The 72089-nt window shown below is 49.3% G+C and overlaps 1 protein-coding gene and 1 pseudogene across 1 annotated transcript; one reads left to right on the forward strand and one right to left on the reverse strand.

The window, feature by feature from the left end:
• Positions 1-10630: 10630 nt before the first annotated feature.
• Positions 10631-15069, reverse strand: LOC117861609 (uncharacterized). The gene is made up of 6 exons (XM_034745183.2): positions 14530-15069; positions 12424-12560; positions 11821-12295; positions 11512-11716; positions 11063-11129; positions 10631-10960 (listed from the first exon to the last, which is right to left on the reverse strand). Exons 2-6 carry the CDS (start codon positions 12455-12457, stop codon positions 10926-10928), a joined length of 816 nt encoding a protein of 271 aa, XP_034601074.1. The 5' UTR covers positions 12458-12560; positions 14530-15069; the 3' UTR covers positions 10631-10925.
• Positions 14604-39770, forward strand: LOC140223216 (uncharacterized; annotated as a pseudogene).
• Positions 39771-72089: the final 32319 nt, after the last annotated feature.

Raw genomic sequence — 72089 nt, forward strand, 5'->3', positions numbered from 1 at the left:
GAAGTTAGTTTAGATCTCATGGGCTTGTGGCTCTAGATATGGTGGAGTAATAACTCGACGGCGCTCTGTCTCCTATCGGCTCTCTAGCCGATGGTTATCACATCAAGGATCATATCGGCCCGATCGGCCAACTCCATCAAACTTCGAGAGAATTATCTCCACCTTGTAAGTTGAATGGTCAAACTGACTAGCACGCCTGCCTGGCCGATGGTTATCGCAAAATATATTAAATCGGCTGGATGGCCGATGGATTACTCCGCTCACCACGAAGGATTATCTCCACCTTGTCAGTTTAATGGTTAAACTGATTGGCACGCTCGCGCACACCACGCGCGCCGATTTGGATTCTGCACTGGAGTTAAGCAGATCTCCCAGGTCCTCATGTGCTGATGCAGGGTCCACCATCATCAGGATTTTGCATCAACAGCAACTTTGCAATTATGCAGCCAGCCACAAACTTGTCGGGTAATTGACACTTAAGGAGCACTGTACCTCATGAGCCTGCTCTACCACAGAAAGGTTATTTACCATCCTGTAGTCATGGAAACTCTCCATGAGGTATAGTTCATTGCTTGCATCTGCTGCATCATACCTTGCAACTAGAGCATCCCACAACACCTTCGCATCTGTCATGTCTATGTAGACATCGACCAGACGGTCACATATATTACTAATGATACATCCCACGAAAAGGTTATTGCCATCATCTAGCTTTTTCTGCGCTTCAACAGTAAGTTCGGCTTCAGGTTTGCCAAGCCTTGTGTCCCAGATGTTCATAGCATTAAACCAGAGACAAACCTTTGATTTCCACCTCTTAAAGTTCACACCGGTAAATTTTTTCAGCCTCAGTGACTCAGCAAAACCAGCCATACCAAAATCAACAGATTGCCTATAATAAGGTTTTTGGATTGTTGGAAAATTAGACAACTGCGTGATTAATTTCCGAACTAGATTTATCATGACAAGAATAAAACCTAGCATGTAATTTTATAACATACTAGGTAATAGCAAGCACAACTTCATAATCTTAGAAAACATGCTGAAATAACAGATCGTATCATGGCGTACATACTTTGCGGATGCAGTCGTGCTAGCAAGCGGTGCTGACGGAACGACGGTGTTGCGGACGGAGCGCAGCAGACGACGCCGAAGACGATGGGCTGCCGCAACGCTGGACTAGGATGGAAGACGAGCCGTGGTGAAGACCTTGAGCATTCGCGTGTAGCACTTCCCAAAAACCTTATTCGCTCTCTCCTGGTGCAGGATCACAAGAGCGAGAGGTTCCGAAGACCTGCTCTCCCGTTCGCCGGTGCCGGTGGCGGCGCAGTAGCGAGAAGAGGCAAAAACCCTAACTCAATTAGATGTAATTTCGGTAGAGGCAGATAGGTTGTGTATATATATAGGAGAGCCCACGATCTCACATCACGATCATGATCTAAACCGATTAGACTTCCATATATCTCGCTGATTTAAAGGCCATGTAACAAAAAATAAAACGGCGATCTCACGTCGCGATCGTGATCTAAACCGATTAGACTTCCATATATATCGCAATCGTGATCTAAACCGATTAGACTTCCATATATCTCACTAACTTAAGAGCCAAGTAACAAAAAAAATGGTAAAAGGAAACCGTGCCCCCCGCAAGGCGAAGGGCTGGATTTCAGCGGACCATTCACACAGCTGCCGCGCGCCCGCGCCCCCCTGGCGAGGCGGGGCGGGTGAGTACGCGCACATGGAGATTTCTTTCTCTCCCCACACACATAGCTTGGAGGAGTGGAGACAACTTCCATATTTAAGTTGGCCATCCTCCTCCTCCACTAGCAGTGTGGGATTAAAAATTTGCACCACTCCACCACTTGCTCATGCCCACATGGAATTTTAAGATTTATTTAGAATTTCTGAAATTGTAATGGGCCAAGCCTATTATTTCATCAATGCCCAAAGGAAGGCACGACGTCGTCGATCGTATCTGCTGAACTGCCCACTCCAAGAGGCCAATTGCAATGGAGACATGAATAGGAATTGTAGGTAGCGTGACCTTGGTGAGTAGAGTTCAACCAGCAACTGTGAGTAGACCCGGCTGACTTCCAAGTAGGAATTCTAGCGTCGATCAGCGGCTGCTCCTCACTGCGCTTGAGCCTGAAGATGGACAATGGAACCCCCCAGTACTTGCATGGGAACTTGGGCCATGAAAAGTTGTAGACGAACGCTGCCGACATAGCGCATGATGCTCCAGCTACGTAGGGCCTTCGCTGTACTTCTGAGTTTGTAGTCAACTCAAGCGTCCTACTATGGTGGAACTGCCTAAATTAACTTAGCTAAAGCACACTTAAGTTGCCTAACACGCGGCCATGTACTTTAATCAAGTTAACTCGGTAGTCCGGCGGATTTCATCCGATAAACCACTTAACACAGGATCGAGAAAGCATAGCTCACACAAAGGTGAGTGGTTCCAGAGATTACAACAGTCCATCCAGATTAAACATGTGCATCAAATTATTACAACATCAAGTTTGAAATTCAAGCAAAGTTTGCAGAGTTCTCAAATAACCGAAATAACTAAGAGGAAGCTAACCGTCATTGCAGGATATCATGATGAAGCCGATCATGACATCAATGATCCCGATCCTCACCATCCGAGGAGGGATCCCACTCAACCGTCCAACTAGGAGGAAGTTGGGGAGGCCAAGTGCCACTTGCAGCGGGCTCAGAGGCATCAACATCACCTGAAAAGATGTGCCACAACAAGGCTGAGCGACTACGCTCAACAAGACTTAACCGACCAGTGGTACTATTTCACCAACACCTAGACATGCAAGCTTTTTGGCTAGAGGGGTTTGTTTTTGCCAAAAGCAACTAGTGTAGGTCCTTACTTTCAATATTTTAGCCACAAGTTCTACGTTCAATTAACAATCTAAGTTAGCCACTATACTAAACAAGCATAGTTTTCCAAGCAATTAGTACAGGTAACCATATTAAATCATCATCATCTTTCATTCTTACTTAGTGTAGCATAGCGATCAAGTAGTCCCAAACTGTGAGAGGCAGACGAATCGATTCGAATTTCTTAACCATGCATGGTGAACCTAATCCCACGACATCCACGCACCGCGAAGGGTCGCTTCATTTATCATCCGTCCCCATTAATTCCCAGACCCATGTCGGGCCCACTTCCCTTGGTACAAGGCTCCATAGACCTAGCCTCTGCCGTTCTATGACCGCACTTGTCACCACCTGATGCACCAGGGGAAAACTCAGTTTCCAGAGATAGTGGAACGATCCGCTCACGTCCCGGTTCAATCAGGTACTAGGCTTCCCCATCCCATACTAGGTATGAGATTAGTACTTTCAAACACTTGATCACGAACGCTATCACATCTCGATCTTAGTCCAATTTCATGTAGATAGATGGGGCAAACCACCGAGTACCGAACATAAGCCCGGCCCCGTCCATCGTCCTTATAGTTGTAACAAAAAGAAGAGCAAACAACTCCTATAACTCACGAGTGACAGTCAATCACTCAACTTTTACCGAGTCCTATTAAGCATTGCAACTACTCAGCCTATCATACTAGTGTTCAGATCAAAGGGCACTAATTCATGCATCTGCGGTTTCAATCAATTCCTAAAAACGTAAATGCACAATCAGGCAACCAAATATATTGCAAGTAGTTAAAGATAGGAATTTATGCTCCGGGGCTTGCCTTCACATGGGGAGTTAGCGAACTGGTCCTCGACTTGCTCCGGTACGGGATCAGCTCTGGCTGGCTGCAGATCAGCTACGGCTCCTTCTTCTGGCGCTGGGTGAAGCTTGTATGTCCCGTCAGCGAGGTTCAGCTCTACACGAAATGCAAATGCATCAAGTTTAATTTCTAAGCTTTCTCATAGGATGTAAAACACGAATTAGCACTGAAGTATAAATTACATCATGACCACATTCACCTAAACAAGGTTCTACACCTTCTTTATCTGCACAAGGTAAGGTGTGTTGTGGTGTAAACCCGGAGTTGACTTGATGGTGATTGTGTACATATATAAGGTTTTACAACTTAGACTTCATGAAGAAGGGTGGGGTCGTTCTAGGGTTGCTCAAGGTTCACCAGGAAAGTCATCCTATTTCTGAGTGTTTCTATGTGCTTCTTCCAAAATACCCTCTTTATCCTTTTTATTATTCAATGTTTTCTCTATCGATTATAAACCGGTTCATCTTCCAAATTTAGTTTGGCTAACCAACAGCAACAAAAGAAGGTGAAACTTTACCAGCAACCTATCCTGATTACTACTAAGCTACTGTAAAAAGTTGGGGTCCATAGAGGTGCACAAAATAATTAAAATTACTTTATTACCCTAAGGTAGCATACACTTAAACATTTTTAAAATAGAAACCATAATGAAACTGGTCATGAAATTTTAACAGTGAGTTATAGGGGTGATACATAGGCTTTGGTGAATTTTTCATGATTTTTAAAGGACATCTATTTTATATATATTACTCCTATTTATCTTTCTCTAAACAGGAGAGTAGGTTTTATTTACTTTCAGATAAGGTTTCATACTTTCCTTGTGAACTATACTTCATCACTGATCCACTCCATGTGGTTTCACATTTTTCTCCTCTCTGGATTAAATATTGTGCAAAAAATAATTTAAACTTTAGATTGTAGTTATAAAACTAAAACAGAGACTTAAGCATCTGAGCTAGGCTCCAAATCATTTTTACAAGCTTCTATTCTCTGAGACAAGCACTTGAGAGTTGGATTTACCTTTTTAGCATTTTTCTATGATTTTCTATGATTTAAATAGCTTAAACAAGGATTAAATCATATAACATTAATTCTAACAGAGACATGTGCAAACTTATTTTTATGTGAAACTACACAACTCAAGGATGCCAAAACATCTTCATTTTCTATTTTAGGATTTTTCTGAAATTTACTACGAATTTCCAAAGTTTCAGCCTTTTTAGATCTAGGGAAAAAAAAAGAAAATCGAGGCAATCTTCCTATCTAGCCCCCAGGTCTATGGTTTAAATGCGCAGAGGCCCCTCGATCTTGCGCCTACACCCCTGGACAGATTCGACCTTCAAACATAAATCCATAACTTTATGGATAACCCCCTAGGCTTTCTTCTCCTCTCGCGAACAAGTCCCTGATCTGTGATCTCCTTCAACCTCAGGCTCAGAACACGGGAACGCCCAAAACATGGCAGGACCGGCAGCGGCGCACCCACGCCGGCGCGGCTATGCCCTTCCCCTCGTCGGTGACTGCCCCAAAACAATCCCCAAGGTCTAGCGCACCTCCTCCTGCCCTCATCTCCCCGAGGCATCAACCCTAACCTACCCGTTGATGAGAGACCGCGCCCGGCCGACGACATGACCAAAATCGACCGTGAAAACTCGGCCAACAAGAAGAACAAGCATGCGCATGATCACCAGGGCCTCACCTAGGTTCGAGTTGAGCACTTGGTTGGGGATGATGATGGCCGGAGCATGGGTGCCACGGTGAGGCAAGGGGCGGTGGGTGGAGTTCCTGGAGTTGGGGAAGACTCCGATTTTCGGTGGCTCCGTGGACGGTGGACGACGGGGAGTAGCCGAGGGCGTGGCTGAGGAAGTGGAGGAGCTTCAGGCGCGGGCTATTGAAGGGAGATGGACGAGCGTGGAGGATTTTGCCGGCGAACACAGGGAACTGCTGGAGCTCGGTTGTTTGCAAATGGCACTGGGAGTTTTCGTTCGGAGACAGGAGGCCTGTGAGGGGGAGTGAGTGCGAGGAGAGGCTACCGGGCGAGGTGATAAGGCTGGGCAGTGCGTGGGGAAGCCGCTGCATAGGCCTGGGCTCCGTTGCGTCGCTGTCCAGGGCGCCGGTTGGGCGAAGGCGGCGGTGGCCAGTGCTGGGCGCATGCAGCAGGGCACGCGCGCTGCAGCACCGGGATAGGGCACAATGGGGCTCGGGCAAGGATGGGGCGGGCAAGCGACGCTATAGGGTGAGGCGGCACTCGTCAAGTTAGCTCGCGGGCATGGGTTGTGCGACGGTGCGGTGCCGATGAGCGGGAGCCACGCGGCGGGTGGTGAGCAGAGCATGCGACGCACGCGCTCTGGCGCGAGTAGGGGCACGAGGGATTTGCGGGTCAAAGTGAAGGGCCGGTCTTTGGAACCGTTTTACTTCGGATTTTTGAACGGCACTTGAAAAGTTACCTTTCTACGACTTGTAGAGCTAACATCCAGGTTCAAAAGTTACAAAGGGTGTTTGGTCAAAAAACAGTTTGGTTTTGAACTTAGAAAGCTCCAAACTTTACTAGAACGGGCAAAAAAATTCAGAATTGCGCCGGGTTGACCAAACTGGCTGTGTTTGACCTCAATTTTGAAAACCTTTTGTGCAGATTTTGACCTAGCTCCAAAAATCAAAGTTGTTAAGGGCTCGTAGCACTAAAACTTTCTTATAAGGTTTGACTTGAGATTATATTAGAAATTTTTAGAAAAAGAACTGCAAATTTGGGGTTTTTCATGTTTTTCTTAAATTGCCACTGATTTGAATTCTGAGTTTTTTAAAGCTTTTTGCTCAGATTCAAACAATACGCCTAAAACAAAAGTTGTTAGAGAGGATGTGTTCTACAACTCTTATTTGGATAAAATTTCAGATTCTTATATATAATTTTAAATTATGGACTAATCACCTTTTAAGCTCTTAGGGGCAAAAGTTGACGCTTGACTTGTTTAATTAGCTGTTAATTGCTTCATTTAGCCTTAAACAAGGTTTAGCTAACCTAGGGTTGTTACACCTACAGGCGTCGGCACCCACGAGTGGGCAGGACATCAATGATCCCGTCGAAGCAGATCCAAATTGTTGTTCGGCTGTTCGTTTCGTTGATTTCGGCTGATTCGATCAATACCGTTCTGTGAGAGAGAATAAGCTGAAGCATGGCTGATAAGTTGAAGCGAACAGGACGGTGCGCGCATTCCCCAAACTGATCTCCCAATTAAAATTCTCCAAACAACCTCGCGTATCTTCCTTACTGCTTATCGTACCCGACCCTGAACGCTACGTCGCCACCCATCAGAGTACAACTTTGTCCCCGTCGGCGAGGGCATGCCATCACCCTACCTCGTCCCATATAGCAGCGATATGGATTTCCTTGGTCTGCTGCTGTGTATGAACGACTGTCTGCAAGAGCCGTTCCAAGGCATCAGGCTCAGCGGCGCCGAGGAGGCCAAGTACACGCACGGCCATGGACAACGAGAGGCGCAGCCACGCGGGGAGGCAAGACACAACCAAGGTGAAGCGCGGCGAGGCAGGACACGGCCGGGGTGAAGCACGCCGATGCCACGGCGGCGAGGATGCGGAGGGAGAGCCAAACATCATCGTGGAGTAGGCACGAGTGGATGGCGGTGTAGTCCATACGGTGACAGCCTGATGGGTGCTAGCGGATGCTTGCAGGCCATTGCAGGGGCTAGTGGCGGATGCAGGTGGCCTGCTTAAGGGGTATTTGGATACAAGATGCTAAACTTTAGCAGGGTCACATTGGATGTTCGGATGCTAATTAGGAGACTAAACATGAGCTAATTACAAAACTAATTGCACATATGGAGTCTAATTCGCGAGACGAATCTATTAAGTCTAATTAATCCATCATTAGCAAATGGTTACTGTAGCACCATATTGTCAAATCATGAACTAATTAGGCTTAATAGATTCATCTTGCGAATTAGACTCCATCTGTGCAATTAGTTTTGTAATTAAATTATATTTAATACTCCTAATTAGTACCAAACATCCAATGTGACAGGTGCTAAAGTTTAGCATGGGGTATCCAAACACCCCTGAGACTACCAGTTGTAGCAGACTTGCCGCACAAGCCCACGTCATAGAAAGCAGGAACCCGCAGGAGCCGCTAAGCCTATTTTTGCAGGCGGGCCTCGTAGTCTTGCACGTTAGCCCGCATCTGCTTGCAATCCCTATATATAAACACGATTTGGCCCAGGGTTCGGTGGTGAGCTCAAGCTAGAGAGGCACATGGTTCGAGCAATCCGTCGATATATAGGCCCTCTTTCGTTCCGCTTACCTGGATCTCACGTATAAGCTGAGCGCGATTATGAAAGAAGCCAAGATATGTATAATCTGAGCTGAGCGTTTGGCTGGGGTGGCTGCGGAGGGAGCCGGCGGTGGGGAGGGGATCCGGCGTCAGCAGCTTGGTGGAGCTAGAGATCCGGCGGAAGGGAGGGGAGCGGCGTCGAGCCTGAAGCAGATCCAGCATCAGGGAGGGGAGCCGGCAGCAGGGACGGAGCGCATGGGAGGGAGGAAGGGGCTGAGCATACGGGAGCGAGGTGACGGGGATGGAGAGTACGGCAGGGAAGCGGGTGCGTGATTTCCAAATCACCATTGCGGGGGTGGGAATCAAACGCGGACACCGCGTCTGCGATAGAAGCCGTCGCAAGCTTATTCCGCTTAGAATCGAAGCAAACCTTGAACCAAACAGGGCCATAGACAGGCTAGCCTGTGAAGGGGGTAAGCTTCCAGCTATATTGGACCGAGGCAAAAGCTCGATCGATTTCTCTCAAACGTACGTTGGGTTGCGACGTTCATTCGACCATGCAATGTATAGAGCCTACCAATTTCTTAAGAAATGCTATACATCACCGTGTTTTTTTAGACAATAGCACTTTTGCTCTCGATTATCTTGTCTCTGATTGGGTTTTACTTTTTATTAGAGTTGATGCCCCTTTACATTTCAGGACATGATATTCCAAGACCTGTTGTTCCTCATTAGGAAACAGTATTAAATTCAAAGCAAGCTGGGCCAAGGCTAGCAAGGCACCCCAAAGGTGAAAGCAACATAGTAGAAAACAAACACAGAAATAAAGAAGACAGGTAACATTAAGACAAGTTGAAGTCTCCACGGAGCAGCGACGGGGCAGGCTGTTCGGCTGATGGTTTCTGCAGCTAATAAGCCGGCTGATGCTGTTTTGTTATGAGAGAAAAACATTGTACCATGATAAGCCGCGCCGATAAGATGAAGCCAACAGGACGGCTATAGCCGGAGAAATATTACATCGACTTTAGTTTCCAACACACTAAGTACGCACACACATGTTCCTTCCTGCGCTATGAACTCGCGAACGACACTGCGTCGCGCGCAACTTAATGAGAGGTTGCTCCAGCGGTAAACACGCACCGTGTCGACAAAAAGCTGGATGAACGCAGCGACAGTGGAGTCCTCAGGCTGGAGAGTCGGGGGGAGGTCACGATGCGGCCCTGTTTGAAGATAGGGATTAAAGTTTAGTTGCTGTCACATCGAATGTTCAGATACTAATTAGAAGTATTAAATATATGTTAATTATAAAACCAATTGCATAAATAAAGGTTAATTCGTGAGACAAATTTATTAAGCCTAATTAGTCCATAATTTGACCATGTGATGCTACAGTAAATATATGCTAATTATGGATTAATTAGGTTTAATAGATTCGTCTCGCGAATTAGCCACAACTTATGCAATTAGTTTTAAATTATTTTATATTTAATCCTTCTAATTGGTATCAAACATCCAATATGACCCGAACTAAAAATTAGTACATGGATTCAAACACCCTCCTAATATCATCTCTGAAACCCGTTGGTACGGTATGGCAGGCTCCCCTAAAGCCGGCACGCACCCTGGCAGGTCGGCCTCGGCATGATGCATCGGGTCGTGCAGGCATAGGGCGAGTGGTCACGTCGAGTCACCAGGTCGACGTCGCTGACCTCGCACGCCTGAATCTTTTGGCCCGCTGGAAATCTGGAGGCAGACCTGAGCGGCGCCACGCACGTCAGGGCACGCGGCGGTACCAGTACCAGACCCTGCGCGGGCCGGGGCGGACGACGAACGACCGCCTTCATGGAAACCTGGATGGTAACCGTTGTAGTAGTTACTATCGCCACTGTCATCATCGTTATCGTCCGGACCGCCGTCATCCATGCCGTCGTCCGACGAAAGCCTCGCAGGGTGCACAACGATCGAGCAAACTTGTGAAGTGGAGGTTCAGTTCAGTTCAGGACTCCCACCCAACCCGCCACCGCCAGATTGAGATGGCCCAGTCCTACGTTTCCAATTAACCTTGCATTTGCCTCCCGTCAAGGCTGCTGAGCTGAGCCAGCCCATAGAAACTGCTTCCTTTTCATGTCGATGCTATCCAGCACCTCTTTTGGGGGCATTTCGCTAGGGCAGTGAGCAGGTACATCGGCTGGGACGTTAGGAAGGACGACCGCACAAGGGTGAGTCGTCCGGCAGCAGCCGTTGCCAGTAGCTTTGTCCACAAGAGGCTGCAAGGTAGTGAACACTACACTGCGAAGCCAAAACCGAGTTGTGGAGAGAAGCAGAACTACTAAGGTACACTGCGTCCGGATCTGGTGGCGGGCATATGCAGATCTATCTACTATGCTAGGACGTGGTCGGAGGTCGATGCCTTCACAGTAGATTCGAATTATTTATTACTATCCCACTTCTAATAATCCACACATAATAAATATCTCTATAATCATGCCCGTAGGAAAAGTTGGGCGCTCACTTTTTTAATGGATATCTAAAAAACTTTAAAAACACCCTTAAGAGAGAAAGATGCATGCCAGTATCATGGAAAATCCAAACTCGAAAAGGAGGTCTGCAGCTCAAATTGGTTATTCAATTTTCTCAAATTGTTGAGCTCACATGTGCCATGATTAAAAGCTTGGGTTTTAGTTTGTTATCATGCCAATCAAGAGTCAGCATTTTAATCCACACAAATACTACCCATAGCCCAATGTAATAATCCACACAAAAAAATACAAACAAACAGTTCTACAAGTCTTAATCATCTTCTGGCTACCTCGATCATTCATCCCTATGACGACGGAACGAGGACTGAACATTCTTTAGTTAGCCAAGTTCTTCATTAGCCTCTTCTTGCCTTCCCTTTACTCTTCTTCTTCTTGACAGGTTTGAAGCTCAGCTGTGGAAATATTGCATTGGATAATAATGAGAGATAGATGATGGATGTGTTATTAATCAATAAAGATTGAAGGACCAGCGTTTACACGACAATTCAACATACCATAAGGCACATGGCCACTTTTATTATAGAGCCTTTCAAGCAACTTATCAATTGTATCCTCGTTATCCTAAAAAGTTGGAACATAGAAAGGTTAACCTTGCATACGATATATTTGAAAAAAATAAAACTGTAAACCTATAAACATCTTAAAGATAACACTTTTGATATATACTAAGAAATTGTAACAGAAGGCAAATAGATGTATATGGCATTGTATCTATAATATGTGCAAATGACAAAAAAACTCATCATTTAAGAATATAACTATTTGCAATCAAAGATAGAATATACTAATAAGCAGCACTACTCTTACGATGCACATATTTGCTTACAACTCACAAGGGGATCACACATATTTATGTAATGCCAAAAATTTGGAATAAAGCACGATAGAAATTAGTTGCATAAGATTCACATTCACAATCACGAAAGTTGAAATGTCAACTTACAGTTCCCAGTTCAAGGTGTTCTCTTAGAGAATGCAAGACTGTGTTGGTTGATACACCATCTCTCCAATTTTTATCAGCGGCTATATGAACTGCAACAAGTTTACCATTTTTAAAGAGGGGAGATCCTGAATGACCTTGTATGGCCTGACAACTATAGATGATCTTCTCATGATGCTGATCGCCTTCAGTTTTATATGGATCAGTACTGTGTATGAGAAAGAAACAATGGTGATTTTCATTAAAAAGAACACATGTGACAAAACTAGAAAAAGACACCTAAATGATCCTTTGATATGCATGTATACTTACCAAACTACACCAGTAAGAATTGAAAGTGCCACGACCGGTGCTGGCACAAGCTCTTTATTGTTGACCCATAGAGGTGGACCGGAAAACCCAAGTAGTACAACCTTGTCGTTTTCCTTTACTTCATCAGTAGAGAACTCCAAACATTGGCATTGAGGCAGGTCTTTAACCGAAAACAGTAAAAGATCACGACCCTTATGTCGGTAAACGATATGCTCAATTGGGTAATCTTCAACTGTATCTCCATTAGGTAGCCTAATCACCTCTCCACGTAGTTTTTCTCCAAAATTATGGGCACAGGTGAGAAACAAACTCCGCTCATCACCCCTGTACACAAGAGAAGCAGTGCCGGTTTGAACAACTACATTTTTCTTATTGGCTAAAATGATCCTCACCACACTTCCACGAAGCGGTTCTACTGATTTCACCAGTTCATTGTGTTCCTCTACTGATATGCCATTACTGAGGAAGAAATGACCTACATATGAGCGAACAAAATATCACGTCAATGTTTTCTTTTAGGAAATGTGGCATCAGTGTTAATAAGCTACCCAGCGTCTAGGAGAATAATTGCTCAGTTGGGCTGGGTATTTGAACAGGACATACCAAGATCACCACTGGCGGCAGCTGTTGCTGCCATGGAAGCAGCTTCCGCGTGGCCACTTTCCAAGTTTCAGCGCCTCCCTTCTCTTCTTGATGCAATTGGCATGAGATTTGTTTTTGGTTATTCGCCAAGCAAATTCCTATGATTGCCAATAAAAATCCAATAAACATTTCTGTACTATTTGACTGACTATTAGACATTGATTAAGCTAACTTCTTTTAACTTTGTTGCGACTCAATTATGAGTTCTGGATTTCATAATTTAGCATTCATAAATTGATGTCTATATACATTCTAAAAGTCTTTTCAGATAATAATACTGGTATGGATGTATGCTTCAAACCTACTGCGTTAGCTATATATGAAATTAACATGTTTTTCTTTCGTACTAGTTAACTGCCAAATTAGTGCAAAAAAATATGCATGCATAACTATTTATACAGGAAAAAAAACTAAATGACACCCTATATATAGAATGCGAAAATGGATGCACAATCATGCTAATTATAGAACTTGCAAAAAAAAATGTCCAAGGCTCAAGTGTATATATACAGCAGTTAGATAACTCCCTTCTAGCCCTGTTCGTTTGAATTTATCAGCCCGACTTATTAGCTATGGTACAATATTTTTCTCTTACAACAAAACAGTATAAACCCGCTTATCAGCCGTAGAAACCATCAGCCGAACAGAAACAATTGCTTACAAGTAGGCAGGAGCAGGACACCTACAGTTGTTCTATGTCCTGCACAGGTTGCCGAACCAAGGTACCTTGCCACTCAATACTAATAATATATATAACATTTGATATGACATGGCTGATTTAATTTACAATGCCGCCTAATGTATTCAGCGTTCATTCGGTTTCCCTTTTACCTATATTCAGTGCCTCGGGTTTATAGAAAAACAAGTGCGCGCTACTTGTATATATACTACTCCCTCCATTCCAAATTATAAATCATTCCATGAATCTTGGAGAGTCAAAACATCTAAAGTTTGACCAAAATTATATAGAGAATTATGAAGATTTATGACATCAAATAGGTATATTATGAAAATAGAATTGATGAGGAATCTAATGATACTTAGTTAACATAATAGATGTTATTATCTTATCATATAAATTTGGTCAAACTTGAGATGTTTTGACTCTCCAAGATTTTTAGAATAACTTATAATTTGGGATAATTGGGATAGCTAATAGCTAAGAAGCTGGTTTAGCTCCCTCGTTAGTTTTCTTGCCTACTACTTTCCATGTTTAGGAGATAGCAGTCGGAACGTGAAAAGCTCTCTTTGCTTGGCAGGTTAAATAAAGGTATAAATCTGACGTTGAATAAGTTAGAATAAAGCATAAGTCTATGCTACTCTTTACTTAATTTACTGTGATGACTTGAAGTGATGTTTGCCAGTTTGCCTTGAAAAGTAAAATATAATTCTAATCACTATTTTACTTACCATTACATGTTTGATCAATACCTATCCTTGATCATTATCTTTGATGCCTACTCTTAACAGACTAATGTTAGAATACCCATTCACTCTATTTTTTTTCTTCTATGTTAAAGGACTTTCGCAACAGATACCTTTTTGCCTATCAAGTTTCTCTTGGTCAAACATGTCAGATTATTTTGTGATAATGTAAAACTTGGCGTGACTTGGAACTCCAGCAGATGTATCATATGTTCCTCCTGACCCTTGTACTCCATTTTTGATGACTGACTAGAAGTGATATATTTGCATGCAGGTGGTGGCTCTGAATGAATGCATGCATGTCTGGGACTTCAAGTCATGGGCGACCATGACTCCTGGAGTGAGTCCTCTAGGATTCGAACTCTGACGACCCCGAGAGGGAGGTACTGAGCCTGCGCAGCTAACTATCATCAAATCATCTAGATTTTCTGAAGTGCTTTTATATTATATTCCTCGATCTAAGAAAAGCTATCAACGGATTCTCTAGTCATTTACATACTATAAGAAAAGAGCTATTAATTGATTCTCTACTCATTTTTTTTATTCCTCAGCATGCATGACAGCGCGTGGCGTCGTGCGTCGTGGCTCTTCCTTCTCGCGCTATTTGCTACTCCTGTCTGTGTATACGTACATAATACGTACCTGGGGGCCTTTGCTTTCCGGGGGCCTGGCCGGCCGCCGCCCCGCTCGCCCGCCCTCAGGGCCGGGCCGCGCAGATGGTCGGGGAGCTTGCAGAAGATGAAGAGGGCGACCACGGCGTTAGAGAAGACAGACAACAGATGGAGCTGATAGAAGGTAGAGAAGTTGAGACGAGAAGGAAGAAGGAGCGCGGGATGCTGGGTTAAAAAGTTTGAGCAGCCGCGAGAGAGGAGTGGTAGGTTTCAATCCACTCCTGTGCTCCTTGCCGAAACGGGTAAGGTGGTAGGCGAAGCCCGCCAAGCCAGCGGCCGGGTCAGGGCAAGAACGTAATGGCGCCTTTTTACTCCAGTCTGACGAGACGTGTATGCGTGGTGCAGCAGGGCGGGCGTGCTTGCTTGCTTGCTGCTGCTGCTGCTCTCTCTCTCACACATCCCGGCTACTCCGCCTGGTGCAGCAGGGCGTGCGCCACCAAGGCACTGATGTCCATGCTATGGATCGGAGTGGGCGAGCCCGCCGCGGGGAGCAGAACAGGACTGAGCAGGGCGTCACATAGCTCGTGGTGACGACGCGACGAATGGCGTTGGATATCGCGGTGAAGCTCGGCGGCGGCTCGGCCGGCGAGGTGCAGTGCAGGGGCGGACGAGAGCGATTGAGGAAAATGCCGGTGAAATCAATGGCAGTCCAGCATGGGCATGGGTGGGTGGGGAGTGAGAAGAGACCAGAAGAAAAGTTTTTCAAATAAAAGAAGACCAGAAAGGAGAGAATCACGAGCAAGTAGCAGCAGCGCGTTGAAGCAAGTAGGAGTAGCGGAACCCCACCAGCCACCATGTGCACCGCCTTGACCCCTGCCCACGACTCGCCCAAGTCATCAGGTGTGGAAATTTATTTTATATGAAGAACGAAAAAAATGTTTAGAAATAAATAGTTCTAGATTTTGCGAGAACATTGTTCCATCCATCTTCAGGAGAAAAATGTTCCAAGTTTGGAAAACAAATGCGTTTGGTATAAAAATGTTCTAGGTCGAGAAGGACATCGAACAAACTCAATGCTTATAGTAGGGAGAATTATCTTCCATGTTATTAAAAAAATCTAGGACAAAAGAGAAATGTTCAGCTTCACCACAAAATTGTTTGTTTAGGAAACAAACTATATTCAAGCATCATAGGGAAGATGGCCCATGTCCATATGTAAAATGTTCCTAGTTTATGAAAAAAAAAAAGCATCACGAAAACAAATATTTCGAGAAAAAACAAAAAAAGAAGTAAAAAATAAAATAGAGCAAAGTGAAATATTTCAAAACATGAAGAAAGTAATGAAAATATAAAACAAAGAAATTTAAGAAAAAAATATTTTTTTTGAGAAATGGTATAGCACAACCAAGTGTTTTGGAGCAATCCAGCACTTGATTTCTTGCGCCCTGTGATTAGCTTGGTTAGGGTTTGGGGTTGAGTGCCCTTTCTGCTCCAACTCTAGCGGGTTTAGAAGGGGCTCGAGGGAAGTAGGCCGGTCAGGCGATGGGGACAGCCGGAGGGTGGCTTTAGGGTTCTGGCGGCGGTGGAGGCAACCAGGCTGGGGCGGGGCGCCCATGATCATGGTGGCAGCGGGAGGGGGAGGGGGGGAGGAGGTCTCCACGAGCGCGGTAGGGTCTCACCGGAGCTCCACGTCCGCGGAACTCTAGCGAGACCCTGCCACGCCGCAGCGGGGCGGTGGGCGCTAGGCGGCGGCGGCGCGTTTGTTGGGGGGGAAATATTAACGGCCTCCTAATGACGCTTAAAGCAACGGTCATGAAGGCCCAGGCCCATCTAAGGTAGCGAAATTGCCGTCGGCCCGACATGGCAGGGAGAGGCCACGCTCCGCCTCACCCGACCAGGAGACCCGGGGTCGGACGCTCCCGACCCCTTGAAGGCCACGCTCCACCTCGCCCGACCGAAGACCCGGGGTCAGACGCTCCCGACCCCTTGTGGACTGCAGTCCGCCTCGCCCGACCCCGAGTTCCGGGGTCGGGCTGACCCAAGCCCACCCGACAAGTATCCGCCTCGGGCGCCGATCTCGTGGGCCCTCCTATCAACCTCGCCATAAATGCGCCGCAGGCATGTCAGAGAGAAGGATGATCGTGCTCTTCACGCAACCTACTGCAAGTACCCATGCACGGCCGCACTGTACAGAGCTACAGTACCTGCAGCCTCCTTCCATTCGCCGCAAGGCACTCATGGCCTGCGCCGCCGGAGCAGAGGGAAGACCCGCCCGTTCTCGGGTCCCGCGCGCCCGGCAGCAGGGATGTGATGCCCGCCCTCCGCGAGGCATCAGCAGGACGGCGGCATCCGCCGTCCCTCCTAACGGACACCGGAGTCACGACGAAACTCCCTCATCATGACCCCGCGGCTACAGCCACCGAGGAGGCGATCTGCGGAGCGCGACGACAGTTGGCACGCGGCCACCCTCCTCCTCCAGCATACGCGCCGGCAGACGCCGAAGGCCGGCGAGGACGCCGGGAACCTAGGAACTTGGTTCCTCCCTTCGTGGTATATTTTTACCCTCCTACGTTTAAACTCTTTACGGCTCTCACCACCCGGTCTCACCTGTAACCCCGGCAGTCCCCTTACGATATAAAAGGGGCATCGGGGGCCAGAGATAGGGGGCAGAGGCTTTTCCCGCAAACCAACAGCACACTCTCGCATTCCCTTAGAGCACAAGCACCTTCAAGAGACCTGGGATCAGATCCCTCTCTCGTTCATCTGTAACCCCTACTACAGAACCCCGCGTGGGCAACACGAGCAGCCTCGATAGTGGACGTAGGGCTTCCCTTGCCCGAACCAGTCTAACCCCGTGTCTCCCACGCCACCATCCGAAGCCTTACGCGCATAAAAGAAATTTACTAGTCTAAGTCTTGATCCGCAAATCTTGACAACGACAGTTGGCGCGCCAGGTAGGGGACCTTTGCGCGTACATTTCCGGCTTCAAATGGCCAATCACGATATCAGCTTTGCTCCGGGCTCCCTGATCCGTTTCGGGAGTCTGGACTTCCTCGCCACCGTGGAAGGGATCGAGCTGATCCCCATCCTTGTCTTGCCCGCTCGTCCCGCCATCCTTGGCCCTGCCACCGGGATAGCGGCGAGCGGCTGGGCGCGCGCCAGAGGGTCCTTCCCAGGTGGTCGGCTCTTCGGGCTACGCAACGCCGCGGAGACTTATGGTCGCCTCCTGACGCGGTCCATGACCGTGTCGCCCGCGAGCAACGAGCTCGCAGGCGTGGTGAGGACGATCTCTGACGTCAGCTCCAGCAACGGGAGCCCCCACCCCTCGCGTGAGTGCTTCATGACTGACGTGCACTCCGAAGGGTCCAACGACAACGGCGCCGAGGGGAGACAAAGGACCCCCCCCCCCGCGCGCGCCGCGGCTACAACCGGAGCCTTACCAAGGGCCCCAGAGTGCTCTCAGCAGCCAGAGGCGCGCGCAGCCTCCCGCCAAGAGGTCGAGCGTCCCCGCCACGAGGGCGGAGCACGACAGCGGGCGTGCGACGTCCAGCAGCGCATTTGCGCGGACGAAGAGCGTCCACAGCTCTTCGCCCGCGCCAGCCAAAACGTCGCAGCTGCGGCGGCCTTGCTCCGGCAACTCCCCGAGCCGGCGACGCCCGAGGAGCGACGGGCACGCCAAAAGATGCGCGACTTGCTCGAATGCACCGCCGTCCAGCAAGCGGAAAGTTCTGCGTCCCGGCGACGCGGGCAGAACGCCAGTAGGGTGACGCCCGAGGCGCCCCCGGAGAGATGGGGGGAGTTTGTCCACGAGCCCCCTCCTAGGGCAAACCAGGCCACGTCCGCCCGTCGGACACCACCACCTGCGGGAGGCGGGGCCCGACCCGTTCATCAGCGTGTTGGCCCCGTCCGCGAAGCCCGCGACACCCTGAACGCGCGGAGGCGCTCCCGTGCGGATAGGGAGGACGGGGTAGATCGTGGCTACCACGTTCACCGCGGCGGGCGCTACGACAGTGGGAAGACCACAGCCCGAGCCCCGGCCCGGCTTGGCCCCGGGCCTTCTCTGCGCGCATCCTGAACGCGCCTTTTCCGCCGCGCTTCAGGCAACCGACAAATGTAGCCAAATACTCAGGGGAGACGAACCCTGGGGTTTGGCTAAGTGACTACCGGCTTGCATGTTAAGCCGGCGAGGCGGACGATGACCTGTTCATCATCTGCAACCTACCACTCTTCCTGGCCGACTCAACGCGAGCTTGGCTGGAACATATCCCTTCGGGACGGATCCGCTACTGGAACGACCTGAAGGAGGTTTTCATAGGAAACTTCCAAGGCACGTACACGCGCCCCGGCAACTCCTGGGATCTCCGGAGCTGTCGCCAGGGAGCGGACGAGTCCCTCCGGGATTACATCTGGCGCTTCTCCAGGAAGCGCACTGAGCTCTCCAACGTCGCGGATGCCGACGTCATAGGGGCTTTCCTAGCAGGAACCTCCTGCCGGCCCCTCGTCCACGAGCTAGGGCGCCGAGGCCCGTGAACCACGGAGGAGCTCCTCAACATTGCCACCAGCTACGCCTCGGGCGAAGAGGCTGTGGGAGCGATCTTTGACCGCTCGAAAGGCAAGGCAAAGTGGGAGGAGGATGTTGACGAAGGCACCTCCAGCCGCCAGCAAAAGAAGAAGGGCAAATAGCAGTGCGAGGCTCCCCTCGTGGCCGCTGTCGAGCGCAAACGAGGGCAGTCGCCCCCAGAGGGCACTCCTGGCTTCTTCAACAAGCTGCTTGAGGGACCGTGCCCGAACCACGAGTTCCCGGCGAAGCACGCCTACAAAGACTTCAACCTCATGAAGAGGTACTTTGTAGGCAATCCGGTGAAGGGCGACCAGAAGCGGAAGCCCGATGAGGAGAAAAAAGGTGACGAAGAGAAGGAAGATGGCTTTCCCAAGGTGGACGGCTGCTTCATGATCTTCGGCGGCCCGGCGGCGTATGACTCCAAACGCCACCAGAAGTTGGAGCGATGAGAGGTCTACGCGGCCGAGCCGGCAACACCGGCCTTCCTCGACTGGTCGGGACCGGCCATCACCTTCGATCGGTCTAACCACCCAGGACGCGTCCGGCATCCAGGACGCTACCCCCTCGTCGTCGACCCCATCGTCAGCACGACGCGCCTCACCAAGGTGCTCATGGATGGAGGCAGCGGCCTCAACATCCTCTACGCCGAGACCCTCGACGCTATGGGGATCGACCGTTCCCGCCTCCATCCCAGCAAGGCGCCATTCCACGGCGTCGTGTCGGGGAAATAGGCAATGCCTCTCGGGCAAATCGACTTGCCCGTCACTTTTGGGACCCCCTCCAACTAAAGGAAGGAGGTCCTCACCTTCGAGGTGGTGGGGTTCCGCGGAACCTACCACGCCATCCTGGGGCGGCCATGCTACGCGAAGTTCATGGCCATCCCCAACTACACGTACCTCAAGCTCAAGCTGCCGGGGACCAACGAGGTCATCACCGTCGGGACGTCTTTCTAGAAGGCGTATGAGTGCGACGTGGAATGCTGCGAGTACGCCGCGGCCATAACCGTCACGAGCGATCTGGCGGTTCAGCTCGCGGAAGGCACCGAGGGCCGGCCCGACTCCAAGCAGTCGGCCACCTCCTTTGAGCCCACCGAAGGCATCAAGGAGGTCCTCCTCGATCCTAGCAGCTCCAACGGTGGGGCCGTGCGGATCAGCGCTACCCTATCCCTCAAATAGGAAAACGCGCTCGTCGACTTCCTCCACGCGAACAGTGACGTCTTCGCGTGGAAGCCCTTGGACATGCCCGGCATTCCGAGAGAAGTCGCCGAGCACTCCTTGAACATCAAGGCCGGCTCCAAGCCAGTGAATCAAGGACTGCACCGCTTCGACGAGGAGAGGCGCAAGGCCATCGGCGAGGAGCTCCAGAAGCTTTTGATAGCCGGATTCATCAAGGAAGTGTACCATCCTGAGTGGCTAGCTAATCCTGTTGTTGTACGGAAAAAGAACAGGAAATGGAGGATGTGTGTTGATTATACCGGTCTAAACAAGGCGTGTCCAAAGGATCCGTTTCCTTTGCCACGCATAGATCAAATAGTCGACTCAACCGCCGGGTGCGAAACCCTTAGCTTCCTCGACGCGTATTCCGGCTACCATCAGATCACGATGAAAGAGTCCGGCCAGCTCGCTACCTCTTTCATCACCCCCTTTGGCCCCTACTGCTACGTTAAGATGCCATTCGGCCTCAAAAACGCGGAGGCTACTTTCCAGCGATGCATGCTGAAGTGCTTCGGGGACCTCATCGGGCGGACCGTTGAGGCTTACGTTGATGACATCGTAGTCAAATTCAAGAGGGGTGATCAGCTCGTCCCCGACCTTGGACTAGCCTTCGAAAGGCTGAGGGATAAGCGTATTAAGCTCAATCCCGAAAAATGTGTTTTCGGAGTTCCCAGGGGCATGCTGTTAGGCTTCATCATCTCCGTGCGCGGCATCGAAGCTAATCCGAAGAAAATAGCGGCCATCACTGACATGGGGCCAATCCGAGACATTAAGGGAGTCCAGCGCGTCATGGGGTGCCTGGCGGCCCTAAGCCGCTTCATCTCGCGCCTTGGCGAACGGGGGCTTTCCCTCTATCGATTCTTGAAAAAGACCGACCATTTTGAGTGGACCGGCGAGGCCCAGGAGGCACTTGACCGGCTCAAAAGCCTCCTGACGAAGGCCCCAATCCTGGTCCTGCCGACCGATGGCAAGCCCCTCCTGCTCTACATCGCAGCGACCACCCAGGTGGCCAGCGCAGCCCTGGTGGTGGAACAAGAAGAGGAGGGACACGCTCTCAAGGTGCAACGCCCGGTGTATTTCATCAGCGAGGTCCTGTTCGAGTCCAAGGCGCGCTACCCGTAGATCCAGAAGCTCATCTACGCCATCCTCATCACGAAGAGGAAGCTGCACCACTACTTCACCTCCCACCCGGTGACGGTTGTTTTGTCGTTCCCACTAGGCGAGGTAATCCGAAACCAGGATGCCACGGGATGGATCGCGAAGTGGGCACTCGAGCTCATGGACCAGGGCATCACCTATGCCCCCTGCACCGCCATCAAGTCCCAGGTACTCGCCGATTTCGTAGCAGAGTGGACGGAGATCCAGACGCCATCAGCGCCGGAGAAGCAGGAGTACTGGACAATGTACTTCGATGGATCGTTGATGAGGGCCCGTGCCGGAGCGGGTCTCGTCTTCGTCTCTCCTCTTGGTGTGCGCATCAGGTACATGATCCGCCTCCACTTTCCTGCATCCAACAATGTCGCCGAGTACGAGACCCTCCTCAACGGGCTGCGTATCGCTATCGAGCTGGGCATCCGCCGGCTAGACATCCGGGGGGACTCCTAGCTAGTCGTCGAACAAGTCATGAAGGAGTCGAGCTGCCACGACCCCAAGATGGCAGCCTACTGCAACGAGGTTCATAAGCTTGAAGACAAGTTCGACGGGCTAGAGCTCAACCACGTCGCAAGGCACTTCAACGAAGCCGCCGACGAGCTGGCGAAGGCTGCATCCGGCCGAATGCCCGCCCCCGATGGCGCTTTCGTCAGCGATCAATTCAAGCCTTCAATCCGTCTCCCAGAGCCGGCAGGGGTCGGCGAAGCACCCCCGGCCTCGGGGTCGGACCCCGACCTAGGGGAGGTCGCCAGTGCGCCACCCGTCCCAGGCCTTGACGCCTGCACCGACGGGGTCAGCGCCGCTTCCCCCGATTCGGCCCCGGAAGCCGATCCCTCCGGCCCCATGGTCATGGAAATCGCGGCAGACCCCGCGGCGGGGCCCGACCCCCCCAGTCGATTGGAGAGCCCCGTACCTCGATTACTTCGTTCGTGACGCGCTCCCGGCGAACAAGACGGAAGCTCGTAGGATTGCACGCCGCGCCAAATCCTTCGCCATCATCGATCAGGAGCTCTACAAGAGAAGCCACATCGGCATCCTCCAGCGCTGCATCCCGGTTGAGCAGGGAAAGGCACTGATCCAGCACATCCACGCTGAAGCCTGCGGCCACCATGCTGCGCCAAGGACCCTCGTCGGCAACGCCTTCTGGCAAGGCTTCTACTGGCCGAGGGCGGTCGTCGACGCTACCCAAGTAGTCCGTACCTGTGAGGGATGCCAGTTCTTTGCGCGCCAAACTCACCTGCCCGCGCAGGCCCTCCAGACCATCCCCATCACGTGGCCGTTCGTGGTCTGGGGGCTGGATCTCGTCCTGCCCTTCAAGAAAGCGCCCGGGGGCTTCACCCACCTACTTGTCGCCGTCGACAAGTTCTCTAAGTGGATCGAAGCAAGACTGGTGGCGCAGATCAAGTCCGAACAGGTGGTACAGTTCTTCACTGACATTATCCACCGTTTCGGAATCCCCAATTCCATCATCACCGACAACGGCACGCAGTTCACCGGGAAGAAATTCCTCCAGTTCTGCGACGACCACCACATCCGAGTAGACTAGTCGGCCGTGGCACACCCCCGCACGAACGGACAGGTCGAGCGAGCCAATGGCATGATACTCCAGGGGCTCAAGCCACGAATCTTCGACCGCCTCAAAAAGTTTGGCGGACAGTGGGTCGCCGAGCTTCCCGCAGTCCTTTGGAGCCTGAGGACGACTCCATGCCGAGTGACTGGCTTCACCCTGTTCTTCATGATTTACGGGTCCGAGGCCATCCTGCCCACCTGTTGGAGGTATGCCCTAGAGGCAATCATAGAGATGATGATATTCCATTTGTATCCATGATTTGTATGTTGTGTTCATTGAATATCCATTAAAGGCTACTTGAATTGATTTGCAAGACACCATATGAGATATGGACTGGAAAGGTTCCTAGTTTGTCTTTTCTAAAGATTTGGGGAGGTGAAGTGTTTGTCAAACGACTTCAGTCAGACAAGATCACACCCAAGTTGGATAAGTGCATTTTCGTGGGATATCCAAAGGAAACTTTGGGATATTATTTCTACAACCGATCAGAAGGCAAAGTGTTTGTCGCTCAGAACAGGGTTTTCCTAGAGAAAGAGTTTCTCAAAGGAGAAAAGAGTGGAAAGATAGTGCATCTTGAAGAAGTTCAAGATGAGCCGATCGGGCAAGAATCAATGAGTGGTGCTAACGTAGCAGAACAAGTTGAGATACCCATGGCAAGAGAAGCACCGCCACAACCATGAAGGTCGGCAAGGCTCCGCGAAATGCGGGAAATATTATTGTTGGACAATGATGAGCCTGCGACATATGAAGAAGCAATGATGGACCCAAACTCCGAAAAATGGCAGAGTGCCATGCAATCCGAAATAGAGTCCATGGGAGACAATCAAGTTTGGAACTTGGTTGACCCGCCTCATGGTGTTAAAGCCATAGAGTGCAAGTGGATCTATAAGAAGAAAAAGGACATGGATGGAAATGTTCACATCTATAAAGCACGACTTGTCGCAAAAGGTTTTCGACAAGTTCAAGGAGTTGACTACGACGAGACCTTCTCGCCCGTAGTGATGCTTAAGTCCATTCGGATTATTCTAGCTATAGCTGCATATTTCGATTATGAGATATGGCAGATGGATGTCAAGACAGCTTTCCTGAATGGAAACCTAGCTGAGGACGTGTATATGATACAGCCCGAGGGTTTTGTCGATCCGAAAAATGCTGGAAAGGTATGCAAGCTTCAGAGATCCATTTATGGATTGAAGCAAGCATCTAGGAGTTGGAACATTCGTTTTGATGAAGTGGTCAAAGGGTTTGACTTCACCAAGAACGAAGAAGAGTCTTGTGTTTACAAGAAGGATAGTGGGAGCTCTGTAGTATTTCTAATCTTATATGTGGATGACATATTACTGATTGGAAATAACATTCCAATGCTTGAGTCCGTAAAGACTTCACTGAAAAATAGTTTTTCGATGAAGGACTTAGGGGAAGCGGCATATATTCTGGGCATTAAGATCTATAGAGATAGATCGAGAAGGCTTATAGGTTTAAGCCAAGATACTTACATTGACAAAGTGTTGAAGCGGTTCAGCATGGAAGAGGCAAAGAAAGGGTTCTTGCCTATGTCACATGGCATACATCTCAGCAAGACTCAGTGTCCTTCGACTGCTGATGAGCGGGATCGCATGAGTAGAGTGCCATATGCCTCGGCTATTGGATCTATCATGTATGCAATGATAAGTACTCGTCCAGATGTTTCATATGCGCTAAGTATGACAAGCAGACACCAATCTGATCCAGGTGAGAGTCACTGGACAGCGGTGAAAAACATTCTTAAGTACTTGAGAAGGACTAAAGATATGTTCCTCGTCTATGGAGGTGAGGAGGAGCTCTTTGTAACAGGTTACACCGATGCTAGTTTCCAAACCGACAGAGATGATTCAAAGTCACAATCAGGATTTGTGTTCACGCTAAATGGTGGTGCTGTTAGTTGGAAGAGTTCCAAGCAGGAGACGGTGGCCGATTCTACGACAGAAGCCGAGTACATCGCGGCTTCGGAAGCCACGAAGGAAGGTGTTTGGATAAGGAATTTCCTCATTGAGCTTGGTGTGTTTCCGAATGCGTCCAGCCTATTGAATCTCTACTGTGATAACAATGGGGCAATTGCGCAAGCAAAGGAGCCAAGGAACCACCAGAAGAACAAACACGTAATGCGGCGATTTCATCTCATTCGAGACTTTGTTAACTGGGGTGAGATCAAGATATGCAAAATACACACGGATCTGAACATTTCTGATCCGTTGACAAAACCACTCCCGCAGGCTAAGCATGATGCGCATGTAAGAGCTATGGGTATTAGGTACCTTCTAGATTGACTCTAGTGCAAGTGGGAGACTGTTGGAGGTATGCCCTAGAGGCAATCATAGAGATGATGATATTCCATTTGTATCCATGATTTGTATGTTGTGTTCATTGAATATCCATTGAAGGCTACTTGAATTGATTTGCAATTATGTGAATTGTATGTGAAACTCTTTACTTGTATGGTTATTCTAAAGTTGTCCCTAGTCGGAGTTCATGTGAGGACACACATGAATATTAGACTAGCACATGTATTAGTTGATGACTATGTTTCACAAGTCATGGACATGGAGATGTTGAACTAATAATGTGGACACATGTGGAGACATGTGCTGGGACTGACCCAACACGAGAAGTAGTTCTCTCTTTAAACAACATATACGCTTTGTCCTTAGACATGAGATTGTCGCATGTATTCTAGATGTGGATTGACCTACTTAGGGGCTATCAAACGCTACGCCGTAAGAGGGTAGTTATAAAGGTAGTTTTCGGGTTTCTCAAGAAGCATGCTATGAGACATGGTCAATCAAGATGGGATTTGCCCCTCTCTGATTGAGAGTGATATCTCTGGGCCCCTCGAGTGATCGGATCCGAAAAGGCATGGCCATGCTACGTACGGTTAAGAGTTAACCTACAAAGGGATTCCAAATCACAGGATCGAGAAAGAGCGGTCGGCTTGAAGCTAGACCAAATATCGTGAGGCAAAGGGAATAGCATGTATATTATGTTGTGATGGTTCGTCTGATATGATCTTCGTGTGCGTATAGGAGTTGGCACGTCTTTCTAGAGGCCGCTACCGACTATTGGGCCGAGTAGGAGTACTCGGGCCATGTCTATATGTATCCGAACCCATAGGGTCACACACTTAAGGGGCTGGAAGCCCAATTCGGATCTGATCCGAGTTGGATTAGGTTTAGAAGTACTAATGGGCCTCGGACCCAGAGGCCCGTTAGGAACCTCTATAAATAGAGGGGTGGGGGCGCCCTAGGGTTTACACCTTTTGGCGAAACACACCTGCCGCGCCTCCCACGCCCTCGCCTGTTGCAACTCGCGGATCTAGCAGTCCGGCTTGCGACGCTTCCTCCCTGCACGTGTGGATACCTTGGAGGTGTTGCGCCTGCAGCACTTGGACGAGCCATGACGAGCCGCCGACGAGCCACGACGAGCCGACGACGAGCCGCGGCACGAGGGTGATCTTGCTGCACGTGGACGAGCTGCTGAGGAGCTGCTGGACGTTGGCGTTGATCGACTACGTACGACTACGTTGATCGTCTTCACTGCATCGACGCAAATCTACATCTTCCGCACCAGTAGTGCGTCGAGTGGTAATCCCGTGATCCTTATGCGGCAGTTCTTCCTGGTTTTACGCGGTAGAAATTTTGATTTGCACTAGTGTAGCCTACCTCGTATCCCAACACCACCGATCTAGAATACGGATCGCCGAGGGTCAAGGCGTACGATGAACAAGGGAACCAGGCATCACTCGAAGACGCACAAGATCAACTCGACGAGGCACGAGACGTAGCCTTGCTGTAGTCGGCTAAGTATCAGCAGGCCCTACGGCGTTACCACAGCCGCAAGGTACAAGGCAGAGCCTTCAACGTCGGCGACCTGGTGCTCCGCCTCGTTCAGGACAACAGGGGTCGGCACAAGCTAACCCCCCCGTAGGAAGGTCCTTTCATCGTTGTGCAAGTACTACGGCCAGGCACCTACAAGCTAGCGACTCCCGACGGGCAGATCTTCAGCAACGCCTAGAACATAGAACAGCTAAGCTGTTTTTACCCCTAGTTTTCATTCCCAAGTTCTGTACAGATTTGTCTGCAATTTCAAAGTTTTCTTTTTGCGGAAAAAAGAAATTCCAAGCCGTTTCTGTTCAGGCTTTTCCCATCGAGCTCAGGGGTATCCGACCCTGGCTTCGCTCCAGGGCCGCATACCCCTCGGGGGCTATCAGGGGCTCCGGCCCAAGCCACTTGGCACCATCTAAAAAAACATTTTTTCTTTCGAACTGAGCCTCCCTTTTCTAAACTTTTGGGCACAAAAAGGAGAGAATACGCGAACGGTGTTCAGGCAAGATTGATCGGACTGCGAAAAAACCTACGCCCCAGCGGCTACGGTGCCTTCGCTCATCAAAGCTTACTGACACGCCCAAACAACGCACTCTAAACTTTCAAGTCCAAAAGGACAAGAAAGGGGATCGGAAACTTTCGCACGGCAAAGTTATAGAAAAGGCCTCTATGGCCATCACAAAATAAGTCCGAAACTGATGTATTTACAATTTGGGCGCCAGCCCGGTACAGTTAGCTCGACTGGGAATCTTCGGGAGGGACGGCCTCATCCTCCAGGAGCTTCGCAAGGGCCTCCGCCGGGGTGAACACTGCCGCGTCAATCTCGTCCAGCTCGGCCTCAGAGTAACCGGCGGCGTATCCTCCGCTCATCTCAGCAAAGTTGATGTCGGAATAATGGGAGCCGAAGACCCCGAAGGCTCGCCGAACGCCGGTGTGAAGCGCATCCACGGCGATCTTGCGGCTCCGGCGGCGCATCCCGAGGACACGAGCCGGCAGAGAGCTCGACCCCTCCTCCGGAATCACGCCGAGGCCGTCGCGGACGACGCGGACTGAATCCCGCAGGGCGCCGTGCTCGCCACGCTCCGTGTCGAGCAGGTCCCTCAGCTTGGCGGTTTCGTCTGCAAGAACCACCCGGAGGACCCGCTAAATCAAAAACCACCGCAACATCACAAAGACAAAAGGAATGAGCAGAGTCTTACCCTCGGGTTGGGCCTTCAGCTGGCGTTCCCGGGCCACAGAGGCCTGAAGCTCCCGCGCTTGCGCTTGAAGCTGGCCGACCTCCGCCCCAAGGTCAGCCGCCGCCTTCTCAGCCTCCTCCTTCCAGACCTTCTCTGCGTCCCAGTCCTGCCAAGCCTTTTGCCGCTCGCGCCAGATGCGCTCGACGGTCTTCTGGAGGGCTTCATGCTCCCCCTTCAGCCGTGCGAGCTCCTCGGCGTCGTGGCGGGCCTTTTCGGCGGCAGCCTGGAACTCCTCGCGGTCAAGGCGGGCCTTGTCGACGACGGCTTGGAGTTTGGCTTCTGACCACCGCGCCTCCTCCCGCGCTGCTTCCTCACGCCTTTGCAAGTCGTTGATGACCCCCTGGGCGGCAGCAACCTGCATGGATAGCTCCCTGGTTCGCTCCCTCTCCATGTTGAAGCGCTCCCAGAGCCCCCGCTCTAGCCGAAGGAAATCAGATTTCCCCCGACTGCACTCTTGGAGAGCCTGCAAAGCAATACGCCATAAGAGGCAAGGCAACGGGAAAGGGACAATCGCCAACAGGAGGGGCGACGTACCTGGCTACCAGGGAGGACGACGTTGTCCAAAGCCCCCATCGCCGAGGATAGAGCCGCGCGGGCGTTGGCGAGGCCACCCTGCACTGCCTGCCACTTGTGCCACTCCGCGGCATCATCCAGGTTGAAGAGGTGCCTCGGCGGGTCCTCACGGGACGCCCAGCGCAAGACAGACCCCCTCCACGCTCTGGGAACGGGAGTGGCCAACGCCGAAGCGGGAGTCGACCCGGCAGCCGCCGAGGGCGCCGATGGCCTCGGCGCCTGCACGCCCGTCGCTGTCGGGGTTGCCGCGCACTCACTCGACGGTCCCGCCACCTCCGACGCGGGTTGCGGGACAAGTACCCCCGCGGTCACCTCGCCCTTCGCCGCAACCGCCGAGGGAGGCTCCCCCGCTCCTGCCGGAGTCCCTCGAGCAGGCTCCTCCGCCTCCGCCGCCGGTGCCACCTCCGCTGGGACCTCCGGGGTGAAGGTCCCCGTCTCCGTCACCGCTGCCTCCTCCGCCGCGGCCGCGGAGGCAGATGCTCCCTCCTCTGTCGCCGCCGCCGCCGACCCCACCGCGGCTGCAGGGACATCCGTCCCGCCTCCCGTCGCCGCCGTCCCCTCCGCCTCGTCGGCGTCGAGGTCAATCACCTCCCCAGCCTGAGGACCCTGGGAACGATGCTCTGCGCCGTAGGGTCGACCGGGGAAGTGGAAGGCGGAATGGGGTCCGCTCCCCCTCCCGCGACCGACGCCGCCGTCGCTCCGCCGGCCGCCGTCATAGGGGCCGCCTCCGCGGGAGGATCCGCGACCTCACCAGGGACCCCGCCACTCGACGCGGGCGGGACTGCGATCCGCCCCACGGAGGAGGACGACATTCGCAACGCCTTCTTGGGCTCCAGCTGTAGGATGAGACCACGAGGGGCAGCGCTGCGAATCAACAAACAAACTTCAGCGGAAACGAACGTAAGAAGGGGAAAGGAACAAGACTCACGAGGAAGGCCAACTTACGTTCCTCAAGAGCAAGGACGGCGCGCGCGCTTCGCCTCTGAGCCGGACGCCGACCCCGGGGCATCCGGCAGCGGCCGCTTGTCGCCGCTTTGCTGCCCTCGAGTCTCGGGCACGACGGCGGGGGCGGGCTCTGCGGACCTCCGAGGAGCACCCCGCGCGGACTCCTGGAGGGCGCCCCGCGCCGGCTCCTGGGCAACGGAGGGGGCGGGCTCTGAAGACCCCCGGGGGGCGCTCCGCGCCGACTCCAGGGAGGCGCCCCGTGCTGGCTCCTGGGAGGCGCCCCGCGCCGACCCCTGGGTGGCGTCCCGTGTCAACCCCTGGGGGGCGTCCCGCGCCGACCCCTGAGGCGCGGCCCCGGAGCCTTGCGGAACCAGGCCCCGGGCGGACGTCCCCTTCGCTTCATCCCTTGCGGCCGTTTGCGGGCGCACCTCCCGGATTACGAGCGTGCCCGACCGAAGGGAGGAAATCAGCTCTTTCTCCTCTTCATCATCTTCCTCATCTTCATCCTCATCATCATCGTCGCAGTCGTCGTCGTCGTCGTCTGACACGACCCGCCCTCTCTGCCGCCGTTGGAACTCCTTGGCGGCCTTCTTCTTCCTTTTCGCCGTCTCCTTGTCCTTACGGCGCTTCTGCGCTTCGGCAAGGAGACGGTTTTGCGTCCGCCGATCGGCGTCCTCCGGCACCAGCGGGTACGAGTCCACGACCCAAGTCAGCGTGCCCTGCGAACGTGAAATGGCCCCACGTCAGGATGATGATTACGAGACACGAAGAAAGGAGGTCGGTGCCCCAATCCCTTACCAGGTCGACGAAGCCCACGTCCGGGCGCATCGGCGGGTGCCCAGGCACCGGGTAGTCGGCATCCTTGTCCTCCAATGTTTCCCGAATCAGTTGCTGGATCTCGGAGGCGGCGAGCGCGCCCGCCACCAGGGTGGTGCCCTCAATCGGCGCATCCGGAGTCATGGCGGCAAGCGAACGGACCCGGAGCATTAGCGGCGCCACTCGCCAGGCATGGTACGCCCCAATAACCCCAGCACCGGTAAGCCCCCTCCTCTTCAGCTGCTCGATAGCCTGCAGCAGGTCGAGGATCTGCTTCTTCTCCTTCTCCACCGGCCCGTACGCCCACACCTCCGGCGCCACGTTGATGGTGCGGTCGGTGAAGTCCGGCAAGGGGGAGTCCGAGTAGTTCTTCACATAGAACCACTGGTTATGCCACCCCTTGTGGGACGCCGAGGTCTTCATCGCCATATACTCCTTGGAGCGAGTATGGCGGAGGTGAATTCCGGCGCACCCGATCGGCACCGGGGGCGACCGCTGCTGGCTCCCCCTTCTCTCCGTCTTCTGGTACAGGCTCACCGTGAAGAAGTACTTCCACAGCAAGAAGTTGGGCTCGATGCCCAGGAACCCCTCGCACAGCGTGATGAACGCCGCGATGTGCTGAATCCCGTTGGGGTTGAGGTGCTGAAGCTCGAGCCCGTAGTAATGGAGGAGCCCCCGGAAGAAGCGGCTCGGCGGAGTCACGAACCCCCGCTCATGGAAATGGGCAAAGGAGACGACGTAGCAGGCGGGAGGCGACGGCACCTGCTCCGAACCCGGCAGCTCCCACTCACCCGCATCCGTCCTCTCGTAGAGAAGGCCTTTCCTCATCAGGCCTTCGGTGCGCGAGGAGTTGAAGTGAGAGATTCCCCAAGATCCCATCGCCGGAAGAGGAGGAAACCTGACGGGAGTGGGAAGAAAGGGTGTAGCTTGGAGCGGAGGAAGGCGAAGCGGGTGCAGGTGAGCTAAGGGCGAGTGTGGAGGGCGAAAAGGCTTGAAAGCAGAAGGCGGGCGGAACCAGCGAGGTGGAGCTTCCGTTTTTATAGGAAAGGAGCGAGGGGAGCGGAACTGACCCCCCTGTCGCCATAAATGCGGCGCCAGGTACGCCCCATCACGTCCACTTTCTTTTTGGAAACCGCGCGCATGATCAGCCGCGAAAACATCCTCTCCTCCTTGATTCGCGGGTCGACGCTCTCCATAACTCCGTCTCCCGGAAGGCACGCCTACGACGTTCCCCACGTTCGGCCCAAGACGCAACGTCCGCCCCGATTCGGCCCAAGGCCCACCGAAAGGTAAGAAAGGGATACGGGGCTGAAAATGCCCCTACAGCCCATTACGATCTAGAGGTTCGAAGGCTGGCCCGCTACAGGTTCGACAGCTACCTCAGGACATCCCCCGAGCGAGGGGTGAGAAGGGACGGGTCTGCTAGCGGCCAACACCTAGGCGAGCGAAAGCCAAGGGCATCCCGACCTCACGTTCGAGTCCTGACCGGCATCAAAGTTCATGGTTTTTCCACGAGGAAAGGCAACGAGCCCCTGGATCCAATTGAACGGACCCGGGAACTATATGAACTGGCCGGCTGGAGACTGGAGTACGCCACCAGCTTGGCCCGAGCCGGACCCCCCCCCCTGAACGGGGACCGGGGCTCCACTCGAACCTACCCGTTCGCAGCTCAACGAGCACCACGGTTCGTCCAACGAGGATAGCGTGGCATGGCTCAACCCCTCCGTCCCAGCGAACGGACGCTTGAGGGATGACGATCAAAAGTTGACCTAGCCTCCCGATCGGTCTCCTGCAACGCGCGGGGGCTCGGGGGCTAGCGTCGCAACCAACGACCACACGTGTGGTCGCGATTTGTAGGCTCCCCGGCCAAGCTGGGCTAACAACGTGCCCTACCCCCAATCAAACCGAAGCTCCTATCGCTATAAAATGCGGCGCCAGCTTGCAGGACGAGTAGAAGATCTCCGGCGAGACGGCGAAAGAAGCCTCCGGAGGAGCACTCTTGCTCCACCACAGGCTCAGGGGCTACTGTTGGGTGGAAATATTAATGGCCTCCTAATGACGCTTAAAGCAACGGTCATGAAGGCCCAGGCCCATCTAAGGTAGCAAAATTGCCGTCGGCCCGACATGGCAGGGAAAGGCTACGCTCCGCCTCGCCCGACCAGGAGACCCGGGGTCGGACGCTCCCGACCCCTTGAAGGCCACGCTCCGCCTCGCCCGACCGAAAACCCGGGGTCGGACGCTCCCGACCCCTTGTGGACTGCACTCCGCCTCGCCCGACCCTGAGTTCCGGGGTCAGCCATCCCCGACCCTCGGAAGATCGAGCTCCGCCTCGCCCGACCGCAGATCTGGGGTCGGGCTGACCCAGGCCCGCCCGAAAAGTATCCGCCTCGGGCGCCGATCTCGTGGGCCCTCCTATCAACCTCGCCATAAATGCGCCGCATGCATGTCAGAGAGAAGGATGATCGCGCTCCTCACGCAACCTACTGCAAGTACCCATGCACGGCCGCACTGTACAGAGCTACAGTACCTGCGGCCTCCTTCCATTCGCCGCAAGGCACTCATGGCCTGCGCCGCCTGGAGCAGAGGGAAGACCCGCCCGTTCTCAGGTCCCGCGCGCCCGGCAGCAGGGATGTGATGCCCGCCCTCCACGAGGCATCAGCAGATCGGCGGCATCCGCCGTCCCTCCCAACAGACACCGGAGTCACGACAAAACTCTCTCATCATGACCCGGCGGCTACAGCCACCGAGGAGGCGATCTGCGGAGCGCGACGACAGTTGGCGCGCGGCCACCCTCCTCCTCCAGCATACGCGTCGGCAGACGCTGAAGGCCGGCGAGGATGCCGGGAACCTAGGAACTTGGTTCCTCCCTTCGTGTTATATTTTTACCCTCTTACGTTTAAACTCTTTACGGCTCTCACCACCCAGTCTCACCTGTAACCCCAGCAGTCCCCTTACGATATAAAAGGGGCATCGGGGGCCAGAGACAGGGGGCAGAGGCTTTTCCCGCAAACCAACAGCACACTCTCGCATTCCCTTAAAGCACAAGCACCTTCAAGAGACCTGGGATCAGATCCCTTTCTCGTTCATCTGTAACCCCTACTACAGAACCCTGCGTGGGCAACACGAGCAGCCTCGATACTGGACGTAGGGCTTTCCTTGCCCGAACCAGTCTAACCCCGTGTGTCCCACGCCACCATCCGAAGCCTTATGCGCATAAAAGAAATTTACTAGTCTAAGTCTTGATCCGCAAATCTTGACAACGATAGCGTTGCAGGAGGAAGAAGAATAGTGAAAAAAAATTGAGTGCTCTGCACTGGTAAAACACTCGAGTGTTGTATAGACGCGGTGTCAAGTGGGGAAAGGCACCCCACCTGGGTTTTGTATTTTCATTAGCAGATTAGCCCCTAATGTCTCGCACCATCTTTACAAAGACTAAGGATTACATTGTTTTACATAGCCATGTCAAAGATTAAACACCAATCATCCGAGAGCTTTTTCTTCCTCCTCGGCAACCTACAGCGCCATTGTTGAGCTTCCGCTTTGCGGTTACTCAAAATCTGGTGTACAGTGCGGTTTTCTTGCTGAAAGATGACTCCATTCCTTCCTTCTTTTCCAAATCCACCAGTAGTTGTCGACCATACATGCCCGGACCCACCAGAGGGTCTGTACGGACCCACTCAAGGGGACGTACTCGAGACGCATCAGGGCATGAAGACTACACTGCAGGGAAATATAGATTACATGGAACTCCTAAAGGGATAGTCGGAATACAAGAGAACTAATCTACCGAGTTAGAATAGGACTCTATAGTCTTGCCCGACTAGTACTTCTGTACTCAAAGCTACCCTGTAACCCTGCTCCCTAAATATATAAGGGTGAGCAGGGACCCCCTCAAAACAAGTTCAATCGAATACAACATACAGGACGTAGGGTCGTTCAACAAACTGGGATTCATTTAGCAACCGATTTTTATCTTCCGTTTGAACTCATTTCCCTAATTCTTCTAGTTTCTTTAATAGGTGCAATTACTATGGCTCGACAATAAGAAATACTTCGAATGAGTCAAAATTCTTAGAATTTCAAATATAAAATAAATAACTAAACAATCACAATTTTGATTTAGTAAAACCCATCTACTGCCAACACAACAAATACCTTCTTTTCTCTTTTGTTGCGTAATTGTTCTATTCTAATTAATTGAATCGGTTCAATTCTTGTCCTCATATTGAAATGAATTACGCGATCTAGTGGCCCGAACCTATCTAAATCGTGTCCCTGCGTCACCATCAACTCCTTGAATTCGGCGACACCCACCAACCAAAACACTATCTCGAGTACTCCCTTGATAGCTTGCCAGGTTAAAACACCGACAGCTGGCGCGCCAGGTAGGGATGTCGTCGAAATTCTCCGCGAGAGATCGATGGCTTCAGTCATCATCAAGCCCGCGTTCATGTTCGAAGCGGGTGCAAGGCTCCTGGCTTTGCATTGCTGACGGCATTGGAGGTTTCCAACGCCGTGTCATCAAAAGAACCAGAGAAGAATCATCTTGGCGGAAACTCTCGTCGACAGGAGAAGGAAGATTTTGTCGAGAAATTCAAATTTTCGATCTCAACAACACCGAGTTCGACTACAACTCGAACTAGTCCACGTGAGCAGGCAATTCAACCATCGTGTGGACCGGATACAACTTCAAACCAATTCCCGCTCGGACTCCAAAACACGATCACTGTTTATCAAAAAACTCCATCCAAAGTCCAGTCCGGATTAGAGTCAATTGAAGACTACAACTCTGACTCAAACTCTTTTGAAGAACTCCCCTTATCAGGCTCGCAATAAGGCCTGGTAATCACATCAATGCCCTAAGGTAGATTCGTCTACTGGCCAGGCATGAAGCCATCATTCCTTGCCCAAGACAATGAATCACACCTTATCGCACACTTGGATATCCTCCCATACCAAGAGGGTACTCTACTCTCACCAATCAATGAAGAAGATGGCTCCACTGAAGTCATAACGAACAGTTCTGAAAGCTACTATCCAGATAGAGAACTCTTTGCCGTGGTTTCGCCAATTGATAGAACAGGAACCAGCGATCACCACCAAAGAACTCCTCGTCGGGAACGCCAAATGGAAGAAGTCTCCCAAGATGAGCTATCAGCCGATGCCTCAGAATGTTGGAGGCATGCCCTAGTGGCAATCATAGAGATGATGATATTCCATTTGTATCCATGATTTGTATATTGTGTTCATTGAATATCCATTAAAGGCTACTTGAATTGATTTGCAATTATGTGAATTGTATGTGACACTCTTTACTTGTATGGTTATTCTAAAGTTGTCCCTAGTCGGAGTTCATGTGAGGACACACATGAATATTAGACTAGCACATGTATTAGTTGATGACTATGTTTCACAAGTCATGGACATGGAGATGTTGAACTAATAATGTGGACACATGTGGAGACATGTGCTAGGACTGACCCAACACGAGAAGTAGTTCTCTCTTTAAACAACATATACACTTTGTCCTTAGACCTGAGATTGTCGCATGTATTCAAGATGTGGATCGACCTACTTAGGGGCTATCAAATGCTACGCCGTAACAGGATAGTTATAAAGGTAGCTTTCGGGTTTGTCAAGAAGCATGCTATGAGACATGGTCAATCAAGATGGGATTTGCCCCTCTCTGATTGAGAGTGATATCTCTGGGCCCCTCGAGTGATCGGATCCGAAAATGCATGGCCATGCTACGTACGGTTAAGAGTTAACCTACAAAGGGATTCCGAATCACAGGATCGAGAAAGAGCGGTCGGCTTGAAGCTAGACCAAATATCGTGAGGCAAAGGGAATAGCATGTATATTATGTTGTGATGGTTCGTCTAATATGATCTTCATGTGCGTATAGGAGTTGGCACGTCTTGCTAGAGGCCGTTGCCGACTATTGGGCCGAGTAGGAGTACTCGGGCCATGTCTATACGTATCCGAACCCATAGGGTCACACACTTAAGGGGCTGGAAGCCTAATTCAAATCTGATCCGAGTTGGATTAGGTTTAGAAGTACTAATGGGCCTCGGACCTAGAGGCCTATCAGGAACCTCTATAAATAGAGGGGTGGGGGCGCCCTAGGGTTTACACCTTTTTGGCGAAACACATCTGCCGCACCTCCCACGCCCTCGCCTGTTGCAACTCGCGGATCTAGCAGTCCGGTTTGCGACGCTTCCTCCCTGCACGTGTGGATACCTTGGAGGTGTTGCGCCTGCAGCACTTGGACGAGCCGCCGACGAGCCACAACGAGCCACCGACGAGCCGACGACGAGCCGCGGCACGAGGGCGATCTTGCTGCACGTGGACGAGCTGCTGAGGAGCTGCTGGACGTTGACGTGATCGACTACGTACGACTACGTTGATCGTCTTCACTGCATCGACGCAAATCTACATCTTTCGCACCAGTAGTGCGTCGAGTGGTAATCCCGTGATCCTTATACGGCAGTTCTTCCTGGTTTTACGCGGTAGAAATTTTGATTTGCGCTAGTGTAGCCTACCTCGTATCCCTACAGGCGAAACTAGCAGCCAGAAATAAGAGCAAGAAACAATCAGAGGGTGGAATGTTGTCGACTCCTAGCCGCAAGAGTTCCCATTGTGAATCTCGACAGAGCATTCGAAGCCGTTCAAACATGAGAACATAACACACCACTTGCTGCTATTACTTCTATCGACCTGATCGCCCAATCAATGCCTCCAAACAAATACAGTGATCTTCTGATATATTTGGCAGAACACGCTTACAAACTCCTTGACAAAGAAACACCAATCCCATCTGTGCCTCACAACCCAAGTCACCATGATGATAGCAAAGACAACGCAAGACTCTCAAACCAACAACATGATGAACCAAGACAACATAGGGGCATACTCAAAGCTTCAAGATGAAATAGAGATGCAGCTGAGGGTAGTCGCACAGCCTCTGCAGAAGAACCACGCCATCGCAGAGTAAATCTGGAACCCTCACACATCAGTGATCTTCGAGAAACATTAAATCACAATCGTGATGCTCGAGATATAATCAACAATCACCTTCATGAACGTGAAGCTAAGAATGATGCCAATGACCATTTCCCTGCTTTCACAAGATGAATCATGCAGACTACTCTCCCAGATAAATTCAACCCAATGGGCATCACCAAATATGACGGCAAACAAGACCCAAATCAGTGACTACGATGATACGCATTAGCAGTCCAAGCTCCAGGCGAAAGAGATGATACAAAAGTCATTCACTTTTCCGTATGCATGGAACCAGTGCCACTAACTTGGCTCAAATCTCTGAAGTCTAACTCCATCAACTCATGGTCCGATCTAACGAAAGCATTCACAAGCAACTACGCGGGAGCTATGCAGCACCCTGGCAACAGAATTGACTTGGCTCAGGTTAAGCAGCAAAAAGATGAATCCCTGCGCAGCTACCTACGCCGATTTTTTGATAAAAAGGCCACAATTGTCAACATTTCAGAGGCATATGTGATTGAATATTTTCAAAACGGTCTCTTGGACCGCCGCATGTTCCAAGACTTTGGCAGACGCTAGCCAGCAGATGTCAAAGAACTCAAAATTATGGCTCAGTCATGGGCAGACAAAGAAGACAAAGAGCGTGAAAGGTTTGATTCACACCGCAATCACGGATGTGACAACAATAACCAAAGCAACAATCAAGAACAAGACAAAAATCGCAACGGCAATCACCGAAGCAACTGTTCGGGCAATCAGAATCGCAAGCGCAAACCAGACAATACCATTGCAACAATGTCAAATTCAAGCAAGAAAGGATCAAATAAATGAAATGATGGCCCGTCATTCAATGAATTACTCAACAAAGAATGCCCATGGCACCCACGCAGCAAGCATGCAACAATAGACTGCTACAACCTTCGCAGAGTTATGCAAGAACTACCAAAACCTCCCGCCAACAATAGCGATAACAACAATAAGGACAAAGGCAAAAGCAAGATGGATGAAATTGAAGATGGCGAAGACAAGTTCCAGACAGCATCTAAGACTATCAACATCATCTTCAGTGGAATTCTAGGCACTACCTCCAAGCAATCTAATAAATTAGTACTCAAAGAAATCATGGCTATAGAACCAGCCACTCCTACACCTCTGAAGTGGTCTGAGGTACCCATTACCTTCAGCAGAAAGGATCAATGGACCAACTTCTCAGAACCAGGGCATTTCCCTCTAGTACTAGACCCAGTTGTCGCAGGCTCAAGATTAACAAAAGTTCTCATCAACGGCGGTAGTGGACTCAACGTCATTTTTGCCAAGACTCTAAGCAAGATGGGCCTCAACATCACCAACATGCTTACCCCAACGGATTCTCCCTTCTATGGAATCATCCCAAGCAACGCAGCCATCCCATTAGGACAAGTTGTCCTACTTGTCACTTTCGGTACCAAAGAGCATTACCGCACAGAGTACATCAAGGTTGAGGTGGCTGACTTCAAAACTTCTTACCATACCATCCTCGGAAGACCAGCTCTGGCCAAGTCCATGGCCATCCCTCACTACGTATACTTGCTACTGAAAATGCTTGGACCAAAAGGAGAACTATCCCTTTGAGGAGATTTGCGATGATCATATGAATGCAACACGGAAGCTGTTGAGATAGCCGCGACTACTCAAATTCCCAACTCCATGCAACAAGTGTTCACCGCATCAAAGAAGCTTACCCCGGCAGAACTCGAAATCCCAGAAAATAAGCTGGTAACTACTAAAGTCAAGCCAGCAAATGACAGATTTCAAAACCATCGACCTCAAAATTGGCGACCCATCCAAAACAACCCTGATCGGAACAGGGCTCGATCCCAAATAGGAAAGCGCGCTCATTGGTTTCCTTCGGTCAAACCGAAACATCTTCGCGTGGAAACTAGCTGACATGCCAGGTGTGCCCAAGGAACTGATCAAGCATTCACTCAACATCGATCCCAAAGCTACTCCAAAAAGATAGCGACTACGAAGATTCGCTCAAGACAGAAGAGATGCAATAAAAAAAGAAATAGCCAAATTACTCGCAGCGGGGTTTACAAAGGAAGTTTTCCACCCTGATTGGTTAGCTAATCCTATTTTAGTTCAAACGAAGAACAACAACGAGTGGTGGATGTGCGTCGACTACACAGATCTCAACAAACATTGCCCCAAAGATCCCTTTGGGCTTCCTAGAATCGACCAAGTAGTCAACTCCGCAGCCGGGTGCACACTACTCTATTTTCTTGATTGTTACTTGGGATATCACCAGATAGCTCTCAAGGAAGAAGATCAAGACAAGACCCCGTTCATCAACCCTTTCTGAGCATTCTGCTACAAGACAATGTCATTTGGGTTGAAGAACGCAGGTGCAACGTATCAACGTGCAATTCAAATATGCTTTTAGAAATAACTACACCGCAATGTAAAAGCCTACGTGGATGATGTAGTAGTCAAAACCAAAAATCCAGATGATTTAATCGCAGACTTAGAAGAAACTTTCACAAGCCTGCGAGCGTTCCGATGGAAACTCAATCCTACCAAATGTGTTTTCGGTGTACCATCAGTCGGTGTTTTAGACCGGCAACCCGCCTAGGGAGTACCCAAGGTGGTCTTTTGTGCGGTGGGTGTCATCAAGAATTAAGGAGTCGATGGTGATGCAAGGAACACGATTTAGACAGATTCGGGCCACTAGATCGCATAATACCCTACGTCCTCTGTGTTGGTTGTATTGATCTTGTTCTTCCTCCCCTTTTGGAGGGGGTCCCTACCCGCCCTTATATAGTTGGGGGAGCAGGGTTACAGGGCAGATTGTGTGAGTCCTAGTCGAGTACATTTATAGAGTCCTACTCTAACTCGATAGACTAGTTTCCTTTTGACCCGACTAGTCTTTGGGAAGTCCATGAAGCCTTCACGCCCTGGAGAGTAGTCTTCATGTCCGAGTAGGTTCCGCGTACAATCCCTTGAGTGGGTCCGTACAAGTCTTCTGGTGGGCCCGGGGGTGCCTAGCCGACAAGCCCCCGAATACTTTGTAGTCGAGAGGAACAGTTCTGAGTACTTGAAGATGTCGCCCGAGTTCCTCCTGGTGCTCCTCGAGTAATTCTCGTTGCGGCCAACCTTTGAGTACCGGAGCTATCGTGTGCTGGAAGGTATTCTTAGCAGTTCACGATGTTTGCTTCGAGTAGTCTTTGTCTTGAAACTTTTTTTATATATGGTAGTGCGATGACAATCGCACTCCATATGGAGTAGCCCTCGAGCCTTAGGTTGAATCGAAGAATCAGGCTGAGGGTCAAACTTGTAATTTCTCTTTGACTTAGTCTTTGGAAAAAGAAAACTTTATCCAACGGGTACGGTATATGCACGCCCCGAGCACTTGGACGACTACTTGTAGTCGGTGAAGGGATCAATGTCTTGGTCAGAGTACGCTTTGGACACTATATGGTGGTAAATCTGAGTCGTATCTGACCGTTGCTTGATTAACAGGTGGAATCCGAAAATGTTGCTAATATAATAGGGGGCCCAATGCTAATTATTGGCACGCCTATCATAGCAGATCTGCAATTTGTGCCCTTTTTGCAACCGTTGCATCGCTGCTCCTGTTTGCACCGCCACTGCCATTGTTGCCCCACCCAATCTTTTGAAGAGAAATCGTTGCGGCCTTCTTCGCCCCCTTTTTTCCTCAAGATTAGTTGATGCATACCAAGAAGATGGGCAAGAAACCGGAGAAGATCCAAGGGGAGGCCACGACCACCAGCAAGTTGAGATCCAGATCCAAGAAGGGCAAGGAGCCTGAGTTGCCAATGCCCAAGTGTGGCCCGATGAACCAGACTGCGCCGCCGCCTCCTGGGGCCACCTGGCAGGATTCTGTGATGAAGGAGCCAGCGGTTCAGGCCTTGGTTGATGCAAAGCTTCTCCAACCAAAGGTTAAGCTTGAGTGGAGGCCCACATATGGAAATGCGTGGCAATTTGAAGAACATCCCAAGGAGACGGTGATGCTGGCTCATTTTGTCGAAAGAGGCCTGGCGGTGCCTACCTCTGACTTCTTTAGAGGTATTCTCGAGTATTATAATCTTCAGTTAGTCCATTTGAATCCGAATGGTGTGCTGCATATGGCTATCTTTGTACACTTGTGCGAAGTGTACTTGGGTGTTCTGCCTATTCTGGACTTGTTTAGGAAATTGTTTTCGTGTAAACCACAACCCAGGACGACTAGGACAGAGTCTTTGGAGGGGCTGGGTGTTAGTTGAGAAACTCGGGTGCGTATCTCGAGTACGACCTACCTAATTCCCATGGCAATTGGAAAAAGAGATGGTTTTATATTGGGAATCATGACCCTGTCTTGCTACTAGTCACCGGCCATGCTGCGAAACATGCAGGCAACTGGGTGATGGAGCCTAAGTATACCCGTGAGATCACCGACTTGTTGTTGCAGATTTATGAGTTGAGATCTTTAGGGTTGACTGGGATCCATGTAGTCGCCAGTTTCCTCAAGTGCAGAGTTCAGCCCCTGCACCAGCATGCTCATTGGGGTTTCAAGTACACGAGTTTTGATGACCCATCGCGTATGTCCCCTGAAGACGTATCTGACGACGATGTGGAGGCATTGCTGGGTAAGTTCTTCAAGAACTATCAAGGAGTGCTAGTACTCCCAGGAGTCCTCCGACAGTTCGACGGTTGGTATGGACCCGCAAAGGTATGTTTTTTTCTTCTCTTTGTTCATTTTGTGTAGTCTAAGATGTAGTCGGTTGATTTTGTTGACAAGTAGTACTTTCCGAGTAACATTGTTGTCTTGTGGTTTGTAGTCCCGGTTGCTAGCAAGTTTCTTGACCATGCCTTCTGAGGATAAGGAGGTAGTCGAGGGTAAAATTGAAGATATGCCTTCCGCTCCTCTGGCTAAGAGACGCCAAGTAGTGCGGAAGAAACCCGCTACTCAGCATACTGCGACTGCTTTGGACTTGACCCCCGATGAGTCGCGAGGTACCAAGGTACGTAGTCGTGTGTTGTAATTGTTTGAGTACTTGTGAGTTTCTTGTTGACTTAGCTGTATTACTTGCAGAATACTCACAATATTACTCTGTATGTTGAAAAGGCTGCTGACTTGACTTTTGGTGATGATGAGGCTACTTCTGCTGAAGTAGTCACGATTGCCAGAGATGCAGTTGCAAGTGTTGCGGCCGTTGAAGAGCTACACATGGAGAAGGCGTTGTTAAACTTAGGGTCAGCAGCCCCCAAGCAGGTAGCCCCCAAGCTGGTAGCCCTCGGGCAAGCTACTAACCCAGCAGGTGATTAGACCATAGCTTACGTGGTGGCGGATGCTGTGAAGACACCGGAAGTGGCTGCTGACACCTTGTTGCCTGAGGATGTTACTAGTGGTGAGTACGCGATCTGTTCTGATAGTCGTGTGTACATAGTCTCAACCTTGGTTCTTTCAGGACTTGGTGAAAGAGTGGAGGACTTTCCTCCCATGGCCCCTGTGGAGCCAGTGCCGAGTATCCAGCCGGTGGTAGTCGAAAAGAGGCGTGTTCATCTGCCACCACGATTAGCCCGATAAGGACTTGTGAAGTCTTTTCCTTTGTTTGATGATTTTTGCACTCTGTAGCTGGATGATAATCTTGTGACTTGATCGATCCAGGGATGTCAAAGACATTATTCCCATTGAGGTGGAGGCGGAGCTTGAGGCTGGTCCGTCGACTACCATTTCTGAGCCCATAGTCGACTTGACTATGGATGATGCTCCTGAGATCGAAGATGCAAATCTCGTGGGTGCTACCATGAATATGTTGCAGGAGGTCATCCACTCAATGGAGGTGTTGGAGGTATGCCCTAGAGGCAATCATAGAGATGATGATATTCCATTTGTATCCATGATTTATATTGTGTTCCTTGAATATCCATTAAAGGCTTCTTGAATTGATTTGCAATTATGTGAATTGTCTGTTAAACTCTTTACTTGTATGGTTATTCTAAAGTTGTCCCTAGTCGGAGTTCATGTGAGGACACACATGAATATTATACTAGCACATGTATTAGTTGATGACTATGTTTCACAAGTCCTGGACATGGAGATGTTGAACTAATAATGTGGGCACATGTGGAGACATGTGCTAGTACTGACCCAACACGAGAAGTAGTTCTCTCTTTAAACAACATATACGCTTTGTCCTTAGACCTGAGATTGTCGTATGTACTCAAGATGTGGATCGACTTACTTAGGGGCTATCAAACGCTACGCCGTAACAGGGTAGTTATAAAGGTAGCTTTCGGGTTTGTCAAGAAGCATGCTATGAGACATGGTCAATCAAGATGCGATTTGCCCCTCTCTGATTGAGAGTGATATCTCTGGGCCCCTCGAGTGATCGGATCCAAAAATGCATGGCCATGCTACGTACGGTTAAGAGTTAACCTACAAAGGGATTCCGAATCACAGGATCGAGAAAGAGCAGTCGGCTTGAAGCTGGACCAAATATTGTGAGGCAAAGGGAATAGCATGTATATTATGTTGTGATAGTTCGTCTGATATGATCTTCGTGTGCATATAGGAGTTGGCACATCTTGCTAGACGCCGCTACCGACTATTGGGCCGAGTAGGAGTACTCGGGCCATGTCTATACGTATTCGAACCCATAGGGTCACACACTTAAGGGGCTGGAAGCCCAATTCGGATGTGATCCGAGTTGGATTAGGTTTAGAAGTACTAATGGGCCTTGAACCCAGAGGCCTGTTAGGAACCTCTATAAATAGAGGGGTGGGGCACCCTAGGGTTTTCACCTTTTTGGCGAAACACATCTGCCACGCCTCCCACGCCCTCGCCTGTTGCAACTCCTGGATCTAGCAGTCCGGCTTGCGACGCTTCCTCCCTGCACGTGTGGATACCTTGGAGGTGTTGCGCCTGCAGCACTTGGACGAGCCACTGACGAGCCACGACGAGCCGCCGACGAGCCACGACGAGCCGACGACGAGCTGCGGCACGAGGGCGATCTTGCTGCACGTGGACGAGCTGCTGAGGAGCTACTGGACGTTGACGTGATCGACTATGTACGACTACGCTGATCGACTTCATTGCATCGACGCGAATCTACATCTTCCGCATCATTGCGTTGAGTGGTAATCCCGTGATCCTTATACGGCAGTTTTCCTGGTTTACGCGGTAGAATTTTTTGATTTGCGCTAGTGTAGCCTACCTCGTATCCCAACAGTTGTATGAGAGCTGTAGCTGTTTAGTTTTGGATTCGGGATGTGTGCATATGGAGATATGCGAGTTTTCAATTTGATCTATGTCCTAGTTTCGTGTTCTTGCTGCAATGGTAGTGTAACGACATACTCCTACCGGTCGGGTTTCCGCCATCGGAGTTAAGTGATACACGTAATTCCAGTTGTAGTGAGCGAAGATCAATGTGATTGGTCGAATCAAAATCCAGGTTCATACGCCAGGCGCATGAGATGTGCAATAGTAGATTGGATCTACTACCGGGCCGGGATTTTGCCATGTTTGTGTGCTTCGGTAAATCAGCCATAACTTTTCGGTACAATCTCAGATCGGCGCGAATTTTATATGAAAATTGATCTACAGAAAAAGTTACACACGAAGTTCAACGGCTTTGCCGTTTTCAGCGAAATTAGATTTCCCAAATTCTGTGATGATCCAAGCAACTATGTAATCTTCATTACTAGCTTGTTTACTAGCTATTAGGCATAATAGCATGTTCTAGTTCTTGGAGGACTCATCACCAGGAGGATGGCACACATGGAACATGGAGATTGAGATCACCATGGTGAACAGGTTCTGTGGAGATGGAGATCACCATAAGAAAACGGACCATACTGTGTCACAACTATGTGAATGCTATTCTGTTTATATTTTACTTTCTGCATGCTGTGATGTTAGAAGTAGAACGATACCTCAAAAAGTTTAAGTTAGTATGCCCTCCCAACTAAAACTTGCACCGTCCCATGTCTTGTACAATTAGTGGTGGGTCTATGAAATTAGGGTGCCACTAGTTTTCCTTGACTAGACGGGTTTGTTTTGGACACTTACATGCATAAGGGTAGGTTTGCTTAACAAGGTTATCTTAACGGTTAAGGACCTTGGGGCATAAAGGTTGGGCGCCGAGACATGGAGATGTCACCCAACAACAGGAGTCATATGTGATATGATTAGCAAAAGATGCTTACCGATCTACCTTGTTTGCTAGTGGTGATGCTAAAGCTCACTAGTAGACTTGTTAGTTGTGGATCCTGAATCACTAAGTATCAATAGAGGGATACTGATTTTAGTGGGAGTAGATTCTGTTAAAATAGTTTAATGTGATTTGCTCTATCATGGATACGTTTGTCTTAGTGTATTTTGCATTACTTTTGTTGTAGATTAAATGGCACCTAGCAACACCACACCGTTTGCTTTGCGTTCGGTCCTTGACAAGGACAAGTTGAATCGAACAAACTACTCGGATTGGATTCGTAACCTGAGAATTGTTCTCAGGGCCGATAAAAAGGAAGATGTTCTAGACACCCCACTACCACCAGTACCTGCTGATGATGCATCTGCTGCCGTTAAGGCTGCTTACAAGAAGGCATTTGATGCTAATCTTGAGGTAAGCTGCCCTATGCTTGCTTGCATGGAACCCGAGCTGCAGATGCAGTTCAAAACAAATCATGAGGCACACGATATGATCGTGGCGCTCAAGGACATGTTCCAGACACAGGCTAGGACTGAAAGGTTCAATGTGTCCAAAGCCTTTCTGGAGTGCAAGCTAGCAGAAGGTGCAGCAGTAGGACCACATGTAATCAAGATTGTTGGTTACACTTAGCGATTGGAGAAGCTAGGCTTCCCAATGGGCAAAGAGTTGGCCACTGACTTCATTCTTTCATCTCTTCCGCCTAGCTATGGGAACTTCATCTCGAACTTCCATATGCATGGGACGGAGAAGGGTCTGAATGAACTGTGTGGTATGCTCAAGACAACACAGGTTGACATTAAGAAAAGCGCTAGCAGCAGCCATGTGATGGCTGTACAGAACAAGCCTACCTTCAAGAAGAAGGGCAATTCTTGGAAGAAGAAGGGTAAGGCTGGAGTGTCTATGCCAAACCCAGCGCCCAAGGCTAAAGCTGGACCTGCTCCAGATAAAGAGTGCTTTTATTATCACGAATCTGGTCACTGGAAGAGAAACTGCAAGCAGTACCTGGCTTCGTTGAAGAATGGCAGAAGTAAGAGTACTTCTACCTCAGGTACGCTTGTTGTTAATGTTATAGACAACATATTTCTCGCTGATGCAATTATTAATTCTTGGGTATTTGATACCGGATCGGTTGCTCATATTTGCAATTCGATGCAGGAAATGATAAGAAGTAGAAGCGTGGAATAGGGAGAAGTTGATTTTCACGTGGGCAATAATGCAAGAGTTGCTGCGTTGACCGTCGGGACGATGCAACTCCACTTCCCGTCAAGATTTACTATGGAGTTGAATAATTGTTATTTCGTTCCTAGTTTAAGTCGAAACATTTTGTCTCCTTCATGCTTGATGAAGGATGGTTATTCATTTGCGAGTGAAAACAATGGTTGTGTGATCTCTAAGAATGATATGTTTATGGCTTTTGCACCCATTGTGAATGGATTATTTGTTTTAAATCTTGATGGTTCACATGTCTGTAACGTAAGTGGTAAAAGGCCTCAGCCATGTCTATACGTATTCGAACCCATAGGGTCACACACTTAAGGGGCTGGAAGCCCAATTCGGATGTGATCCGAGTTGGATTAGGTTTAGAAGTACTAATGGGCCTCGGACCCAGAGGCCCGTTAGGAACCTCTATAAATAGAGGGGTGGGGCGGCCTAGGGTTTACACCTTTTTGGCGAAACACATCTGCCGCGCCTCTCACGCCCTCGCCTGTTGCAACTCACGGATCTAGCAGTCCGGCTTGCGACGCTTCCTCCTTGCACGTGTGGATACCTTGGAGGTGTTGCGCCTGCAGCACTTGGACGAGCCGCTGACGAGCCGCCGACGAGCCACGACGAGCCGCGGCACGAGGGTGATCTTGCTGCACATGGACGAGCTGCTAAGGAGTTGCTGGATGTCGACGTGATTGACTACGTACGACTACGCTGATCGACTTCACTGCATCGACGCGAATCTACATCTTCCGCATCATTGCGTCGAGTGGTAATCCCGTGATCCTTATACGGCAGTTTTCCTGGTTTACGCGGTAGAATTTTTTGATTTGCGCTAGTGTAGCCTAGCTCGTATCCCAACAGGAGGGCCTTACGGTCCCCGAGAGTTCTAGAGATGTGCTGCCTACAGCGGCTAAAATTGCGTCAACTATGAGCGTGACTGGTGCTGATGCCTTGGCATTGGTTGTTGCGACAGGAGTAGGCGAATTCAGCGCAATAGGTATGTTACTGGAGTAGAGATGCTTTTGAAGGGGGAGCTCCCTTGTACCTAGTAGCTAACCTTGATTTTTTTCTCGTCAGGGTCTATTGTGAGTAAAGTGTCGGAGCCTCAAGTCACCAAGAGCACAGGGGGTTTGGTACTCGAGCTACCACCGGAGTCGGAGATCAAGAGAGCTATCCAGAGCTTTCAGGTGCGTATAACTCATTTTCTTCGAGTAATTATATTTTGACAAGTCTTGATGCTTGTGTTGTGTTGTTGTAGGATCTGTATGAGAAGGCCAAGAAAAATACTCGGGCTCTTCAGGAGCGCAGTGAAGCCGCACAGTGGGTAGCGCAATTGGAGCAAGAGTGTCTCCGCCTTACGGATTCCTTGAGAGTTCATGAGGATGCCATAAAATCTTTTATCATTGAGAGGAGCGATCATTAAGTCCTTCAGGAGCAATTGGAGAATCGCTATAGATCTTTGAATCAGAGATATCAGGGTGAGTACTCGTGGTTGTTGAGTATGTTTTAATCGTAGTCCTAGATTCTTCTCTGATTTGTGTGTTGCTTGACGCAGAGCTCAAAGGCAAAGAGGCTGCTGTGAGTAGCCAACTACTTGACTGGAGAAATGCTCATGACCGGGTTGCCGATGAGGCTGTCTGCCTTAGGGCGTCACTGGCTGAAACTCAGGCCGCTTATGAGTGTGAGAAGAAGAGGAAACATCAGATGGGACTGATGCTGGCATTGGCTATGGTGTCCTGTAGAGGCCATGCTAGAACTATGGAGAAGCTGCCTCGGGTAGAGGTACTGGACTGTGCAAGTCTGTCTGCAAGCAAGTCCTCGTAGTCATCAAGTCGTATTACCCGAGGGCAAAGTTGTCGGCGGTTGGAGATGGTATTGCCCGAAACTGCAAAGAGGATGCCTATGTGTGGCAAGGATGACCGAGTTCATATCCTTGGAGGAACCCTAGTCATTTGAACTCATGTTGTATTTTTTTGCCGAACACTTGTGGCTGTATTCGAACAATTGTCATGTAAATCTTGCTCTATCAAGAAATTTAAATTCTGATTATGATCGATGATCTTTGTTGGTTGACCTCGTAGTCGGGAAAACAACTTCGAGTAACCGAGTAGTCATAGTATCCGGTGTGGTCTTCAATTATTGGAGTTGTTTGTGAGGGTACTATAGCTATTATTTCCTTGTACTTGAGAGGGTGCACGGGTACACTGTTCACTTTTGTCCGTTGTGCTCAGTGTGGTCACATGCATGGAGTTAAGTCGTCTGTCTGACCCTTGTTAGTGTCTCAGGCTATTCATCACGAGCGAGCAGTAACTGCGAGTAGTTGGCAGTTGCAGCCCTTCGACTATAAATGAGCCCGTGGGTACTCGATCAGGATCATGCCCTTCAGTATAGTGATGGCTTGCTTCAGGTTGCTATTGTTTGATAGTGGAGAGATTCCAATGAGTGCCCCGGTGCTAGAAGATTCCTCGTAGATTGAACCACCTTCCCTCCACAGACTCTTATGCTCGTAGGGATAGCCGCAATGCTAGAAGAATCCTCATAGGAGGGTTTGCCGCGTGCCTCATCTTGCTACTTGTGATCCAGCTCAGTTCGTGCTAAAACTCGCGACTGAAGGATGATGAGCTCCGCGGTCTTTATCCGGCTCCCTGATTAGAGGTGGAGGTGTGGCATACGGTAAGGACTTGTGCGCTGAAGCTGTCCAGGGAGCAGCTTCGGGGAATGCACTTTGTCTTCCTAGTCCTTTTCTTCCTGATCCTGCATCAGGTATCCATCCTGTCATCGTCGAGGGAGCGGCGGTGAAGGAGTACCTGGTGTTCCGATTGTCAGGGGGAGGAACCAAGGTACAGCTGCCTATTGTGCAGCTTCCTCGTGCGCAGGTTCTGCCTTTTAACATTGCTTGCACCTTGGTAGTCGAGCAGTCACCAGGCTCGTGTATCCTTGTGATATAGTAAAAGCTTGGGACTTCTGTTCTAACTGCCAGTAGGTAGTTACTTGCAATTGTTGTTGTGCAATTGTGTTGTATTTTGTATACCCCGACTTCATTAGGTAGTCGATTGTAATCCTACGGAGTTTTGTTAATGCAAAAAATGCAAGTATGAAGTGAGTTTGAGTACTCCTTGACTGATGGTTGCGGCAGTCTTGTGCCTTTGAAGAATGAATGAGTAGCGCCATAGCCGTGGCTTGTTATCATATAGCGTTGTAGCCCAGTAAGTGGAATAACTTGAGTCGTAGCTTTGTGAAGCCGCTTAGACTTGTAGAGACGAGTCGGAGAGAGAGCGTTGAAACTCGTAGAGCTGAAGAGCTTGAGTGGTTGTGAGTAGCCGACGAGTTGTGATAACTCGTAGAGACTTGATGGAATCAAGTCGAAGGCGGAGCACTAGGGCTCATAGAGCTGAAGAGCTCGAGTGACTGTGAATAACCGACGAGTTGTGATATCTCGAAGAGACTTGATGGAATCAAGATGAAGGTGGAGCGCTGGGGCTCGTAGAGCTAAAGAGCTCGAGTGGCTGTGAATAGCCGACGAGCTGTGATAACTCAAAGAGACTTGATGGAATCAACTCGAAGGCGGAGCGCTGGGGCTCGCGGAGCTGAAGAGCTCGAGTGGCTGTGAATAGCCTGAGCGAAGGCAAAGATAGTGTTTGCTAAAGAACTTTGTTCTTTAATAAACTATGGATGAAGACCCGAGTACATGTCCTGTAGTCTGCTACGGGTAGTAGGGACGCAGATGCTCTATATTCCAAGAGTTTGGTACTTCTTCGCCTGAGAGTCTCTGTAGTCGGTACGATCCCATGGCGAGTTGAGTTTGTGCAGCCCTAATGTGTCTTGAATGCATTTGAGGACCATGTCACCCACGTTAAAGTAACGTTCCTTGACATTATGGTCGTGATAGTATCATAGCCCATCGAGATATCTGGTCAACTGAACCAGTGCTGCACATCTTGTTTCTTCCAGACTATCCAGGTCTAGGTGCCTTGATTCCTCTGATACTCCGTCGTCATACTGCTCAACTACGGGAGATTGCCACATGACGTCTGTAGGGAGGATGGCCTCTAACCCATATACGAGGAAGTAGGGAGAGTGCCGAGTAGGCTTGCATGGTTGAGTGCGTAGTCCCCAAAGAACATTGGGTAGTTCTTTGAGGATTTACCTTCTTTCGTGTTACCGATGTCATACAGTCTTTTCTTGAGAGCTTCGAGTAACATGCCGTTGGCACGCTCAACTTGGCCGTTGGCCCTTGGGTGAGCGATGGAGATGTATCGTACATTAATTCCGTTGTTCTCGCAGTATTCCTAGAAGTCGTGATTGCTAAAGTTGGATCCCAAATCAGTGATGATCCTGTTGGGGAAGCCGTAGCGATGTGCGACCTTGTCCAGGAAATCAAGGACTCGGTCGGCCTTGGGGAAAGTGACGGGTTTGACTTCAATCCACTTGGTGAACTTGTCAATGGCTACGAGTACTCGATTGAACCCTCCTAGCGCATTTGGGGGTGGACCAATAATATCAAGCCCCCAGCATGCAAAGGGCCATGTTGGACGTATTGTGATGAGCTTGCAGGCAGGAACATGTTGTTGCTTGACGAAGAATTGGAAGCCTTGGCATCTGCGGACTAGTTGTTTTGTGTCGGCTAGTGCCATGGGCCAGTAGAAACCTGCTCTGAAATCTTTGCCTACGATCGTTCGTGAAGAAGCATGATTCCCATATGTTCCTTTGTGTATTTCTTCCAAGATTTCTTGACCTACTTCTCGAGTGACACATTTCATGAGTATTCCTAAAGATGCGCTCCTCCTGTAGATCTTGTCTTCAACAAGAACATAGCTCTTTCCTCACTGTGAGACTTGTTAAGCTTGGTCCTTATCGGAGGGTAGCTTTTGTTCTTTGATGTAGTCGATGAACGGTGATCTCCAGTCAACTTCGATCATCATTATCTCTCGGTTGGGTTCTAGAGGTTTTGTGTTGATAGTTGCTGGAGTTGCTTGTTCTGGTATGGAAGGCTTGTGAAGCTCATCTCCAAAAATGCCTACCGGGACTTCTGCACGGGTTAAGCCCATTTTTGATAACACATCATCAGCTACGTTGTTGTCAAGAACGACATGGTGAAACTCAAGGCCTGAGAACTTGTTTTCTAGCTTGCAGACTTCCTTGCAGTAGGCGTCCATATTTTCCTTGTTGCGATCCCACTCATCATTGACTTGGTTAATGACGACTAGCAAGTCACCATATACCAGTAGTCGTTTGATACCGAGTGAGATTGCGAGACGAAGGCCATGTAGAAGTGCTTCGTACTCGGCTTCATTGTTTGAGACTTTCTAAAAGATCTGGAGAACGTATTTGAGTTGTTCACCTTTTGGAGAGATCAATAGTACTCCTACGCTTGCGCTTTCAAGCTTGAGGGAACCATCAAAGTACATAACCCAATACTCTGGCCATTCAACTGGTGTTAGTACTTGATTTTCCCTCTACTCCACCATGAAGTCGACCAGAGCTTGGGATTTGATAGCTATTCTGGGTTTGAAATCTAGAGACAGAGCTCCGAGTTCTACTGCCCACTTGGAGATTCTACCTGTTGCATCCCTGTTATGAAGGATTTCACCTAGTGGGAAGTCGGTGATGATGGATATGTTGTGTTCTTAAGAGTAGTGCTGTAGCTTCCGTGAGGTGAGCAGGATGTTGGAGGTATGCCCTAGAGGCAATCATAGAGATGATGATATTCCATTTGTATCCATGATTTGTATATTGTGTTCATTGAATATCCATTAAAGGCTACTTGAATTGATTTGCAATTATGTGAATTGTATGTGAAACGCTTTACTTGTATGGTTATTCTAAAGTTGTCCCTAGTCGGAGTTCATGTGAGGACACACATGAATATTAGACTAGCACATGTATTAGTTGATTACGATGTTTCACAAGTCATGGACATGGAGATGTTGAACTAATAATGTGGATACATGTGGAGACATGTGCTAGGACTGACCCAACACGAGAAGTAGTTCTCTCTTTAAACAACATATACGCTTTGTCCTTAGACCTGAGATTAGGTTTAGAAGTACTAATGGGCCCCGAACCCAAAGGCCCGTTAGGAACCTCTATAAATAGAGGGGTCGGGGCGCCCTAGGGTTTACACCTTTTGGCGAAACACATCTGCCGCGCCTCCCACGCCCTCACCTGTTGCAACTCGCGGATCTAGCAGTCCGGCTTGCGACGCTTCCTCCCTGCACGTGTGGATACCTTGGAGGTGTTGCGCCTGCAGCACTTGGACGAGTCGCCGACGAGCCACGACGAGCCGACGACGAGCCGCGGCACGAGGGCGATCTTGCTGCACGTGGACGAGCTGCTGAGGAGCTGTTGGACGTTGACGTGATCGACTACATACGACTACGTTGATCAACTATGTACGACTACATTGATCGTCTTCACTGCATCGACGCAAATCTACATCTTCCGCACAAGTAGTGCGTCGAGTGGTAATCCGTGATCCTTATACGGCAGCTCTTCCTGGTTTTACGCGGTAGAAATTTTGATTTGCGCTAGTGTAGCCTACCTCGTATCTCTACAGTGGTATCAGAGCCGTAGCTGTTTAGTTTTGGATTCGGGATGTGTGCATATGGAGATATGCGAGTTTTCAGTTTGATCTATGTCCTGGTTTCGTGCTCTTGCTGCAATGGTAGTGTAACGACATACTCCTACCGGTCGGTTTCCGCCATCGGAGTTAAGTGATACACGTAAATCCAGTTGCAGTGAGCGAAGATCAATACGATTGGTCGTATCGAAATCCAGGGTCATACGCCAGGTGCATTAGATGTGCAATAGTAGATGAGATCTACTGCCGGGGTCGGGATTTTTGCCGTATGCGTATGCTTCGGTAAATCAGCCGTAACTTTTCGGTACGATCTCGGATCGGGGCAAATTTTATATGAAAATTGATCTACAGAAAAAGTTACGCATTAAATTCAACCGCTTTGCCGTTTTCGGCGAAATTAGATTTCCCAAATTCGGCTTGGAAGATGGAGTTTCGGGCCTCCGAAGTTTGGAACATTAGGACACTTAACTCTGTTTTGCAGGATGTATGTATCTTGTGATCAGTATGGCCCCTTTGTGTATGTGATGCATGTGTGTAACTCATTCGTGACCTGCGTGTCACGCGTACGGCAACACGGTAGGAGCCATATGTGTTGTCACTTTATTGTATTTAATGGTCTGCGTACCAATCTGTGATGATCCAAGCAACTATGTAATCTTCATTACTAGCTCCTTTACTAGCTGTTAGGCGTAATAGCATGTTCTAGGTCTTGGAGGACTCATCACCAGGAGGATGGCGCACATGGAACATGGAGATGGAGATCACCATGGTGAACAGGTTCTATGGAGATGGAGATCACCATATGAAAACAGGCCATACTGTGTCACAACTGTGTGAATGCTATTCTGTTTATGTTTTACTTTCTGCATGCTATGATGTTAGAAGTAGAACGATCCCTCACAAAGTTTAAGTTAGTATGCCCTCCCAACTAAAACTTGCACCGTCCCATATCTTGTACAATTAGTGGTGGGTCTATGAAATTAGGGTGCCACTAGTTTTCCTTGATTAGACGGGTTTGTGTCGGACACTTACACGCATAAGGGTTGGTTTGCTTAACAAGGTTATCTTAACGGTTAAGGACCTTGGGGCATAAAGGTTGGGCGCCGAGACATGGAGATGTCACCCAACAACAGGAGTCATATGTGATATGATTAGCAAAAGTTGCTTACCGATCCACCTTGTTTGCTAGCGGTGATGCTAAAGCTTACTAGTAGACTTGTTAGTTGTGGATCCTGAATCACTAAGTTTCAATAGAGGGATATTGATTTTAGTGGGAGTAGATTCTGTTAAAATAGTTTAATGTGATTTGCTCTATCATGGATACATTTGTCTTAGTGTATTTTGCATTACTTTTGTTGTAGATTAAATGGCACCTAGCAACACCACCACATCGTTTGCTTTGTGTTCGGTCCTTGAGAAGGACAAGTTGAATGGAATAAACTACTCGGATTGGATCCGTAACCTGAGAATTGTTCTCAGGGCCGATAAAAAGGAAGATGTTCTAGACACCCCACTACCACCAGTACCTGCTGATGATGCATCTGCTGCCGTTAAGGTTGCTTACAAGAAGGAATTTGATGCTAATCTTGAGGTAAGCTGCCTTATGCTTGCTTGCATGGAACCCGAGCTGCACATGCAGTTCGAAACAAATCATGAGACACACGATATGATCGTGGCGCTCAAAGACATGTTCCAGACATAGGCTAGGGCTGAAAGGTTCAATGTGTCCAAAGCCTTTCTGGAGTGCAAGAGGGGAGCGGCCCCATCCTACGTGAGAGTCCTGTTACCCAAACCTGTCCGGAAAGCAGTCGCAAGCCAGGGCGAAAGCAGTAGGCAACAGTCATCTCGTTCTCCTGTCCTGAAATAGTAGGGTGAGCCATCATCATAGCTTTCTATAGTTGGCTCACCCATTCCACCCCTTTGGAGGGGGGTTCGGGGGGAACCTTTATCCCCCTTTGAACTGAGCTATTCCGGGCATATTATGAAGAAGTGTCTTTCAAAAATCCCATGCCGTTGTTTTACCACCCGGTATGGAGCCAGTATCATTTCGCTATCGCAGAAGGGTTCCATACTACTGGAGCGTCCCTTCAGTGGGCTCCCCTGTCCAGCACCCACGGGAGTTTACCACAAACTGTGCCTTCTTGTCCGCCTAAAATTTTAGTTGCTTCTTTGTAGGCGGATACTGAACTCGCTCTCTGTAGGTTATGGGTATCGGGTCATCCTTCCTTATCGGGGAACCCTTCCTTCTCACTCTGCTTTTTGACCAGCTCTTTTGCCGAAGGCTCGCCCACAAAAGCAGAGCTAAGGGTAAGAAAGCTAGTAAGAAGGTGGCTAAAGGACGGATCGAGTAGGAAACCCCATATTTTGGTCATAACATTGATTTGAACTAAAGAAGGAAGTTTTTTTCTGTATAAAGAGAAGGGATTGGAATCATGGTAGCAGTAGAAGTTCACGCCGCTGGCTAGTCGTATCTGGCTATTTGTACATTTGATCAAGATCCAGCTCTTTCCATTGTTTTTTCAGAGCAACACGCCGCAGCCTCTCCCATTCTCAACACGCCGTTGTACATTTCCATCTTGCCTTCGTAATCATGCTAGCAGTGATAATAAGAATTCTATCGTAAGAACACTAGCTGGAGAAGGGAATCTGTATCTGACCATAGAAATCTGTCCATTGTAATAATTCCATCGTCATCTGGTTATCTGGACATTGACATCAGACCAGCTATTTCCATTGTTATCAAAGGCCGGAGTCAATAGGTTTCGTTCACTTAGGACGCTGTTGCCCAACCAAGCCCCATAACCTTGATATCCAAGGAACGCTGTCCAAGGTTTTTCCCCGATACCCGATTCCCGAGCGTTGAGAAATACTGGTTTATTGAGTCAAAGCAGAGTGACCTGCGGCCTGGTGTTAGCAGGCTGAGGACACCAAACAAAAGCTGGAAAAATAAGAACTATATAAGAGAAGAGTTTGATCGGATTCGCCAACCTCCACTAAATTTATACCTATCCTTTCGCCTAAGATGATCACGAACGAAGACAGAGAATTGCGTAGATAGGAGGAGGAAACGAACCAACCCGGGGCCCCAAACAAACAAAAGGGAATGAGAGAAATGATCGGAACGATTGAGGAAAGAAAGAGAATGGCGGCCCCTTTCCTTTCGCCCAGGGGGCATCGTCGTCGGGGACAGGCTTCGATTTCTATAGTATTTAGATATAGAGATAGATGATGATAGAGATCTAGATCTTTCTATAGATAGATCCTTTGAGAAATTTCTATTGATCCGCTTTCAAGATCTATGAACAAGAGAGAAAAAAAAATATCCATGTAAAAAAAAAGAGATGAATAGATAGAGCTGAGCCGATAGCAGGACTGGGTACGATGATGGGGCGAGAGAGGGAAAAAAACCTTCGGGGTGGATCGGGAAAAGTGACCTCCGGCTCAGCCCACGACTCCCTTCCCTTCGCATAGCTCAGGTGACTCCCTTCCCCCTTTTTTCCCAGAATGAATTCGCCCGACACGACGAATCCAGCCCTCCTGTCTTTCTTTCTCATTGAATGAACCACTGCCTGGGACGCCCCTATGCCTATGAATTCAATGATTTAAGTAAGGGCCCCGGGAGGAAACTTCGGCAAGAAAGCCTACTGGTTGGTCTGGTTGTCCCCCCGGCGGTGCCCGGGCGGGCCTCGGTTCAATCTTGCCGATTCTACCTAGACATGGCTCAAAACGAAGGGGTAAGGCCAAGTGTTCTTAAAACAAAACTCTCAGTGCACTTCGGAGCACGGTCTTCCATTAGGTCCTTTACGGACGACGAAAGCCCCTTGGCTATACTCTACTCTTCGCCTCCGGCTGTTCTGTTCTTTTCTTTCCTTTTGGCTCGGCGGAGCTGAGCTGGGTTCCATTACACTCTGTAGGAAATGCATAGACAGTCCACGCAGCAAACTGAGGCCCTGCGTGCGCCGTACGTACCGCCTACGAATAATAGGTAGCCCCACCCCAGGCAGAGTTTGTGAGCCGTGCCGCCCAGTGGTGTCTTCCGCCTAGCATCGGAAGATCTTCCACAATCTGTGCCTTCTTGTCCTTTGTAACTCAAGTCTATTACCCCTCTTGCCAGGGAATGTTTCCATCGATTCCCTCGATCGATGAAATTGACCATTATCCCCAGGGGGAGATTGCGGATGGGTTCTTATGGCTCCTCCTAAGCTAGCAATCGACAAGAGAAGGGAACCTTGCGCCAGTCATGGAGGTTGGAATTCCATGGCCACGCATCTTGCAGAGGGGATTCGAACCCCTCCCGGTTTTATTCCCGGTTAGAAGAAGTAGGTGGCTAGCACTAACGCATGTTATCCCTAGACAGGAAACAACTATGGTTGTTACAAAAGGGTTCACAGATCACTCTAAGTCATTACTCCTGGACCATCCGGACTGCAAAACAGATCCGTAAGGCCTCAAATAGTCGATTGATCGGCTTTTCTTGATTCCCACTGCCTGTTGGTTGTTAAATGGATTTTAGGAACGGTTGTTTGCAGGAAAATGGGCCATGTTCTAGAGGGCTCTCTATCGAGAGTTCGGATAGGTCTTAAGGGGTTTGTACCTCGAGTTGGAAAACCCTCATATCGCCTAGTAAATCGAGCTAGAAACCCAACCGGGTTTCGAGAGAAATTCCTTTATTCTTATTTCACCTGCCAATCCTATAATTTTAGAGGTGACCAAAGGCACCACTAAAATAGATGATCTAAGTATCCGACCAAAGGGAGGAATTCCCATTAATACAAGACAATACCATCCCTCTGGGATGCCACCCCGATTGATCGAGGTAAATCCCTTGATAAATCTACTACTAAACCCCATGGGTATGGGGCCCCCGCCTAAGCGCTACCCTGAGATCGGACTCGAAGGGTAGTAAGACATCCCTTAGGGATGCCACTGTAAGGACAAGAAACATAGCTTCTCTGGTGGAAAACAGAGCATCTCTGGTGGAATACACAAGTTCTCAGAAGGCGCAGCAGTAGAACCACATGTAATCAAGATGGTTGGTTACACTCAGCGATTGGAGGAGCTGGGCTTCCCAATGGGCAAAGAGTTGGCCACTGACTTCATTCTTTCATCTCTTCCGCCTAGCTATGGGAACTTCATCTCGAACTATCATATGCATGGGACGGAGAAAGGTCTGAATGAACTGTGTGGTATGCTCAAGACAGCAGAGGTAGACATTAGGAAAAGCGCTAGTACCAGCCATGTGATGGCTATAGAGAACAAGCCTAGCTTTAAGAAGAAGGGCAATTCTTGGAAGAAGAAGGGCAAGGCTGGAACGTCCAAGCCAAACCTAGCGCCCAAGGTTAAAGCTGGACCTGGACCTGCTCTAGACAAAGAGTGCTTTTACTATCATGAACTTGGTCACTGGAAGAGAAACTGCAAGCAGTACCTAGCTTCGTTGAAGAATGGCGGAAGTAAGAGTACTTCTACCTCAGGTACGCTTGTTGTTAATGTTATAGACAACATTTTTCTCACTGATACAATTATTAATTCTTGGGTATTTGATACCGGATCGGTTGCTCATATTTGCAATTCGATGCAGGGAATGATAAGAAGTAGAAGCGTGGAAAGAGGAGAAGTTGATTTCCGTGTGGGCAATAATGCAAGAGTTGCTGCGTTGACCGTCGGGACGATGCAACTCCACCTCCCGTCAGGATTTATTATGGAGTTGAATAATTGTTATTTCGTTCCTAGTTTAAGTCGAAACATTTTGTCTCCTTCATGCTTGATGAAGGATGGTTATTCATTTGCGAGTGAAAACAATGGTTGTGTGATCTCTAAGAATAATATGTTTATGGCTTTTGCACCCATTGTGAATGGATTATTTGTTTTAAATCTTGATGGTTCACCTGTCTGTAATCTAAGTGCTAAAAGGCCTCGGCCTAATGATTTGAGTCCTACCTACTTGTGGCATTGTCGTTTGGGTCATATAAGTGAAAAGCGCATGAAGAAGCTCCATTCTGATGGACTTCTAACTTTGTTTGATTTTGAATCATACGAGACATGTGAGGCTTGCTTGCTAGGCAAGATGACCAAGACGCCTTTCACAGGATTTCCTGAGAGAGCAGTAGGCTTGCTTGCTAGGCAAGATGACCAATGAGCACGACGGCTAGAGGAGGATTCCAATACTTCATAACTTTCAGTGATGATTTTAGTAGATATGGCTATGTCTACTTGATGAGGCACAAGTCTGAAACCTTTGAAAAGTTCAAGGAATTTCAGAATGAAGTTGAAAATCAGCGTGGCAAGAAAATTAAGGCCTTACAATCTTATTGTGGAGGCGAGTATTTGAGCCACGAGTTTAGCAATCATCTAAAGAGTTGCGGAATTGTTCCACAACTTACGCCACCTGGAACACCTCAGAGAAACGGTGTGTCCGAGCGATGTAATCGAACTTTGTTAGACATGGTTCGATCAATGATGAGCCAGTCGGACCTACCGTTGTCATTTTGGGGATACGCTCTAGAAACAGCAGCTTTCACACTTAATAGGGTACCATCTAAATCTGTAGTTAAGACACCATATGAGATATGGACTGGAAAGGTTCCTAGTTTGTCTTTTCTAAAGATTTGGGGATGTGAAGTGTTCGTCAAGCGACTTCAGTCGGACAAGATCACACCCAAGTCGGATAAGTGCATTTTCGTCGGATATCCAAAGGAAACTTTGGGATATTATTTCTACAACCGATCAGAAGGCAAAGTGTTTGTTGCTCGGAACGGGGTTTTCCTAGAGAAAGAGTTTCTCAAAGGAGAAAAGAGTGGAAAGACAGTGCATCTTGAAGAAGTTCAAGATGAGCCGATCGGGCAAGAATCAATGAGTGATACTAACGTAGCAGAACAAGTTGAGATACCCATGGCAAGAGAAGCACCGCCACAACCACGAAGGTCGGCAAGGCTTCGCGAAATGCGGGAAATATTATTGTTGGACAATGATGAGACTGCGGTATGCAGAAGCAATGATGGACCCAGACTCCGAAAAATGGCAGAGTGCCATGCAATCCGAAATAGAGTCCATGGGAGACAATCAAGTTTGGAACTTGGTTGACCCGCCTGATGGTGTTAAAGCCATAGAGTGCAAGTGGATCTATAAGAAGAAAAAGGACATGGATGGAAATGTTCACATCTATAAAGCACGACTTGTCGCAAAAGGTTTTCGACAAGTTCAAGGAGTTGACTACGACGAGACCTTCTCGCCCGTAGTGATGCTTAAGTCCATTCGGATTATTCTAGCTATAGCTGCATATTTTGACTATGAGATATGGCAGATGGATGTCAAGACAGCTTTCCTGAATGGAAACATAGCTGAGGACGTGTATATAATACAACCCGAGGGTTTTGTCAATCCGAAAAATGCTGAAAAGGTATGCAAGTTTCAGAGATCCATTTATGGACTGAAGCAAGCATCTAGGAGTTGGAACATTCGTTTTGATGAAGTGGTCAAAGGGTTTGACTTCACCAAGAACGAAGAAGAGTCTTGTGTTTACAAGAAGGTTAGTGGGAGCTCTGTAGTATTTCTAATCTTATATGTGGATGACATATTACTGATTGGAAATAACATTCCTATGCTTGAGTCCGTAAAGACTTCACTGAAAAATAGTTTTTCGATGAAAGACTTAGGGGAAGCGGCATACATTCTGGGCATTAAGATCTATAGAGATAGATCGAGAAGGTCTATAGTTTTAAGCAAGGATACTTACATTGACAAAGTGTTGAAGCAGTTCAGCATGGAAGAGGCAAAGAAAGGGTTCTTGCCTATGTCACATGGCATACATCTCAGCAAGACTCAGTGTCCTTCGACTGCTGATGAGCGGGATCGCATGAGTAGAGTGTCATATGCCTCGGCTATTGGATCTATCATGTATGCAATGATAAGTACTCGCCCAGATATTTTATATGCGCTAAGTATGACAAGCAGACACCAATCTGATCTAGGTGAGAGTCACTGGACAGCAGTGAAAAACATTCTGAAGTACTTGAGAAGGACTAAAGATATGTTCCTCGTCTATGGAGGTGAGGAGGAGCTCGTTGTAACAGGTTACACCGATGCTAGTTTCCAAACTGACAGAGATGATTCAAAGTCACAATCAGGATTTGTGTTCATGCTAAATGGTGGTGCTGTTAGTTGGAAGAGTTCCAAACAGGAGACGGTGGCCGATTCTACGACAGAAGCCGAGTACATCGCGGCTTCGGAAGCTGCGAAGGAAGGTGTTTGGATAAGGAATTTCCTCATTGAGCTTGGTGTGTTCCCGAATACGTCCAGCCCATTGAATCTCTACTGTGATAATAATGGGGCAATTGCGCAAGCAAAGGAGCCAAGGAACCACCAGAAGAACAAACACGTAATGCGGCGATTTCATCTCATTCGAGACTTTGTTAACCGGGGTGAGATCAAGATATGCAAAATACACACGGATCTGAATATTTCTGATCTGTTGACAAAACCACTCTCGCAGGCTAAGCATGATGCGCATGTAAGAGCTATGGGTATTAGGTACCTTCTAGATTGACTCTAGTGCAAGTGGGAGACTGTTGGAGGTATGCCCTAGAGGCAATCATAGAGATGATGATATTCCATTTGTATCCATGATTTGTATATTGTGTTCATTGAATATCCATTAAAGGCTACTTGAATTGATTTGCAATTATGTGAATTGTATGTGAAACTCTTTACTTGTATGGTTATTCTAAAGTTGTCCCTAGTCGGAGATCATGTGAGGACACACATGAATATTAGACTAGCACATATATTAGTTGATGACTATGTTTCACAAGTCATGGACATGGAGATGTTGAACTAATAATGTGGACACATGTGTAGACATGTGCTAGGACTGACCCAGCACGAGAAGTAGTTCTCTCTTTAAACAAGATATACGCTTTGTCCTTAGACCTGAGATTGTCGCATGTATTCAAGATGTGGATCGACCTACTTAGGGGCTATCAAACGCTACGCCGTAACAGGGTAGTTATGAAGGTAGTTTTCGGGTTTGTCAAGAAGCATGCTATGAGACATGGTCAATCAAGATGGGATTTGCCCCTCTCTGATTGAGAGTGATATCTCTGGGCCCCTCGAGTGATCGGATCCGAAAATGCATGGCCATGCTATGTACGGTTAAGAGTTAACCTACAAAGGGATTACGAATCACAGGATCGAGAAAGAGCGGTCGATTTGAAGCTAGACCAAATATCATGAGGCAAAGGGAATAGCATGTATATTATGTTGTGATGGTTCGTCTGATATGATCTTCGTGTGCGTATAGGAGTTGGCACGTCTTGCTAGAGGCCGCTACCAACTATTGGGCCGAGTAGGAGTACTCGGGCCATGTCTATACATATCCGAACCCATAGGGTCACACACTTAAGGGGCTGGAAGCCCAATTTGGATCTGATCCGAGTTGGATTAGGTTTAGAGGTACTAATGGGCCTCGAACCCAAAGGCCCGTTAGGAACCTCTATAAATAGAGGGGTGGGGGCGCCCTAGGGTTTACACCTTTTGGCGAAACACATCTGCCACGCCTCCCACACCCTCGCCTGTTGCAACTCACGGATCTAGCAGTCCGGCTTGCAACGCTTCCTCCCTGCACATGTGGATACCTTGGAGGTGTTGCGCCTGCAGCACTTGGACGAGCCACGACGAGCCGACGACGAGCCACGGCACGAGGGCGATCTTGCTGCACGTGGACGAGCTGCTGAGGAGTTGCTGGACGTTGACGTGATCGACTACGTACGACTACGTTGATCGACTATGTACGACTACATTGATCGTCTTCACTGCATCGACGCAAATCTACATGTTCCGCACCAGTAGTGCGTCGAGTTGTAATCCCGTGATCCTTATACGGCAGCTCTTCCTAGTTTTATGCGGTAGAAATTTTGATTTGCGCTAGTGTAGCCTACCTCGTATCCCTATACAGGATTGCGTACAGTAGCTTCTGCACCAGTGGGTACCGAGTTTTGGAGTCCGAGAGTACTTCATTGATGAAGTAGACGGGTCTCTGGACTTTGTAGACGTAGCCTGGTTCAGACCTTTCGACTACTACTGCTGTGTTGACTACATGAGTAGTAGCAGCTATGTATAAAAGCAAGTCCTCGTTTGGAGATGGAGCCGTGAGGATTGGTGGTTTTGACAGGAAGTCCTTGAGCTGTGTCTAGGCTTTGTCTACCTCTTCTGTCCATTGAAACTTGTCTTGCTGTTTGAGTAGCTTGAAGAACAGTAATCCACGTTCTCCAAGTCTTGAGATGAATCGATTGAGGGCTGCCATGCAGCCTGTAAGCTTCTGCACATCCTTGATGCCAGCTGGAGCTTGCATATTTGTGATGGCAGAGATTTTCTCCATGTTGGCCTCGATGCCACGGTGGCTGATGATGAATCCGAGTAATTTTCCCGAGGGTACACTGAAAATGCATTTTGTAGAGTTGAGTTTCCACCGAAACGCTCGTAGGCTTGCAAAGGTTTCCTCTAAGTCTGCTACTAGATCATCTGGATTTCTTGTTTTTGATGACTACGTCGTCTACATAAGCTTCTATGTTGCGGTGTAATTGCTTCTCAAAACACATCTGGTTGGCACGTTGATAGGTCGCACCTACGTTTTTTAGCTCGAAAGACATTGTTTTGTAGCGAAATACTCCAAATGGGGTGATCATAGCTGTTTTGGCTTGATCTTCTTCTTTGAGGGTTATTTGATGATAGGAGTAGTATTCGAGAAAGCAGAGCAAAGCACACCCAGCTGGGGAGTCAACTACTTGGTCGATTTTGGGTAGTCCAAAGGGGTCCTTTGGGCAATGCTTGTTCAGATCTGTGTAGTCGACGCACATCCTGCACTCATTATTCTTCTTGCGAACGAGTACAGGGTTGGCTAGCCAATCAGGGTGAAAAACCTCTTTGATAAACCATGCCGCGAGTAATTTAACTAGCTCTTTTTTGATTGCATCTCTTCTGTCTTGGGCGAATTGTCGTAGTCGTTGTCTTTTTGGAGTATCTTTGGGGGGCGACATTCAATGAATGCTCGATTAGCTCCTTAGGCACACCGGGCATGTCAGTTGGCTTCCAAGAAAAGATGCCATGGTTAGCCCGAAGAAAACGGACGAGCGCGCTTTCCTATTTAGGGTCTAGCCCTGTTCCAATCAGGACTGTCTTGGCTGAGTCACCAGTCTAGAGATCAACAGGTTTGAAGTCCTTCTCACTTGCTGGTTTCACCTTGGTTGATCTCTACTTGTTTTTTGGGATCTCGAGTTCTGTGGGGTTGAGTTTCTTTGATGCTGTGAAGACTTGTTGCATGGGATTGGGTGCTTGAGAAATTGCTGCGATTTTAACATCTTCCGTGTCGCCCTCGTACGATCGCCTCAAGTCTCCACATAGTGTCAACTCGCCTTAGGTCCTGGCATCCTGAGTACCAGGTAGATGTAGTGTGGTATAGCCATGAATTTGGCCAAGGCTGGTCTTCCGAGTATGCCGTGGTAAGAAGTTTCGAAGTCGGCAACCTCAAACCTGATGTACTCTGGTTCGGTAATGTTCCTTGGTGCCGAAAGTGAGTGGTAGGAAAACTTGTCCTAAAGATTTGGCAGTATTTCCTGGGACAATTCCATAAAATGGTGAGTCCGTTGGAGTAAGCATGTCTATGATGTCGAGGCACATTTTCCTTAGTGTTTTGGTGAAACTGACGTTGAGTCCGCTTCCGCCATCGATGAGTACTTTGGAAAGTCTTGAGACTGCGATGACAGGATTGAGTATAAGAGGGAATTGGCCTGGTTCTGAGAAGCTTGTCCATTGGTCCTTTCTCCTGAAAGTTATGGGCACCTCAGACCATTAGAGCGGTGTAGGAGTTGCTGGCTCGATAGCTATAATCTCTCTAAGTACTAGCTTATTGGACCGCTTGGACGCGGTACCTGGGATTCCACCAAAAATGACGTTGACCGTCTTAGAGGCAGTTTGGAACTCGCCTTCACCTTTGTTAGCTTCGTCGACCTTGCTTTTACCCTTGTCCTTCTTGTGACCAATGTCTTCGGGAGGGGGTGGTGCGGGTCATTCTTGCATTACTTGGCACGTGTTGTAGCAATCAATCGCCGAGTGTTTGCTATTTGGATGCCATGGGCATTGTTTCTTGATTAACTCGATGAAGGAGGGCCCATCATTGCATTTGTGTGACCCTTTCTTGCCTGAGTTGGGCATAGTCGTGATAGTATTGTCAGGTTTGCGCTTGCAGATCTGATTACTCGAGTAGTTGTTTCGAATATCATTGTTGCGGTTTCTGTCTTGTTCATGATTGTTGTTATTGTTGTCGCGACCACGGTTGCGATGAGAGCCGAATCTCTCATGTTCTTTGTCTTCTTCATTTGCCCATTGTTGCACCATGATTTTAATTTGAGATCTTTGATAGTGGCTGGACGACGTCTGCCAAAGTCTTGGTATGTTCGACGATTATAGAGGCCATTTTGAAAGCACTTAATGACGTCTGCTTCTGAAATGTCGACTATTGTAGCCTTCTTTTAAAAGAAACAACGTAGGTAGTTGTGAATTGTCTCGCTTTCTTTCTGTTTGACTTGGCTCAGGTCAATTTTTTTTGCGTGGGCGAGACATGGAGCCCGCGTAATTATTAGTGAAGGCCTTCGTTAAGTCTTCCCAGGAATCGATTGACTTGGGCTTGAGTGACTCGAGCCATGTTAACGGCGCGGGTTCCATGCGTATGGGAAAAGTGAATGACCTTTGTATCATCATTGCCCCCAGCTGCTTGAACTGCTAGTGAGTAGCATCGTAGCCATTGGACTGGATCTTGCTTGCCATTGTACTTGGTGATCCTTGTCGGGTTGAACTTCTCGGGTAGTTGAGTTCTTTACCCATGTGGTGAAAGTGGGGAAGTGATCATAGTCATTGGCTTTGCGTTCGCATTTGCGGCGACAGTTGTTATTGATTACCTCTCTTAAGTCACTGAAGATTGAGGCTTCGCGATCAGTTCTGCGGTGGTGAGGGCTCTTTGCTGAATTGGTGGAGCTAGCCTCTTCTGCGTCTCTGTTTCACCTTGGAGCCTCGCGTTCATCTCTACTTTGCCTTTGGCTATGTTGTCTCGGTTGGTTGACTACTTTGTTACTGTTTCTTGGAGCCTTGTGATTGCCACAATGGACTGCAACGTCTCTGCTGCCATCCTGGTGGGTCGAGTTGCAAGGAATAGATGGGATCGGTGATTCCTTGTCGAGGAGTTTGTAAGCTTGTTCTGCGAGTTGTGCTATTAACTCGTTGCCCCTTTTCGTGAGTTGTGCTATTAACTCGTTGTCTCTGTCATGAGGTATGAGAGTTGATATGAGATTGATTGAGACAATTGCTGCGAGTGGAGTGTTGTGCTCTCGAGCTTGTACTGCATCGAATACTCTTTCGAGATTCACGATAGGAATGTTCATAGCTAGTAGTCCGCGATGATCTGCTCGGGCAGCATTGTGTGCCCTTCTTTGATTTCCCTATTCGGAGGTTTCATCTTGCGGGGCGTTAGCTGACAACTTGTCTTGTGAGACGTCATTGAGTTGTCCAACCCGTCGAGGAGTTCTTTGGTGGCTGGCACCTGCGTCATTGTTTAGTGATGTGATGACGAAGATTTCTCTATCCGGGTACTAGCTTCCAGAGCTTGATGTTGCTATCTCCGTAGTGCTTCCTTCTTCGCGGGTTGAAGTAAGCAGGATACCCTCTTGATACAGGAGGTTGTCTATGTGAGCGACAAGGCGCGACTTGTAATCTTGGGCAAGGAACGGTGGTTTCATCCCAGGCCAATAAATGAATCTACCCTGTGGAGTCGAAGTAATTACCAAGCCTTGAGTTGGGCCTCATAAAGGGATCGCTTGGATGGAGTCCAAGTTGTAGTCACAGTCCTCAACTGACTCGAGTCTGGTTTGGACTCAAGTGAGGAGTTCTTGGTGGACCGCGGCTGCGTTATGGAGTCCGAGCAGGAATCGACTTCAAATTGAAGTCGACTTGCCGAATGACTTGGGCGTCAGCCTGTGCAGGCTAGTTCGAGTCGAGGTCGAGTTTGAGCCATAGTTGAACTCAATGTTGTTGACGTTGAAATTTTGGATTTTCGCGACAAAATTCTTTGCTTCTTGATGAAGAAAGTTTTCATCAAGACGCTTCTTTTCCTGGTTGCCGATGATGTAGAGTTGAAAGGATCCAGCGCCATCAGCAATACAAAGCTAGGAGCTGAAGATGAAGGTTGCACCCACCTTAAAGGTGAACGAAGGATTGATGACGACTAGTGCCATCGATCTCATGTGGAGAAACTCGGCGACCACCCCTACCTGGCGCGCCAGCGTCGGTGTTTTAGACTAGCAACCCGCCTAGGGAGTACCCAAGGTGGTCTTTTGTGCGGTGGGTGTCATCAAGAATCAAGGAGTAGATGGTGACGCAAGGAACATGATTTAGACAGGTTTGAGCCGCTAGATCGCATAATACCCTACGTCCTATGTGTTGGTTGTATTGATCTTGTTCTTCCTTCCCTTTTGGAGGGGGTCCCTGCCCGCCCTTATATAGTCGAGGGAGTAGGGTTACAGGGCGGATTGTGTGAGTCCTAGTCGAGCACGTTTACAAAGTCCTACTCTAACTCGGTAGAGTAGTTTCCTTTTGACCTGACTAGTCTTCGGGGAGTCCATGAAGCCTACGCACCCTGCAGAGTAGTCTTCATGTCCGAATAGGTTCTGGGTATGTTTCCTTGAGTGGGTCCGTACAAGTCTTCTGGTGGGCCCGGGGATGCCTACCCGACACCATCGGGGAAATTACTCGGGTTTTTTCATCAGTCATCAAGGCATCGAAGCAAACCCTGAGAAAATTTCTACCATTACTAACATGCAACCTCCATCTGGCATAAAAGATGTTCAGAAACTCACAAGATGCATGGCAGCTCTAAACAGATTCATATCAAGACTTAGAGAGCGGGGCTTACTGTCGGGCATACTCCCCAGGTCCATGAGTAGGCCTTGGACGGCCCACTAAGGGATGTACTCGGACAAGATCAGAACAAGGATAGGCGTATCCTTCTCGGACTAGTCTTGTATGTTTATGGAAAGCTACTCGGGCCAATACCGAGTAGAACTCTGTAATAGTACTCGACTAGGACTCAGACTTGTAACCCTTCCCTCCTGGGTATATAAGGCCGGGCAGGGACCCCCCTCAGACACATAAAAACACAACTCAATACAAACCAACACACAGGACGTAGGGTATTACGCGATCTAGCGGCCCGAACCTATCTAAATCGTGTTCCTTGCGTCACCATTGATTCCTTGATTCTCGACAACCCTTACCGCATAAAAGACCACCTAGGAAACCCCTAGGCGGGTTGCCAGTCTAAAACACCGACAGCTGGCGCACCAAGTAGGGGAGCTCGTCGAGTTTCTCAGCGCGAACTTAATGGCGAAAGTCATCATTAGGCCCGTCTTCTTCATCGAAGCCGGTGCCACCTTCGTTTTTGGATCCTGGTTCTGCGTCGCCGAAGGCTCGGGATCGTTCCGGTGCCAGATCGTCGACACTCAGGAGAAGAAACCAGAAGATTTGACCAGAAAAAATCAAGATTTCAAAGTCAACAAGTTCGAGTTCGACTACGCATCGGATTTGACTTCGCCTCGGACTACTCCAACGTTTCCCTCAGGGGTCATGCACTCCCGACCCCAGGACTCAGGGTCGGGCGAGGCGGAGCCTCACTCGGGGTCGGGCGAGGCAGAGCTACCCTTCCAAAGGGTCGGGCTCCGCTGACCCCAGGCCTCGGGGTCGGGCGAGGCGGAGTCTCGCTCAGGGGTCAGGCTCTCCCTACCCCAGGACTCGGGGTCGGGCGAGGCGGAATCCCACTCAGGGTCGGACGAGGCGGAGCTACTCCTCCAAAGGGTCGGGCTCAGCCGACCCCTGGACTCAAGGTCAGATTCACTTCGGATTCGGCGGCCCCAGTCAACATCCAAATCAGTTTCAACTTCAAGGCGATTCCCGCACGGACTTCACAACGCGACAAAAATCTAACAAGGTTTTCTTGCTCGAACCCGAGTTGAACTCGGGTATGACGAGGACGTTGACTTCGACTCATCCTACTCACCAGAGATACCATTATCTGGTCCAGCCCAAGGGTTGGTAATAACTTCGACACCACAAGGCAGATTCATCCACTGGCCGGGATTGCGACCATCTTTTCTCGACCGTGACTACGACTCGCGCCTCGTCGCCCATGTAGACAACCTGCCATATCAAGAAGGCGTTCCACTTACGTCCAACCACGAAGAAAGCTACACAGAGATTGCTACATCAAGTTCCGGAAGCTACTACCCGAACAGGGAGATACTTGTTATTACTCAGAATAACAACCCAGGTACTAGCCAGAATAGAACCCCCAGGCGACTAGCACAAGTCGACAACATCTCTGAAGATGAGTCTACAGCTGACGCCCCTCACAATGAAACTTCCAAACAGCGCAAACAACGAAGGTCGCGCAATGCCACTCGAGCTGAGTGACGACAGTCGATGGCTACAAATATTCCTATTACAAATCTTGAACGGGCTTTCAACGCAGTCTAGGCTTAGGAGCACAATACTCCACTCGCGGCTATCGCTTCAATCAACCTTTTAACGACATTGATGCCTCAAGATAAGGACAACGCAGCCACAGCTCAACTCGTGCAGCGTGGCAACAGACTAATCGCACAACTCGCGGAGCAAGCTTACAAGCTACTCGACAAAGAATCACCAATCACATCCGTTCCTCGCATTACATCGCATCAAGACGGAAGCAGGGGGGCCGCAGATAAAAATGTCGCCCCACGAAATGATGACGCAGTAAACCAACCCCGGCAACACAGCCAAGGACCAAGCAAGCATAAAGCTCCTACTCGACAGAAGGATGTGGGTGAAGTCAGCTCCACCAACTCGGTTAAAAGTATTCGCCCTACTCGGAAGGTCCGCGAGATGTCCAACTTCAGCGATCTACGAGAAATCCTCAACAGTCGGCGCGAGCGAGAAGTCGACAGCTACAACCACTTTCCTGCTTTCACAAACCGGGTAATGAAAACAAAATTACCCGAAAAGTTCAAACCAACAGGCATCACCAAGTACGACGGCAAGCAAGACCCAGTTCAATGGTTACGCTGTTACTCGCTAGCCGTCCAAGCAGCCGGGGGTAACAACGACACCAAAGTCATTCATTTCCCCATATGCATGGAACTCGCACCACTGACCTGGCTCGAGTCACTCAAACCCAAGTCCATTGACTCTTGGGCAGACTTAACAAAGGCTTTTACCAACAACTTCGCCGGCTCCATGGCGAGACCAGGCAACAAAATCGACTTAAGACAAATTAAGCAGAAAGAGGGCGAAACCCTACGCGACTATCTGCGATGGTTCTTCGAAAAGAAGGCTACCATAGTGGACATCTCCGAAGCAGACGTCATTGAGTGCTTCCAAAACGGACTCTATGATCGACGAACATACCAAGACTTCGGTCGCCGACGACCAGCCGATGTCAAAGAACTCAAACTCATGGTGCAACAGTGGGCCGATGAAGAAGACAAAGAACAAGAGCGGTTCGGTTCCCACCGTAACCGCGGACGCGACAACATCCACAACAATGAAACAGATAAAACTCGGCATAACGAGGCTCGGAACTCCTACCCAGGAAACCACAATCGCAAAAGGAAGCCCGACAACACCGTTGCTGCCATGACCAGCTCCGGAAAAAAGGGACATCGCAGAAACGACGACGGACTAACCTTCACGGAGCTACTCAAAAAGCAGTGCCCATGGCACCCGACTAGCAAGCACTCCGCATTAGACAGTTACAGCATGCGCCGAGTCATGCAAGACTTACCCGCACCACCAACTCCTGAAGAGTACGCCAAAAATAGAGATAAGGGTAAAAACAAAGTCCGCAACGACGAAGATGAGGACGGCGATTTCCAACCAGCTTCAAAAACCGTAAACGTCATTTTTGGCGGCATTCCCGGCACTGCATCCAAGCGAGCTAACAAACTCGTACTCAGGGAGATCATGGCCATTGAGCCAACGGACCCCACACCGCTAAAGTGGTCAGAAGTTCCAATTTCTTTCAGCAGAAAAGATCAATGGACAAAATTTTCAGAACCAGGCCGTTTTCCACTAGTCCTGGATCCAGCGTGGCAGGGTCAAAGTTAACCAAAGTACTCATCGACGGCGGAAGTGGCCTCAACATTATTTTCGCCAAAACATTAAGGAAAATGTGCCTCGACGTCACTGAAATGCTTACCCCAACGGATTCACCTTTCTACGGCATTGTGCCCGGAAACGCGGCCATACCGCTGGGACAAGTTGTCCTTCTAGTCACCTTCGGAACTAAGGAGCATTACCGCACCGAGTACATCAGATTCGAGGTTGCCGACTTCGAGACATCTTATCACGCCATACTCGGACAGCCAGCACTAGCCAAGTTTATGGCCATACCACATTATGTCTACCTGGTACTCAAAATGCCAGGTCCCAAAGGAGAGCTCACGCTACGAGGAGATCTCCGGAGATCCTACGAGTGTGACACCGAAGCCGTGGAAATTGCTGCGACTACTCAATCTCCTAGTCCCATGCAGCAAGTCTTCACAGCTTCAAAGAAACTCCATCCCACCGAACTAGAGATCCCGGAAAACAAGTCGGGCTCCACAAAGGT

Source organism: Setaria viridis, chromosome 6 (genome assembly GCF_005286985.2).
Source record: "Setaria viridis chromosome 6, Setaria_viridis_v4.0, whole genome shotgun sequence".
Taxonomy (NCBI): domain Eukaryota; kingdom Viridiplantae; phylum Streptophyta; class Magnoliopsida; order Poales; family Poaceae; genus Setaria; species Setaria viridis.

What these genes read in the sequence shown, in the direction of transcription:
- LOC117861609 (XM_034745183.2), bottom strand. Translation starts at nt 12,457, where the DNA reads ATGGCAGCAACAGCTGCCGCCAGTGGTGATCTTG. An exon ending in TGCCGCCAGTGGTGATCTTG is followed by an intron (nt 12,296 to 12,423) that starts GTATGTCCTGTT and finishes GCTCATATGTAG; the next exon opens with GTCATTTCTTCCTCAGTAAT. An exon ending in ATTCTTACTGGTGTAGTTTG is followed by an intron (nt 11,717 to 11,820) that starts GTAAGTATACAT and finishes TCTCATACACAG; the next exon opens with TACTGATCCATATAAAACTG.